Here is a 72,089-nt window from a genome sequence, read left to right on the forward strand (position 1 = left end):
AAGGAATACAGTAAAAATGAAGTGAAGTATCGGAATCTATAACTAGTGTCCCTGGAATGGTTTAAAACATACACAGTAGGAAGAGTCAGTCCTCTAGAACTTAAGTCGGCATTGTGCATTTTCTAATTAATTCCGTTGCAATTTCTATGTTTCATCGTCAATAGGATGGTCAGAGGGATACAGTAAACCTGAAGTGAAGCATCGGAATCTATAACTTGTGTCACAGGAATGGTTCAAAACATAGACAGTTGGAAGAGTCAGTCTTCTTGTACTTAAGTCGGCATTGTGACTTTTGTATTTAATTCCGATACAATTTCTGTGTTTTATCGTCAATAAGAAGGTCCAAGGGAAACAGTAAACCTGAAATGAACCATCGGAATCTATAACTAGTGTCACAGGAATGGTTCAAAACATAGACAGTAGGAAAAGTCAGTCTACATGTACTTAAATCGGCATTGTGCCTTTCGTATTTAATTCCGATGCAATTTCTGTGTTTCATCGTCAATAAGAAGGTCAGAGGGATACAGTAAACCTGATGTGAAGCATCGGAATCTATAACTATTGTCACAGGAATGGTTCAAAACATAGTCAGTAAGAAGAGTCAGTCTTCTTGTAGTTAAGTCGGAATTGCGCCGTTTGTATTTAATTCCGATGCAATATCTGTGTTTCATCGTCAATAAGAAGAAGATCGAAGGGACACAGTAAACCTGGAGTGAAGCATCGGAATCTATAACTAGTGTCACAGGAATGGTTCAAAACATAGACAGTTGAAAGAGTCAGTCTTCTTGTACTTAAGTCGGCATTGTGCCGTTTGTATTTAATTCCGATGGAATTTCTGTGTTTCATCGTCAATAAGAAGATCCAAGGAATACAGTAAACCTGAAGTGAAGCAACGGAATCTATAACCAATGTCACAGGAATGGTTCAAAACATACACAGTAGGAAGAGTCAGTCTTCTAGTACTTAAGTCGGCATTGTGCATTTCGTATTCAATTCCGATGCAATTTCAGTGTTTCATCGTCAATAAGAAGGTCAGAGGGATACAGTAAACCTGATGTGAAGCATCGGAATCTATAACTAGTGTCACAGGAATAGTTCAAAACATAGTCAGTAAGAAGAGTCAGTCTTCTTGTACTTAAGTCATCATTGTGCTTTTTGTATTTAGTTCCGATGCAGTTTCTGTGTTTTATCGTCACTGAGAAGGTCAGAGGGATACAGTAAACTGAAGTGAAGCATCGGAACCTATAACTAGTGTCACAGGAATGGTTCAAAGTATAGACAGTTGGAAGAGTCAGTCTACATGTACTTAAGTCGGCATTGTGCCTTTTGTATATTATTGAAATGCATTTTCTGTGTTTCATCGTCATTAAGAAGGTCAGAGGGATACAGTAATCCTGAAGTTAAGCATCAGAATCTATAACTATTGTCACAGGAATGGTTCAAAGCATAGTCAGTAAGAAGAGTCAGTCTTCTTGTAGTTAAGTCGGCATTGTGCCGTTTGTATTTAATTCCGATGCAATTTCTGTGTTTCATCGTCAATAAGAAGGTCCAAGGGATACAGTAAACCTGACGTGAAGCATCGGAATCTATAACTAGTGTCACAGGATTGGTTCAAAGCATACACAGTAGGAAGAGTCAGTCTTCTAGTACTTAAGTCGGCATTGTGCATTTTCTACTTAATTCGTATGCAATTTCTGTGTTTCATCGTCAATAAGACGGTCAGAGGGATACAGTAAACCTGAAATGAAGCATCGGAATCTATAACTAGTGTCACAGGAATGGTTCAAAACATAGACAGTTTGAAGTGTCAGTCTTCTTGTACTTAAGTCGGCATTGTGAATTTTGTATTTAATTCCGATGCAATTTCTGTGTTTCATCGTCAATAAGAAGGTCCAAGGGATACAGTAAACCTGAAGTGAAGCATCGGAATCTATAACTAGTGTCACAGGAATGGTTCAAAACATAGACAGTTGAAAGAGTCAGTCTTCTTGTACTTAAGTCGGCATTGTGCCTTTTGTATTTAATTCGATGCAATTTCTGTGTTTGTATTTAATTCCGATGCAATTTCTGTGTTTCATCGTCAATAAGAAGGTCCAAGGGATACAGTAAAAATGAAGTGAAGACTCGGAATCTATAACTAGTGTGCCTGGAATGGTTTAAAACATACACAGTAGGAAGAGTCAGTCCCCTAGAACTTAAGTCGGCATTGTGCATTTTCTAATTAATTCCGTTGCAATTTCTGTGTTTCATCGTCAATAAGACGGTCAGAGGGATACAGTAAACCTGAAGAGAAGCATCAGAATCTATAACTTGTGTCACAGGAATGGTTCAAAACATAGACAGTTGGAAGAGTCAGTCTTCTTGTACTTAAGTCGGCATTGTGACTTCTGTATTTAATTCCGATACAATTTCTGTGTTTTATCGTCAATAAGAAGGTCCAAGGGAAACAGTAAACCTGAAATGAACCATCGGAATCTATAACTAGTGTCACAGGAATGGTTCAAAACATAGACAGTAGTAAAAGTCAGTCTACATGTACTTAAGTCGGCATTGTGCCCTTCATATTTAATTCCGATGCAATTTCTGTGTTTCATCGTCAATAAGAAGGTCAGAGGGATACAGTAAACCTGATTTGAAGCATCGGAATCTATAACTATTGTCACAGGAATGGTTCAAAACATAGTCAGTAAGAAGAGTCAGTCTTCTTGTAGTTAAGTCGGAATTGTGCCGTTTGTATTTAATTCCGGTGCAATTTCTGTGTTTCATCGTCAATAAGAAGGTCCAAGGGATACAGTAAACCTGAAGCGAAGCATCGGAATCTATAACTAGTGTCCCTGGAATGGTTTAAAACATACACAGTAGGAAGAGTCAGTCTTCTAGAACTTAAGTCGGCATTGTGCATTTTCTATTTAATTCCGATGCAATTTCTGTGTTTCATCGTCAATATGACGGTCAGAGGGATAAAGTAAACCTGAAGTGATGCATCGGAATCTATAACTTGTGTCACACGAATGGTTCAAAACATAGACAGTTGGAAGAGTCATTCTTCTTGTACTTAAGTCGGCATTGTGCCTTTTGTATTTAATTCCTATGCAATTTCTGTGTTTTATCGACAATAAGAAGGTCCAATTGATTCAGTAAACCTGAAATTAACCATCGGAATCCATAACTAGTGTCACAGGAATGGTTCAAAACATAGACAGTAGGAAAAGTCACTCTACATGTACTCAAGTCGGCATTGTGCATTTCGTATTCAATTCCGATGCAATTTCTGTGTTTCATCGTCAATAAGAAGGTCAGAGGGATACAGTAAACCTGATGTGAAGCATCGGAATCTATAACTAGTGTCACAGGAATGGTTCAAACATAGTCAGTAAGAAGACTCAGTCTGATTGCACTTAAGTCGGCATTGTCCTTTTGTATTTAATTCCGATGCAATTTCTGTGTTTCATCGTCAATAAGAAGTTCCAAGGGATACAGTAGAGCTGAATTGAAGCATCGGAATCTATAACTAGTGTCACAGGAATGGTTCAAACATAGTCAGTAAGAAGACTCAGTCTGATTGCACTTAAGTCGGCATTGTCCTTTTGTATTTAATTCTGATGCAATTTCTGTGTTTCATCGTCAATAAGACGGTCAGAGGGATACAGTAAACCTGAAGTGAAGCATCGGAATCTATAACTAGTGTCACAGGAAAGGTTCAAAACATAGACAGTTGGATGAGTCCCTCTTGTTGTACTTAAGTCGGCATTGTGTCTTTTGTAATTAATTTCGATGCAATTTCTGTGTTTCATCGTCAATAAGAAGGTCCAAGGGATACAGTAAACCTGAAATGAACCATCGGAATCTATAACTAGTGTCACAGGAGTGGTTCAAAACATAGACAGTCGGAGAAGTCAGCTTACATGTACTTAAGTCGGCATTGTGCCTTTTGTATTTAATTCCTATGAAATTTCTGTGTTTCATCGACAATAAGAAGGACCAAGGGATACAGTTAATGTGAAATGTACCATCGGAATCTATAACTAGTGTCACAGGAATGGTTCAAAACATAGACAGTAGGAAAAGTCAGTCTACATGTACTTAAGTCTGCATTGTGCCTTTTGTATTTATTTCCATGCAATTTCTGTGTTTCATCGTTAATAAGAAGGTCAGAGGGATTCAGAAATCCTGAAGTTAAGCATCAGAATCTATAACTATTGTCAAAGGAATGGTTCAAAGCATAGTCAGTAAGAAGAGTCAGTCTTCTTGTAGTTAAGTCGGCATTGCGCCGTTTGTATTTAATTCCGATGCAATTTCTGTGTTTCATCGTCAATAAGAAGGTCCAAGGGATACAGTAAACCTGAAGCGAAGCATCGGAATCTATAACTAGTGTCCCTGGAATGGTTTAAAACATACACAGTAGGAAGAGTCAGTCCTCTAGAACTTAAGTCGGCATTGTGCATTTTCTATTTAATTCCGATGCAATTTCTGTGATTCATGGTCAATAAGACGGTCAGAGGGATAAACTAAACCTGAAGTGAAGCATTGGAATCTATAACTAGTGTCACACGAATGGTTCTAAACATAGACAGTTGGAAGAGTCATTCTTCTTGTACTTAAGTCGGCATTGTGCCTTTTGTATTTAATTCCGATGCAATTTCTGTGTTTTATCGTCAATAAGAAGGTCCAAGGGATACAGTAAACCTGAAATGAACCATCGGAATCCATAACTAGTGTCACAGGAATGGTTCAAATCATAGACAGTAGGAAAAGTCAGTCTACATGTACATAAGTCGGCATTGTGCCTTTCGTATTTAGTTCCGATGCAATTTCTGTATTTCATCGTCAATAAGAAGGTCAGAGGGATACAGTAAACCTGATGTGAAGCATTGGAATCTATAACTAGTGTCACAGGAATGGTTCAAAACATAGTCAGTAAGAAGAGACAGTCATCTTGTACGTAAGTCGGCATTGTGCCTTTTGTATTTAATTCCGATGCAATTTCTGTGTTTCATCGTCAATAAGAAGGTCCAAGGGATACAGTGGATCTGAATTGAACCATCGGAATCTATAACTAGTGTCACAGGAATGGTTCAAAACATAGACAGTAGCAAGAGTCAGTCTTCTTGTACGTAAGTCGGCATTGTGCCTATTGTATTTAATTCCGATGCAATTTCTGTGTTTCATCGTCAATAAGAAGGTCCAAGGGACACAGTAAACCTGGAGTGAAGCATCGGAATCTATAACTAGTGTCACAGGAATGGTTCAAAACATAGACAGTAGGAAGAGTCGGTCTTCTTGTACTTAAGTCGGCATTGTGCCTTTTGTATTTAATTCCGATGCAATCTCTGTTCTTCATTGTCAATAAGAAGGTCAGAGGGATACAGCAAACCTGGAGTGAAGCATCGGAGTCTATAGATAGTGTCACAGGAATGGTTCAAAGCATAGACAGTTGGAAGAGTCAGCCTTCTTGTACTTAAGTCGGCATTGTGATTTTTGTATTTAATTCCAATGCAATTACTGTGTTTCATCGTCAATAAAAAGGTCCAAGGGATACAGTAAACCTGAAATGAACCATCAGAATCCATAACTAGGGTCACAGGAATGGTTCAAAACATAGACAGTAGGAAAAGTCAATCTACATGTACTGAAGTCGGCATTGTGCCTTTTGTATTTAATTCCGATGCAACTTCTGTGTTTCATCGTCAATAAGAAGGTCAGAGGGATACAGTAAACCTGATGTGAAGCATCGGAATTTATAACTAGTGTCACAGGAATGGTTCAAAACATAGACAGTTGTAGGAGTCAGTCTTGTACTTAAGACGGCATTGTGCCTTTTGTAATTAATTTCGATGCATTTTCTGTGTTTCATCGTCAATAAGAAGGTCCAAGGGATACAGTAAACCTGAAATGAACCATCTGAATCTATAACTAGTGTCACAGGAATGGTTCAAAACACAGACAGGAGCAAGAGTCAGTCTTCTTGTACTTAAGTCGGCATTGCGCCTTTTGTATTTAATCCCGATGCAATTTCTGTGATTCTTCGTCAATAAGAAGGTGAGAGGGATACAGTAAACCTGAAGTGAAGCATCGGAATCTATAACTAGTGTCACAGGAATGGTTCAAAACATAGTCAGTAAGAAGAGTCAGTCTTCTTGTCCTTAAGTCGGCATTGAGCTTTTTGTATTTAATTCCGATGCAATTTCTTTGTTTCATCGTCAATAAGAAGGTCCAAGCGATACTTTAAACCTGGAGTGATGTATCGGAATCTATAACTAGAGTCACAGGGACGGTTCAAAACATAGACAGTAAGAAGAGTCAGTATTCTTGTACTTATGTCGGCATTGTGCTTTTTGTATTTAGTTCCGATGTAGTTTCTGTGTTTCATCGTCACTAAGAAGGTCAGAGGGATACAGTTAACCTGAAGTGAAGCATCGGAACCTATAACTAGTGTCACAGGAATGGTTCAAAGTATAGACAGTTGGAAGAGTCAGTCTACATGTACTTAAGTCGGCATTGTGCCTTTTGTATTTTATTCAAATGCAATTTCTGTGTTTCATCGTCATTAAGAAGGTCAGAGGGATACAGTAATCATGAAGTTAAGCATCAGAATCTATAACTATTGTCAAAGGAATGGTTCAAAGCATAGTCAGTAAGAAGAGTCAGTCTTCATGTAGTTAAGTCGGCATTGTACCGTTTGTATTTAATTCCGATGCAATTTCTGTGTTTCATCGTCAATAAGAAGGTCAAAGGGATACAGTAAACCTGAAGTGCAGCAACGGAATCTATAACTAGTGTCACAGGATTGGTTCAAAACATACACAATAGGAAGAGTCAGTCTTCTAGTACTTAAGTCGGCATTGTGCATTTTCTATTTAAATCCAATGCAATTTCTGTGTTTCATCGTCAATAAGACGGTCAGAGGGATACAGTAAACTTGAAGTGAAGCATCGGTATCTATAACTAGTGACACAGGAATGGTTCAAAACATAGACAGTTATAAGAGTCAGTCTTGTTGTACATAAGTCGGCATTGTGCCTTTTGCAACTAATTTCGATGCAATTTCTGTGTTTCATCGTCAATAAGAAGGTCCAAGGGATACAGTAAACCTGAAATGAAATATCGGAATCTATGACTAGTGTCACAGGAATGGTTCAAAACATATACACTAGGAAAAGTCAGTCTACATGTACTTAAGTCGGCATTGTGCCTTTTGTATTTAATTCCGATGCAATTTCTGTCTTTCATCGTCAATAAGAATGTCCAAGGCATACAGTAGACCTGAATTGAAGCAGCGGAATCTATAACTAGTGCCACAGGAATGGTTCAAAACATAGACAGTAGAAAGAGTCAGTCTTCTTGTACTTAAGTCGGCATTGTGAATTTTGTATTTAATTCCGATGCAATTTCTGTGTTTCATCGTCAATAAGAAGGTCCAAGGGATACAGTAAACCTGAAGTGAAGCATCGGAATCTATAACTAGTGTCACAGGAATGGTTCAAAACATAGACAGTTGAAAGAGACAGTCTTCTTGTACTTAAGTCGGCATTGTGTCTTTTGTATTTAATTCCGATGAAATTTCTGTGTTTCATCGTCAATAAGAAGGTCCAAGGGATACAGTAAACCTGAAATGTACCATCGGAATCTGTAACTAGTGTCACAGGAATGGTTCAAAACATAGACAGTAGGAAAAGTCAGTCTACATGTACTTAAGTCTGCATTGAGCCATTTGTATTTATTTCCGATGAAATTTCTGTGTTTCATCGTCAATAAGAAGGTCAGAGGGATACAGTAATCCTGAAGTTAAGCATCAGAATCTATTACTATTGTCACAGGAATGGTTCAAAGCATAGACAGTAAGAAAAGTCAGTCTTCTAGTAGTTAAGTCGGCATTGCGCGGTTTGTATTTAATTCCGATGCTTTTTCTGTGTTTCATCGTCAATAAGAAGGTCCAAGGGATACATTAAACCTGAAGTGAAATATCGGAATCTATAACTATTGTCACAGGAATGGTTTAAATCATACACAGTAGGAAGAGTCAGTCTTCTAGAACTTAAGTCGGCATTGTGCATTTTCTAATTAATTCCGATGCAATTTCTGTGTTTCATCGCCAATAAGACGGTCAGAGGGATACAGTAAACCTGAAGTGAAGCATCGGAATCTATAACTAGTGTCACAGGAATGGTTCAAAACATAGACAGTTGAAAGAGACAGTCTTCTTGTACTTAAGTCGGCATTGTGCCTTTTGTATTTAATTCCGATGCAATTTCTGTCTTTCATCGTCAATAAGAAGGTCCAAGGCATACAGTAGACCTGAATTGAAGCAGTGGAATCTATAACTAGTGTCACAGGAATGGTTCAAAACATAGACAGTAGGAAGAGTCAGTCTTCCTGTACTTAAGTCGGCATTGTGAATTTTGTATTTAATTCCGATGCAATTTCTGTGTTTCATCGTCAATAAGAAGGTCCAAGGGATACAGTAAACCTGAAGTGAAGCATCGGAATCTATAACTAGTGTCACAGGAATGGTTCAAAACATAGACAGTTGAAAGAGACAGTCTTCTTGTACTTAAGTCGGCATTGTGTCATTTGTATTTAATTCCGAAGAAATTTCTGTGTTTCATCGTCCATAAGAAGGTCCAAGGGATACACTAAACCTGAAGTGAAGCATCGGAACCTATAACTAGTGTCACAGGAATGGTTCAAAGTATAGACAGTAGGAAGAGTCGGTCTTCTTGTACTTAAGTCGGCATTGTGCCTTTTGTATTTGATTCCGATGCTATTTCTGTTCTTCATTGTCAATAAGAAGGTCAGAGGGATACAGCAAACCTGGAGTGAAGCATCGGAGTCTATAACTAGTGTCACAGGAATGGTTCAGGACATAGGCAGTAAGAAGAGTCAGTCTTCTTGTAGTCAATTCGGCATTGTGCCTTTTGTATTTAATTCCGATGCAATTTCTGTGATTCTTCGTCAATAAGAAGGTGAGAGAGATACAGCAAACCTCAAGTGAAGCCTCGGAATCAATAACTAGTGTCACAGGAATGGTTCAAAACATAGTCAGTAAGAAGAGTCAGTCTTCTTGTACTTAAGTCGGCATTGAGCATTATGTATTTAATTCTGATGCAATTTCTGTGTTTCATCGTCAATAAGAAGGTCCAAGCGATACATTAAACCTGTAGTGATGCATCGGAATCTATAACTAGAGACACAGGGACGGTTCAAAGCATAGATAGTAAGAAGAGTCAGTATTCTTGTACTTATGTCGGCATTGTGCATTTTGTATTTAGTTCCGATGCAGTTTCTGTGTTTCATCGTCACTAAGAAGGTCAGAGGGATACAGTTAACCTGAAGTGAAGCATCGGAACCTATAACTAGTGTCACAGGAATGGTTCAAAGTATAGACAGTTGGAAGAGTCAGTCTACATGTACTTAAGTCGGCATTGTGCCTTTTGTATTTTATTCAAGTGCAATTTCTGTGTTTCATCGTCATTAAGAAGGTCAGAGGGATACAGTAATCCTGAAATTAAGCATCAGAATCTATAACTATTGTCAAAGGAATGGTTCAAAGCATAGTCAGTAAGAAGAGTCAGTCTTCTTGTAGTTAAGTCGGCATTGTGCCGTTTGTATTTAATTCCGATGCGATTTCTGTGTTTCATCGTCAATAAGAAGGTCCAAGGGATACAGTAAACCTGAAGTGAAGCAACGGAATCTATAACTAGTGTCACAGGATTGGTTCAAAACATACACAGTAGGAAGAGTCAGTCTTCTAGTACTTAAGTCGGCATTGTACATTTTCTATTTAATTCCGATGCAATTTCTGTGTTTCAGCGTCAATAAGACGGTCAGAGGGATACAGTAAACCTGAAGTGAAGCGTCGGAATCTATAACTAGTGACACAGGAATGGTTCAAAACATAGACAGTTGTAAGAGTCAGTATTGTTGTACTTAAGTAGGCATTGTGCCTTTTGTAATTAATTTCGATGCAATTTCTGTGTTTCATCGTCAATTAGAAGGTCCAAGGGATACAGTAAACCTGAAATGAAATATCGGAATCTATAACTAGTGTCACAGGAATGGTTCAAAGCATATACACTAGGAAAAGTCAGTCTACATGTACTTAAGTCGGCTTGTGCATTTTGTATTTAATTCCGATGTAATTTCTGTCTTTCATCGTCAATAAGAAGGTCCAAGGGTTACAGTAGACCTGAATTGAAGCAGCGGAATCTATAACTAGTTTCACAGGAATGGTTCAAAACATAGACAGTAGGAATAGTCAGTCTTCTTGTACTTAAGTCGGCATTGTGAATTTTGTATTTAATTCCGATGCAATTTCTGTGTTTCATCGTCAATAAGAAGGTCCAAGGGATACAGTAAACCTGAAGTGAAGCATCGGAATCTATAACTAGTGTCACAGGAATGGTTCAAAACATAGACAGTTGAAAGAGTCAGTCTTCTTGTACTTAAGTCGGCATTGTGCCTTTTGTATTTAATTCCGATAAAATTTCTGTGTTTCATCGTCAGTAACAAGGTCCAAGGGATACAGCAAAACCTGAAATGTACCATCGGAATCTATAATTAGTGTCACAGGAATGGTTCAAAACATAGACAGTAGGAAAAGTCAGTCTACATGTACTTAAGTCTGCATTGTGCCATTTCTATTTACTTCCGATGCAATTACTGTGTTTCATCGTCAATAAGAAGGTCAGAGGGATACAGTAATCCTGAAGTTAAGCATCAGAATCTATTACTATTGTCACAGGAATGGTTCAAAGCATAGTCAGTAAGAAGAGTCAGTCTTCTAGTAGTTAAGTCGGCATTGCGCCGTTTGTATTTAATTCCGATGCAATTTCTGTGTCTCATCGTCAATAAGAAGGTCCAAGGGATACAGTAAACCTGAAGTGAAGTATCGAAATCTATAACTAGTGTCCCTGGAATGGTTTGAATCATACACAGTAGGAAGAGTCAGTCTTCTTGAACGTAATCGGCATTGTGCATTTTCTAATTAATTCCGATGCAATTTCTGTGTTTCATCGTCCATAAGACGGTCAGAGGGATACAGTAAACCTGAAGTGAAGCATCGGAATCTATAACTTGTGTCACAGAAATGTTTCAAAACAGAGATAGTTGGAAGAGTCAGTCTTCTTGTACTTAAGTCGGCATTGTGACTTTTGTATTTAATTCCGATACAATTTCTGTGTTTTATCGTCAATAAGAAGGTCCAAGGGAAACAGTAAACCTGAAATGAACCATCGGAATCTATAACTAGTGTCACAGGAATGGTTCAAAACATAGACAGTAGGAAAAGTCAGTCTACATGTACATAAGTCGGCATTGTGCCTTTCGTATTTAATTCCGATGCAATTTCTGTGTTTCATCGTCAATAAGAAGGTCAGAGGGATACAGTAAACCTGATGTGAAGCATCGGAATCTATAGCTATTGTCACAGGAATGGTTCAAAGCATAGTCAGTAAGAAGAGTCAGTCTTATTGTAGTTAAGTCGGAATTGCGCCGTTTGTATTTAATTCCGATGCAATTTCTGTGTTTCATCGTCAATACGAAAATGCAAGGGATACAGTAAACGTGAAGCGAAGCATCGGAATCTATAACTAGTGTCCCTGGAATGGTTTAAAACATACACAGTAGGAAGAGTCAGTCTTCTGGAACTTAAGTCGGCATTGTGCATTTTCTATTTAATTCCGATGCAATTTCTGTGTTTCATCGTCAATTAGACGGTCAGAGGGATAAAGTAAACCTGAAGTGAAGCATCGGAATGTATAACTTGTGTCACACGAATGGTTCAAAACATAGACAGTTGGAAGTGTCATTCTTCTTGTACTTAAGTCGGCATTGTGCCTTTTGTATTTAATTCCTATGCAATTTCTGTGTTTTATCGTCAATAAGAAGGTCCAATTGATACAGTAAACCTCAAATGAACCATCGGAATACATAACTAGTGTCACAGGAATGGTTCAAAACATACACAGTAGGAAGAGTCAGTCTTCTAGTACTTAAGTCAGCATTGTGCATTTTCTATTTAATTCTGATGCAATTTCTGTGTTTCATCGTCAATAAGACGGTCAGAGGGATACAGTAAACCTGAAGTGAAGCATCGGAATCTATAACTAGTATCACAGGAATGGTTCGAAACATAGACAGTTGGATGAGTCAGTCTTGTTGTACTTAAGTCGGCATTGTGTCATTTGTAATTAATTTCGATGCAATTTCTGTGTTTCATCGTCAATAAGAAGGTCCAAGGGATACAGTAAACCTGAAATGAACTATCAGAATCTATAACTAGTGTCACAGGAATGGTTCAAAACATAGACAGTAGGAAAAGTCAATCCACATGTACTGAAGTCGGCATTGTGCCTTTTGTATTTAATTCCGATGCAATTTCTGTGATTCTTCGTCAATAAGAAGGTGAGAGAGATACAGCAAACCTAAAGTGAAGCCTCGGAATCAATAACTAGTGTCACAGGAATGGTTCAAAACATAGTCAGTAAGAAGAGTCAGTCTTCTTGTACTTAAGTCGGCATTGAGCATTTTGTATTTAATTCCGATGCAATTTCTGTGTTTCATCGTCAATAAGAAGGTCCAAGCGATACATTAAACCTGTAGTGATGCATCGGAATCTATAACTAGAGACACAGGGACGGTTCAAAACATAGATAGTAAGAAGAGTCAGTATTCTTGTACTTATGTCGGCATTGTGCATTTTGTATTTAGTTCCGATGCAGTTTCTGTGTTTCATCGTCACTAAGAAGGTCAGAGGGATACAGTAAACCTGAAGTGAAGCATCGGAACCTATAACTAGTGTCACAGGAATGGTTCAAAGTATAGACAGTTGGAAGAGTCAGTCTACATGTACTTAAGTCGGCATTGTGCCTTTTGTATTTTATTCAAGTGCAATTTCTGTGTTTCATCGTCATTAAGAAGGTCAGAGGGATACAGTAATCCTGAAATTAAGCATCAGAATCTATAACTATTGTCAAAGGAATGGTTCAAAGCATAGTCAGTAAGAAGAGTCAGTCTTCTTGTAGTTAAGTCGGCATTGTGCCGTTTGTATTTAATTCCGATGCGATTTCTGTGTTTCATCGTCAATAAGAAGGTCCAAGGGATACAGTAAACCTGAAGTGAAGCAACGGAATCTATAACTAGTGTCACAGGATTGGTTCAAAACATACACAGTAGGAAGAGTCAGTCTTCTAGTACTTAAGTCGGCATTGTACATTTTCTATTTAATTCCGATGCAATTTCTGTGTTTCAGCGTCAATAACACGGTCAGAGGGATACAGTAAACCTGAAGTGAAGCATCGGAATCTATAACTAGTGACACAGGAATGGTTCAAAACATAGACAGTTGTAAGAGTCAGTATTGTTGTACTTAAGTAGGCATTGTGCCTTTTGTAATTAATTTCGATGCAATTTCTGTGTTTCATCGTCAATTAGAAGGTCCAAGGGATACAGTAAACCTGAAATGAAATATCGGAATCTATAACAAGTGTCACAGGAATGGTTCAAAGCATATACACTAGGAAAAGTCAGTCTACATGTACTTAAGTCGGCTTGTGCATTTTGTATTTAATTCCGATGTAATTTCTGTCTTTCATCGTCAATAAGAAGGTCCAAGGGTTACAGTAGACCTGAATTGAAGCAGCGGAATCTATAACTAGTTTCACAGGAATGGTTCAAAACATAGACAGTAGGAAGAGTCAGTCTTCTTGTACTTAAGTCGGCACTGTGAATTTTGTATTTAATTCCGATGCTATTTCTGTGTTTCATCGTCAATAAGAAGGTCCAAGGGATACAGTAAACCTGAAGTGAAGCATCGGAATCTATAACTAGTGTCACAGGAATGGTTCAAAACATAGACAGTTGAAAGAGTCAGTCTTCTTGTACTTAAGTCGGCATTGTGCCTTTTGTATTTAATTCCCATGAAATTTCTGTGTTTCATCGTCAGTAACAAGGTCCAAGGGATACAGCAAAACCTGAAATGTACCATCGGAATCTATAATTAGTGTCACAGGAATGGTTCAAAACATAGACAGTAGGAAAAGTCAGTCTACATGTACTTAAGTCTGCATTGTGCCATTTCTATTTACTTCCGATGCAATTACTGTGTTTCATCGTCAATAAGAAGGTCAGAGGGATACAGTAATCCTGAAGTTAAGCATCAGAATCTATTACTATTGTCACAGGAATGGTTCAAAGCATAGTCAGTAAGAAGAGTCAGTCTTCTAGTAGTTAAGTCGGCATTGCGCCGTTTGTATTTAATTCCGATGCAATTTCTGTGTCTCATCGTCAATAAGAAGGTCCAAGGGATACAGTAAACCTGAAGTGAAGTATCGGAATCTATAACTAGTGTCCCTGGAATGGTTTAAATCATACACAGTAGGAAGAGTCAGTCTTCTTGAACTTAAGTCGGCATTGTGCATTTTCTAATTAATTCCGATGCAATTTCTGTGTTTCATCGTCCATAAGACGGTCAGAGGGATACAGTAAACCTGAAGTGAAGCATCGGAATCTATAACTTGTGTCACAGGAATGGTTCAAAACAGAGATAGTTGGAAGAGTCAGTCTTCTTGTACTTAAGTCGGCATTGTGACTTTTGTATTTAATTCCGATACAATTTCTGTGTTTTATCGTCAATAAGAAGGTCCAAGGGAAACAGTAAACCTGAAATGAACCATCGGAATCTATAACTAGTGTCACAGGAATGGTTCAAAACATAGACAGTAGGAAAAGTCAGTCTACATGTACTTAAGTCGGCATTGTGCCTTTCGTATTTAATTCCGATGCAATTTCTGTGTTTCATCGTCAATAAGAAGGTCAGAGGGATACAGCAAACCTGGAGTGAAGCATCGGAATCTATAGCTATTGTCACAGGAATGGGTCAGGACATAGGCAGTAAGAAGAGTCAGTCTTCTTGTAGTTAATTCTGCATTGTGCCTTTTGTATTTAATTCCGATGCAATTTCTGTGATTCTTCGTCAATAAGAAGGTGAGAGGGATACAGTAAACCTGAAGTGAAGCATCGGAATGTATAACTAGTGTCACAGGAATGGTTCAAACATAGTCAGTAAAAAGAGTCAGTCTTCTTGTACTTAAGTCGGCATTGAGCTTTTTGTATTTAATTCCGATGCAATTTCTGTGTTTCATCGTCAATAAGAAGGTCCAAGCGATACATTAAACCTGGAGTGATGCATCGGAATCTATAACTAGAGTCACAGGGACGGTTCAAAACATAGACAGTAAGAAGAGTCAGTATTCTTGTACTTATGTCGGCATTGTGCTTTTTGTATTTAGTTCCGATGGAGTTTCTGTGTTTCATCGTCACTAAGATGGTCAGAGGGATACAGTAAACCTGAAATAAAGCATCGGAATCTATAACTAGTGTCTCAAGAATGGTTCAAAACATAGACAGTAGGAAGAGTCAGTCTTCCAGTACTTAAGTCGGCATTGTGCATTTTCTATTTAATTCCGATGCAATTTCTGAGATTCATGGTCAATAAGACGGTCAGAGGGATAAACTAAACCTGAAGTGAAGCATCGGAATCTATAACTAGTGTCACACGAATGGTTCAAAACATAGACAGTTGGAAGAGTCATTCTTCTTGTAGTTATGTCGTCATTGTGCCTTTTGTATTTAATTCCGATGCAATTTCTGTGTTTTATCGTCAACAAGAAGGTCCAAGGGATACAGTAATCCTGAAATTAACCATCGGAATCCATAACTAGTGTCACAGGAATGGTTCAAAACATAGACAGTAGGAAAAGTCAGTCTACATGTACTTAAGTCGGCATTGTGCCTTTCGTATTTTATTCCGATGCAATTTCTATGTTTCATCGTCAATAAGAAGGTCAGCGGGATATAGTATACCTGATGTGAAGCATTGGAATCTATAACTAGTGTCACAGGAATGGTTCAAAACATAGTCAGTAAGAAGAGTCAGTCTTCTTGTACTTAAGTCGGCATTGTGCCTTTTGTATTTAATTCCGATGCAATTTCTGTGTTTCATCGTCAACAAGAAGGTCCAAGGGATACAGTAGATCTGAATTGAACCATCGGAATCTATTACTAGTGTCACAGGAATGGTTCAAAACATAGACAGTAGCAAGAGTCAGTCTTCTTGTACGTAAGTCGGCATTGTGCCTATTGTATTTAATTCCGAAGCAATTTCTGTGTTTCATCGGCAATAAGAAGGTCCAAGGGACACAGTAAACCTGGAGTGAAGCATCGGAGTCTATAACTCGTGTCACAGGAATGGTTCAGGACATAGGCTGTAAGAAGAGTCAGTCTTCTTGTAGGTAATTCGGCATTGTGCCTTTTGTATTTAATTCCGATGCAATTTCTGTGATTCTTCTTCAATAAGAAGGTGAGAGGGATACAGTAAACCTGAAGTGAAGTATCGGAATGTATAACTAGTGTCACAGGAATGGTTCAAACATAGTCAGTAAAAAGAGTCAGTCTTCTTGTATTTAAGTCGGCATTGAGCTTTTTGTATTTAATTCCGATGGAATTTCTGTGTTTCATCGTCAATAAGAAGGTCCAAGCGATACATTAAACCTGGAGTGATGCATCGGAATCTATAACTAGAGTCACAGGGACGGTTCAAAACATAGACAGTAAGAAGAGTCAGTATTCCTGTACTTATGTCGGCATTGTGCTTTTTGTATTTAGTTCCGATGCAGTTTCTGAGTTTCATCGTCACTAAGAAGGTCAGAGGGATACAGTAAACCTGAAGTGAAGCATCGGAACCTATAACTAGTGTCACAGGAATGGTTCAAAGTATAGACAGTTGGAAGAGTCAGTCTACATGTACTTAATTCGGCATTGTGCCGTTTGTATTTAATTCCGATGCAATTTCTGTGTTTCATCGTCAATAAGAAGGTCCAAGGGATACAGTAAACCTGAAGTGAAGCAACGGAATCTATAACTAGTGTCACAGGATTGGTTCAAAACATACACAGTAGGAAGAGTCAGTCTTCTAGTACTTAAGAGGGGCATTGTGCATTTTCTATTTAATTCCGATGGAATTTCTGTGTTTCATCGTCAATAAGACGGTCAGAGGGATACAGTAAACCTAAAGTGAAGCATCGGAATCTATAACTAGTGTCACAGGAATGGTTCAAAAACATAGACAGTTGTAAGAGTCAGTCTTGTTGTACTTAAGTCGGCATTGTGCCTTTTGTAATTAATTTCGATGCAATTTCTGTGTTTCATCGTCAATCAGAAGGTCCAAGGGATACAGTAGACCTGAATTGAAGCAGCGGAATCTATAACTAGTGTCACAGGAATGGTTCAAAACATAGACAGTAGGAAGAGTCAGTCTTCTTGTACTTATGTCGGCATTGTGAATTTTGTATTTAATTCCGATGCAATTTCTGTGTTTCATCGTCAATAAGAAGGTCCAAGGGATGCAGTAAACCTGAAGTGAAGGATCGGAACTTATAACTAGTGTCACTGGAATGGTTCAAAACATAGACAGTTGAAAGAGTCAGTCTTCTTGTACTTAAGTCGGCATTGTGCCTTTTGTATTTAATTCCGATGAAATTTCTGTGTTTCATCGTCAATAAGAAGGTCAGAGGGATACAGTAATCCTGAAGTTAAGCATCAGAATCTATAACTATTGTCACAGGAATGGTTCAATGCATAGTCAGTAAGAAGAGTCAGTCTTCTTGTAGTTAAGTCGGCATTGCGCCGTTTGTATTTAATTCCGATGCAATTTCTGTGTTTTATCGTCAATAAGAAGGTCCAAGGGATACAGTAAACCTGAAGTGAAGTATCGGAATCTATAACTAGTGTCCCTGGAATGGTTTAAAGCATACAAAGTAGGAATAGTCAGTCTTCTAGAATTTAAGTCGGCATTGTGCATTTTCTAATTAATTCCGATGCAATTTCTGTGTTTAATCGTCAATAAGACGGTCAGAGGGATACAGTAAACCTGAAGTGATGCATCAGAATGTATAACTAGTGTCACAGGAATGGTTCGTAGCATAGACAGTTGGAAGAGTCAGTCTTCTTGTACTTAAGTCGGCATTGTGCCTTTTATATTTAATCCCGATGCAATTACTGGGTTTCATCGTCAATAAGAAGGTCCAAGGGATACAGTAAACCTGAAATGAACCATCGGATTCTATAACTAGTGTCACAGGAATGGTTCAAAACATAGACAGTAGGAAAAGTCAATCTACATGTACTGAAGTCGGCATTGTGCTTTTGTATCTAATTCCGATGCAATTTCTGTGTTTCATCGTCAATAAGAAGGTCAGAGGGATACAGTAAACCTGATGTGAAGCATCGGAATGTATAACTAGTGTCACAGGAAAGGTCCAAAACATAGACAGTTGTAAGAGTCAGTCTTGTTGTTCTTAAGTCGGAATTGTGCCTTTTGTAATTAATTTCGATGCAATTTCTGTGTTTCATCGTCAATAAGAAGGTCCAAGGGATACAGTAAACCTGAAATGAACCATCGGAATCTATAACTAGTGTCACAGGAATGGTTCAAAACATAGACTGTCGGAAAAGTCTGTCTACATGTACTTAAGTCGGCATTGTGCCTTTTGTATTTAATTCCGATGCAATTTCTGTCTTTCATCGTCAATAAGAAGGTCCAAGGGATACAGTAGACCTGAATTGAAGCATCGGAATCTATAACTAGTGTCACAGGAATGGTTCAAAACATAGACAGTAGGATGAGTCAGTCTTCTTGTACCTAAGTCGCCATTGTGAATTTTGTATTTAATTCCGATAGAATTTCTGTGTTTCATCGTCAATAAGAAGGTCCAAGGGATACAGTAAACCTGAATTAAAGCATCGGAATGTATAACTAGTGTCACAGGAATGGTTCAAAACATAGACAGTAGGAAGAGTCAGTCTTCTAGTACTTAAGTGTGCATTGTGCCTTTTGTATTTATTTCCGATGATATTTCTGTGTTTCATCGTCAATAAGAAGGTCCAAGGGATACAGTAGATCTGAATTGAAGCATCGGAATCTATAACTAGTGTCACAGGAATGGTTCAAAACATAGACAGTAGCAAGAGTCAGTCTTCTTGTACATAATTCGGCATTGTGCCTATTGTATTTAATTCAGATGCAATTTCTGTGTTTCATCGTCAATAAGAAGGTCCAAGGGACACAGTAAACCGGAGTGAAGCATCGGAATCTATAACTAGTGTCACAGTAATGGTTCAAAACATAGACAGTAGGAAGAGTCAGTCTTCTTGTACTTAAGTCGGCATTGTGCCTGTTGTATTTAATTCCGATGCAATTTCTGTTCTTCATCGTCAATAAGAAGGTCAGAAGGATACAGTAAACCTGGAGTGAAGCATCGGAGTCTATAACTAGTGTCACAGGAATGGTTCAAAACATAGGCGGTAAGAAGAGTCAGTCTTCTTGTAGTTAATTCGGCATTGTGCCTTTTGTATTTAATTCCGATGCAATTTCTGTGATTCTTCGTCAATAAGAAGGTGAGAGGGATACAGTAATCCTGAAGTTAAGCATCAGAATCTATAACTATCGTCAAAGGAATGGTTCAAAGCATAGTCAGTAAGAAGAGTCAGTATTCTTGTAGTTAAGTCGGCATTGTGCCGTTTGTATTTAATTCCGATGCAGTTTCTGTATTTCATCGTCAATAAGAAGGTCCAAGCGATACATTAAACCTGGAGTGAAGCAGCGGAATCTTTAACTAGAGTCACAGGGACGGTTCAAAGCATAGACAGTAAGAAGAGTCAGTATTCTTGTACTTATGTCGGCATTGTGCTTTTTGTAATTAATTCCGATGCTGTTTCTGTGTTTCATCGTCACTAAGAAGGTCAGAGGGATACAGTAAACCTGAAGTGAGGCATCGGAACCTATAACTAGTGTCACAGGAATGGTTCAAAGTAAAGACAGTTGGAAGAGTCAGTCTACATGTACTTATGTCGGCATTGTGCCTTTTGTATTTAATTCCGATGCCATTTCTGTGTTTCGTCGTCAATAAGAAGGTCAGAGGGATACAGTAATCCTGAAGTTAAGCATCAGAATCTATAACTATTGTCAAAGGAATGGTTCAAAGCATAGTCAGTAAGAAGAGTCACTCTTCTTGTAGTTAAGTCGGCATTGTGCCGTTTGTATTTAATTCCGATGCAGTTTCTGTATTTCATCGTCAATAAGAAGGTCCAGGGGATACAGTAAACCTGAAGTGAAGCAACGCAATCTATAACTAGTGTCACAGGAATGGTTCAAAACATACACAGTAGGAAGAGTCAGTCTTCTAGTACTTAAGTCAGCATTGTGCATTTTCTATTTAATTCCGATGCAATTTCTGTGTTTCATCGTCAATAAGACGGTCAGATGGATACAGTAAACCTGAAGTGAAGCATCGGAATCTATAACTAGTGTCACAGGAATGGTTCAAAACATAGACAGTTGTAAGAGTCAGTCTTGTTGTACTTAAGTCGGCATTGTGCCTTTTGTAATTAATTTCGATGCTATTTCTGTGTTTCATCGTCAATAAGAAGGTCCAAGGGATACAGTAAACCTGAAATGAACCATCGGAATCTGTAACTAGTGTCACAGGAATGGTTCAAAACATAGACAGTAGGAAAAGTCAGTCTACATGTACTTAAGTCGGCATTGTGCCTTTTGTATTCAATTCCGATGCAATTTCTGTCTTTCATCGTCAATAAGAAGGTCCAAGGGATACAGTAGACCTGAATTGAAGCAGCGGAATCTATAACTAGTGTCACAGGAATGGTTCAAAACAAACACAGTAGGACGAGTCAGTCTTCTTGTACTTAAGTCGGCATTGTGAATTTTGTATTTAATTCCGATGCAATTTCTGTGTTTCATCGTCAATAAGAAGGTCCAAGGGATACAGTAAACCTGAAGTAAAGCATCGGAATCTATAACTAGTGTCACAGGAATGGTTCAAAACATAGACAGTAGGAAGAGTCAGTCTTCTAGTACTTAAGTCGGCATTGTGCCTTTTCTATTTAATTCGGATGCAATTTCTGTGTTTCATCGTCAATAAGACGGTCAAAGGGATACAGTAAACCTGAAGTGAAGCAAAGGAATCTATAACTAGTGTCACAGGAATGGTTCAAAATACAAACAGTTGGAAGAGTCAGTCTTCTTGTACTGAAGTCGGCATTGTGCCTTTTTGAATTTAATTCCGATGCAATTTCTGTGTTTCATCGTCAATAAGAAGGTCCAAGGGATACAGTAAACCTGAAATGTACCATCGGAATCTATAACTAGTGTCACAGGAATGGTTCAAAGCATAGACAGTAGGAAAAGTCAGTCTACATTTACTTAATTCTGCATTGTGCCTTTTGTATATAATTCCGATGCCATTTCTGTGTTTCATCGTCAATAAGAAGGTCAGAGGGATACAGTAATCCTGACGGTAAGCATCAGAATCTATAACTATTGTCACAGGAATGGTTCAAAGCATAGTCAGTAAGAAGATTCAGTCTTCTAGTAATGAAGTCGGCATTGTGCCGTTTGAATTTAATTCCGATGCAATTTCTGTGTTTCATCGTCAATAAGAAGACCCAAGGGATACAGTAAACCTGAAGTGAAGCATCGGAATCTTTAACTAGTGTCCCTGAAATGAACCATCGGAATCTGTAACTAGTGTCACAGGAATGGTTCAAAACATAGACAGTAGGAAAAGTCAGTCTACATGTACTTAAGTCGGCATTGTGCCTTTTGTATTCAATTCCGATGCAATTTCTGTCTTTCATCGTCAATAAGAAGGTCCAAGGGATACAGTAGACCTGAATTGAAGCAGCGGAATCTATAACTAGTGTCACAGGAATGGTTCAAAACAAAGTCAGTTGGATGAGTCAGTCTTCTTGTACTTAAGTCGGCATTGTGAATTTTGTATTTAATTCCGATGCAATTTCTGTGTTTCATCGTCAATAAGAATGTCCAAGGGATACAGTAAACCTGAAGTAAAGCATCGGAATCTATAACTAGTGTCACAGGAATGGTTCAAAACATAGACTGTAGGAAGAGTCAGTCTTCTAGTACTTAAGTCGGCATTGTGCCTTTTCTATTTAATTCGGATGCAATTTCTGTGTTTCATCGTCAATAAGACGGTCAGAGGGATACAGTAAACCTGAAGTGAAGCATCGGAATCTATAACTAGTGTCACAGGAATGGTTCAAAATATAGACAGTTGGAAGAGTCAGTCTTCTTGTACTGAAGTCGGCATTGTGCCTTTTGTATTTAATTCCGATGCAATTTCTGTGTTTCATCGTCAATAAGAAGGTCCAAGGGATACAGTAAACCTGAAATGTACCATCGGAATCTATAACTAGTGTCACAGGAATGGTTCAAAGCATAGACAGTAGGAAAAGTCAGTCTACATGTACTTAATTCTGCATTGTGCCTTTTGTATTTAATTCCGATGCAATTTCTGTGTTTCATCGTCAATAAGAAGGTCAGAGGGATACAGTAATCCTGAAGGTAAGCATCAGAATCTATAACTACTGTCACAGGAATGGTTCAAAGCATAGTCAGTAAGAAGAGTCAGTCTTCTTGTAATGAAGTCGGCATTGTGCCGTTTGAATTTAATTCCGATGCAATTTCTGTGTTTCATCGTCAATAAGAAGATCCAAGGGATACAGTAAACCTGAAGTAAAGCATCGGAATCTTTTACTAGTGTCCCTGGAATGGTTCAAACGTAGTCAGTAAGAAGAGTCATTCTTCTTGTACTTAAGTCGGCATTGAGCTTTTTGTATTTATACCGATGCAATTTCTGTGTTTCATCGTCAATAAGAAGGTCCAAGCGATACATTAAACCTGGAGTGAAGCATCGGAATCTATAAATAGTGTCACAGGAATGGTTCAAAACATAGGCAGTAACAAGAGTCAGTCTTCTTGTAGTTAATTCGGCATTGTGCCTTTTGTATTTCATTACGATGCAATTTCTGTGATTCTTCGTCAATAAGAAGGTATGGAAATGAGCGTTTGGCGTCATTGGCCGGGAGTCCCCTCGCAGGGGCAGGTCCGGCCGCCACATCGCAGGTCTTATTACATTCGGCGCCACATTGGGCGACCTGCACGCCGGATGGGGATGAAATGATGATGAACACAACACAACACCCAGTCCCTGAGCGGAGAAAATCTCCGACCCAGCCGGGAATCGAACCCGGGCCCAGAGGACGGCAATCCGGCACGCTGACCACTCAGCTACTGGGACGGACAATAAGAAGGTGAGAGGGATACAGTAAACCTGAAGTGAAGCAACGGAATCTATAACTAGTGTCACAGGAATGGTTCAAAACATACACAGCAGGAAGAGTCAGTTTTCTAGTACTTAAGTCGGCAATGTGCATTTTCTAATTAATTCCGATGCAATTTCTGTGTTTCATCGTCAATAAGACGGTCAGAGGGATACAGTAAACCTGAAGTGAAGCATCGGAATCTATAACTAGTGTCACAGGAAGGGTTTAAAAGATAGACAGCAGGAAAAGTCAGTCTACATGTACTTAAGTCGGCATTGTGCCTTTTGTATTTAATTCCGATGGAATTTCTGTCATTCATCGTCAATAAGAAGGTCCAAGGGATACAGCAGACCTGAATTGAAGCATCGGCATCTATAACTAGTGTCACAGGAATGGTTCAAAACATAGACAGTAGGAAGAGTCAGTCTTCTTGTACTTAAGTCGGCATTGTGAATTTTGTATTTAATTCCGATGCAATTTCTGTGTTTCATCGTCAGTAAGAAGGTCCAAGGGATACAGTAAACCTGAAGTAAAGCATCGGAATCTATAACTAGTGTCACAGGAATGGTTCAAAACATAGACAGTAGGAAGAGTCAGTCTTCTAGTACTTAAGTCGGCATTGTGCCTTCTCTCTTTAATTCCGATGCAATTTCTGTGTTTCATCATCAATAAGACGGTTAGAGGGATACAGTAAACCTGAAGTGAAGCATCGGAATCTATAACTAGTGTCACACGAATGGTTCAAAGCATAGACAGTTGGATGAGTAAGTCTTCTTGTACTTATGTCGGCATTGTGCCTTTTGTATTTAATTCCGATGCAATTTTTGTGTTTCATCGTCAATAAGAAGGTCCAAGGGATACAGTAAACCTGAAATGTACCATCGGAATCTATAACTAGTGTCACAGGAATGGTTCAAAACATAGACAGTAGGAAAAGTCAGTCTACATGTACTTAAGTCGGCATTGTGCCTTTTGTATTTAATTCCGATGCAATTTCTGTGTTTCATCGTCAATAAGAAGGTCCAGGGGATACAGTAGATCTGAATTGAAGCATCGGAATCTATAACTAGTGTCACAGGAGTGGTTCAAAACATAGAGAGTAGCAAGAGTCAGTCTTCCTATACGTAAGTCGGCATTGTGCCTATTGTATTTAATTCCGATGCAATTTCTGTGTTTCATCGTCAATAAGAAGGTCCAAGGGACACAGTAAACCTGGAGTGAAACATCGGAATCTATAACTAGTGTCATAGGAATGGTTCAAAACATAGACAGTAGGAAGAGTCAGTCTACTTGTACTTAAGTCGGCATTGTGCCTTTTGCATTTGATTCCGATGCAATTTCTGTTCTTCATCGTCAATAAGAAGGTCAGAGGGATACTGTAAACCTGGAGTGGAGCATCGGAGTCTATAACTAGTGTCACAGGAATGGTTCAAAACATAGACAGTAAGAAGAGTCAGTCTTCTTGTACTTAATTCGGCGTTGTGCCTTTTGTATTTAATTCCGATGCAATTTCTTTGATTCTTCGTCAATAAGAAGGTGAGAGGGATACGGTAAACCTGAAGTGAAGAATCGGAATCTATAACTAGTGTCTCAGGAATGGTTCAAAACATAGTCACTAAGAAGAGTCAGTCTTCTTGTACTTAAGTCGGCATTGTGCCTTTTGTATTTAATTCCGATGCAATTTCTGTGTTTCATCGTCAATACGAAGGTCCAAGGAATACAGTAAACCTGAAGTGAAGCATCGCAATCTATAACTAGTGTCGCAGGAATGGTTCAAAACATAGACAGTAGGAAGAGTCGGTCTTCTAGTACTTAAGTCGGTATTGTGCCTTTTCTATTTAATTCCGATGCAATTTCTGTGTTTCTTCGTCAATAAGACGGTCAGAGGGATACAGTATACCTGAATCGAAGCATCGGAATCTATAACTAGTGTCACAGGAATTGGTTCAAAACATAGACAGTAGGAAGAGTCAGTCTTCTTGTACTTAAGTCGGCATTGTGAATTTTGTATTTAATTCCGATGCAATTTCTGTGTTTCATCGTCAATAAGAAGGTCGAGGAATACAGAAAACCTGAAGTGAAGCATCGGAATCTATAGCTAGTGTCACAAGAATTGTTCAAAACATAGTCAGTAAGAAGAGTCAGTCCTCTTGTACTTAAGTCGGCATTGTGTCTTGTGTATTTCATTCCGATGCAATATCTGTGTTTCATCGTCAACAAGAAGGTCCAAGGGATACAGTAAACCTGAAGTGAAACATCGGAATCTATAACTAGTGTCACAGGAATGGTTCAAAACATAGACAGTAGCATGAGTCAGTCTTCTTGTACTTAAGTCGGCATTGTGCCTATTGTATTTAATTCCGATGCAATTTCTGTGTTTCATCGTCAATACGAAGGTCCAAGGGACACAGTAAACCTGGAGTGAAGCATCGGAATCTATAACTAGTGTCACAGGAATGGTTCAAATCATAGACAGTAAGAAGAGTCAGTCATCTTGTACTTAATTCGGCATTGTGCCTTTTGTATTTAATTCCGATTCAATTTCTGTGGTTCAACGTCAATAAGAAAGTAAGAGGGATACAGTAAACCTGAAGTGAAGCATCGGAATCTATAACTAGTGTCACAGGAATGATTCAAAACATAGTCAGTAAGAAGAGTCAGTCTTCTTGTACTTAGGTCGGCATTGTGCCTTTTGTATTAAATTCGGATGCAATATCTGTGTTTCATCGTCAATAAGAAGGTCCAAGGGATACATTAAACCTGGAGTGAAGTTCGGAATCTATAACTAGTGTCACAGGGACGGTTCAAAACATAGACAAAAAGATGAGTCAGTATTCTTGTACTTAAGTCGGCATTGTGCTTTTTGTATTTAATTCAGATGCAATTTCTGTGTTTCATCGTCACTAAGAAGGTCAGAGGGATACAGTAACCCTGAAGTTAAGTATCGGAATCTATAACTAGTGTCACAGGAATGGTTCAAAGCATAGTCAGTAAGAAGAGTCAGTCTTCCTGTAGTTAAGTCAGCATTGTGCCTTTTGTATTTAATTCCGATGCAATTTCTGTGTTTCATCGTCAATAAGAAGGTCCAAGGTATACAGTAAACCTGAAGGGAAACATCGGAATCAATAACTAGTGTCACAGGAATGGTTCAAAACATAGACAGCAGGAAGAGTCAGTCTTCTAGTACTTAAGTCCTCATTCTGCTTTTTCTATTTAATTCCGATGCAATTTCTGTGTTACATGGTCAATACGACGGTCAGAGGGATACAGTAATCCTGAAGTGAAGCATCGGAACCTAGGACTAGTGTCACAGGAATGGTTCAAAACATAGTCAGTAAGAAGAGTCAGTCTTCTTGTTCTTAAGTCGGTATTGTATCTTTTGTATTTAATTCCGATGCAATTTCTGTGTTTCATCGTCAATAAGAAGCTCCAACGGATACATTAAACCTGAAGTGAACCATCGGAATCTGTAACTAGTGTCACAGGATTGGTTCACAACATAGTCAGTAAGAAGAGTCAGTCTTCTTGTACTTAAGTCATCCATGTGCCTTTTCTATTTAATTCTGATGCAATTTCTGTGTTTCATCGTCAATATGAAAGTCCAAGGGATACAGTAAACCTGGAGTGAAGCATCAGAATCTATAACTAGCGTCACAGGAATGGTTCAAAGCATAGACAGTAAGAAGAGTTAGAATACTTTTACTAAAGTCGGCATTGTGCCTTTTGTATTTAATTCCGATGCAATTTCTGTGTTTCATCCTCAATAGGAGGGTCCAAGGGATACAGTAAACCTGGAGTGAAGCATCGGAATCTATAACTAGTGTCACAGGGACGGTTCAACACATAGACAGTAAGATGAGTCAGTAATCTTGTACTTAAGTAGGCATTGTGCCTTTTCTATTTAATTCCGATGCAATTTCTGTGTTTCATCGTCAATAAGAAGGTCCAAGGCATACAGAAAACCTGGAGTGAACCATCGGAGTCTATAACTAGTGTCACAGGAATGGTACAAAGAATAGACAGTAAGAAGAGTCAGTGTACTTGTACTTAATCCGGCATTGTGCGTTTTGTATTTAATTCCAATGTAATTTCTGTGTTTCATCGTCAATAAGGTCAGAGGGGTACAGTAAACCTGATGTGAAGCATCGGAATCTATAACTAGTATCACAGGAATTGTTAAAAGCATAGTCAGTAAGATGAGTCAGAGATCTTGTACTTAAGTCGGCATTGTGCCTTTTATATTTAATTCCGATGCAATTTGTGTTTATCGTCAATAAGAAGGTCCAAGGGATAAAGTAAACCGGAAGTGAAGCATCGGAATCTATAACTAGTGTCACAGGAATGGTTCAAAACATAGACAGTAGGAAAAGTCAGTCTACATGTACTTAAGTCGGCATTGTGCCTTTTGTATTTAATTCCGATGCAATTTCTGTGTTTCATCGTCAATAAGAAGGTCCAGGGGATACAGTAGATCTGAATTGAAGCATCGGAATCTATAACTAGTGTCACAGGAGTGGTTCAAAACATAGAGAGTAGCAAGAGTCAGTCTTCCTATACGTAAGTCGGCATTGTGCCTATTGTATTTAATTCCGATGCAATTTCTGTGTTTCATCGTCAATAAGAAGGTCCAAGGGACACAGTAAACCTGGAGTGAAACATCGGAATCTATAACTAGTGTCATAGGAATGGTTCAAAACATAGACAGTAGGAAGAGTCAGTCTACTTGTACTTAAGTCGGCATTGTGCCTTTTGCATTTGATTCCGATGCAATTTCTGTTCTTCATCGTCAATAAGAAGGTCAGAGGGATACTGTAAACCTGGAGTGGAGCATCGGAGTCTATAACTAGTGTCACAGGAATGGTTCAAAACATAGACAGTAAGAAGAGTCAGTCTTCTTGTACTTAATTCCGCGTTGTGCCTTTTGTATTTAATTCCGATGCAATTTCTTTGATTCTTCGTCAATAAGAAGGTGAGAGGGATACGGTAAACCTGAAGTGAAGAATCGGAATCTATAACTAGTGTCTCAGGAATGGTTCAAAACATAGTCACTAAGAAGAGTCAGTCTTCTTGTACTTAAGTCGGCATTGTGCCTTTTGTATTTAATTCCGATGCAATTTCTGTGTTTCATCGTCAATACGAAGGTCCAAGGAATACAGTAAACCTGAAGTGAAGCATCGCAATCTATAACTAGTGTCGCAGGAATGGTTCAAAACATAGACAGTAGGAAGAGTCGGTCTTCTAGTACTTAAGTCGGTATTGTGCCTTTTCTATTTAATTCCGATGCAATTTCTGTGTTTCTTCGTCAATAAGACGGTCAGAGGGATACAGTATACCTGAATCGAAGCATCGGAATCTATAACTAGTGTCACAGGAATTGGTTCAAAACATAGACAGTAGGAAGAGTCAGTCTTCTTGTACTTAAGTCGGCATTGTGAATTTTGTATTTAATTCCGATGCAATTTCTGTGTTTCATCGTCAATAAGAAGGTCGAGGAATACAGAAAACCTGAAGTGAAGCATCGGAATCTATAGCTAGTGTCACAAGAATTGTTCAAAACATAGTCAGTAAGAAGAGTCAGTCCTCTTGTACTTAAGTCGGCATTGTGTCTTGTGTATTTCATTCCGATGCAATATCTGTGTTTCATCGTCAACAAGAAGGTCCAAGGGATACAGTAAACCTGAAGTGAAACATCGGAATCTATAACTAGTGTCACAGGAATGGTTCAAAACATAGACAGTAGCATGAGTCAGTCTTCTTGTACTTAAGTCGGCATTGTGCCTATTGTATTTAATTCCGATGCAATTTCTGTGTTTCATCGTCAATACGAAGGTCCAAGGGACACAGTAAACCTGGAGTGAAGCATCGGAATCTATAACTAGTGTCACAGGAATGGTTCAAATCATAGACAGTAAGAAGAGTCAGTCATCTTGTACTTAATTCGGCATTGTGCCTTTTGTATTTAATTCCGATTCAATTTCTGTGGTTCAACGTCAATAAGAAAGTAAGAGGGATACAGTAAACCTGAAGTGAAGCATCGGAATCTATAACTAGTGTCACAGGAATGGTTCAAAACATAGTCAGTAAGAAGAGTCAGTCTTCTTGTACTTAGGTCGGCATTGTGCCTTTTGTATTAAATTCGGATGCAATATCTGTGTTTCATCGTCAATAAGAAGGTCCAAGGGATACATTAAACCTGGAGTGAAGTTCGGAATCTATAACTAGTGTCACAGGGACGGTTCAAAACATAGACAAAAAGATGAGTCAGTATTCTTGTACTTAAGTCGGCATTGTGCTTTTTGTATTTAATTCAGATGCAATATCTGTGTTTCATCGTCACTAAGAAGGTCAGAGGGATACAGTAACCCTGAAGTTAAGTATCGGAATCTATAACTAGTGTCACAGGAATGGTTCAAAGCATAGTCAGTAAGAAGAGTCAGTCTTCCTGTAGTTAAGTCAGCATTGTGCCTTTTGTATTTAATTCCGATGCAATTTCTGTGTTTCATCGTCAATAAGAAGGTCCAAGGTATACAGTAAACCTGAAGGGAAACATCGGAATCAATAACTAGTGTCACAGGAATGGTTCAAAACATAGACAGCAGGAAGAGTCAGTCTTCTAGTACTTAAGTCCTCATTCTGCTTTTTCTATTTAATTCCGATGCAATTTCTGTGTTACATGGTCAATACGACGGTCAGAGGGATACAGTAATCCTGAAGTGAAGCATCGGAACCTAGGACTAGTGTCACAGGAATGGTTCAAAACATAGTCAGTAAGAAGAGTCAGTCTTCTTGTTCTTAAGTCGGTATTGTATCTTTTGTATTTAATTCCGATGCAATTTCTGTGTTTCATCGTCAATAAGAAGCTCCAACGCATACATTAAACCTGAAGTGAACCATCGGAATCTGTAACTAGTGTCACAGGATTGGTTCACAACATAGTCAGTAAGAAGAGTCAGTCTTCTTGTACTTAAGTCATCCATGTGCCTTTTCTATTTAATTCTGATGCAATTTCTGTGTTTCATCGTCAATATGAAAGTCCAAGGGATACAGTAAACCTGGAGTGAAGCATCAGAATCTATAACTAGCGTCACAGGAATGGTTCAAAGCATAGACAGTAAGAAGAGTCAGAATACTTTTACTAAAGTCGGCATTGTGCCTTTTGTATTTAATTCCGATGCAATTTCTGTGTTTCATCCTCAATAGGAGGGTCCAAGGGATACAGTAAACCTGGAGTGAAGCATCGGAATCTATAACTAGTGTCACAGGGACGGTTCAACACATAGACAGTAAGATGAGTCAGTAATCTTGTACTTAAGTAGGCATTGTGCCTTTTCTATTTAATTCCGATGCAATTTCTGTGTTTCATCGTCAATAAGAAGGTCCAAGGCATACAGAAAACCTGGAGTGAACCATCGGAGTCTATAACTAGTGTCACAGGAATGGTACAAAGAATAGACAGTAAGAAGAGTCAGTGTACTTGTACTTAATCCGGCATTGTGCGTTTTGTATTTAATTCCAATGTAATTTCTGTGTTTCATCGTCAATAAGGTCAGAGGGGTACAGTAAACCTGATGTGAAGCATCGGAATCTATAACTAGTGTCACAGGAATGGTTCAAAGCATAGTCAGTAAGAAGAGTCAGTATTCTTGTACTTAAGTCGGTATTGTGGCTTTTGTATTAAATTCCGATGCAATATCTGTGTTTCATCGTCAATAAAAAGATCCAAGGGATACAGTAAACCTGGAGTGAAGCATTGGAATCAATAACTAGTGTCACAGGGACGGTTCAAATGCATAGACAGTAAGACGAGTCAGTATTCTTGTACTTTAGTCGGCATTGTGCCTTTTCTATTTAATTCCGATGCAATTTCTGTGTTTCATCGTCAATAAGACGGTCAGAGGGATACAGTATACCTGAATCGAAGCATCGGAATCTATAACTAGTGTCACAGGAGTGGTTCAAAGCATAGACAGTAGGAAGAGTCAGTCTTCTTGTACTTAAGTCGGCATTGTGAATTTTGTATTTAATTCCGATGCAATTTCTGTGTTTCTTCGTCAATAAGAAGGTCAGAGGGATACAGAAAACCTGAAGTGAAGCATCGGAATTTATAACTAGAGTCACAGGAATGGTTCAAAACATAGACAGTAAGAAGAGTCAATCTTCTTGTACTTAAGTCGGCATTGTGGGTTTTGTATTTAATTCCGAAGCAATTTCTGTGTTTCATCGTCAATAAGAAGGTTTAAGGGATACAGTAAACCTGAAGTGAAGCATCGGAATCTATAGCTAGTGTCACAAGAATTGTTCTAAACATAGTCAGTAAGAAGTGTCAGTTTTCTGGTACTTAAGTCGGCATTGTGTCGTTTGTATTTAATTCCGATGCAATATCTGTGTTTCATCGTCAACAAGAGGGTCCAAGGGATACAGTAAACCTGAAGTGAAACATCGGAATCTATAACTAGTGTCACAGGAATGGTTCAAAACATAGACAGTAGCAAGAGTAAGTCTTCTTGTACTTAAGTCGGCATTGTGCCTATTGTATTCAATTCCGATGCAATTTCTGTGTTTCATCGTCAATAAGAAGGTCCAAGGGACACAGTAAACCTGGAGTGAAGCATCGGAATCTATAACTAGTGTCCCAGGAATGGTTCAAAACATACACAGTAAGATGAGTCAGTCTTCTTGTACTTAATTTGGCATTGTGCCTTTTGTATTTAATTCCGATACAATTTCTGTGGTTCATCGTCAATAAGAAAGTAAGAGGGATACAGTAAACCTGAAGTGAAGCATCGGAATCTATAACTAGTGTCACAGGAATGGTTTAAAACATAGTCAGTAAGAAGAGTCAGTCTTCTTGTAATTAGGTCGGCATTGTGCCTCTTGTATTAAATTCCGATGCAATTTTTGTGTTTCATCGTCAATAAGAAGGTCCAAGGGATACATTAAACCTGGAGTGAAGTTCGGAATCTATAACTAGTGTCACAGGGACGGTTCAAAACATAGACAAAAAGATGAGTCAGTATTCTTGTACTTAAGTCGGCATTGTGCATTTGTATTTAATTCCGATGCAATTTCTGTGTTTCATCGTCACTAAGAAGGTCTGAGGATACAGTAACCCTGAAGTTAAGCATCGGAATCTATAACTAGTGTCCCAGGAATGGTTCAAAGCATAGTCAGTAAGAAGAGTCAGTGTTCTTGTAGTTAAGTCAGCATTGTGCCTTTTGTATTTAATTCCGATGCAATTTCTGTGTTTCATCGTCAATAAGAAGGTCCAAGGTATACAGTAAACCTGAAGGGAAGCATCGGAATCAATAACTAGTGTCACAGGAAAGGTTCAAAACATAGACAGCAGGAAGATTCAGTCTTCTAATACTTAAGTCCTCATACTGCTTTTTCTATTTAATTCCGATGCAATTTCTGTGTTTCATCGTCAATAAGACGGTCAGAGGGATACAGTAATCCTGAAGTGAAGCATCGGAACCTAGGACTAGTGTCACAGGAATGGTTCAAAACATAGTCAGTAAGAAGAGTCAGTCTTCTTGTACTTAAGTCGGTATTGTGCCTTTTGTATTTAATACCGATGCAATTTCTGTGTTTGGTCGTCAATAAGAAGCTCCAAGGGATACATTAAACTTGAAGTGAACCATCGGAATCTATAACTAGTGTCACAGGAATGGTTCACAACATAGTCAGTAAGAAGAGTCAGTCTTCTTGTACTTAAGTCATCCATGTGCCTTTTCTATTTAATTCTGATGCAATTTCTGTGTTTCATCGTCAATATGAAGGTCCAAGGGATACAGTAAACCTGGAGTGAAGCATCAGAATCTATAACTAGCGTCACAGGAATGGTTCAAAACATAGACAGTAAGAAGAGTCAGAATTCTTTTACTAAAGTCGGCATTGTGCATTTTGTATTTAATTCCGATGCAATTTCTGTGTTTCATCGTCAATAAGAGGGTCCAAGGGATACAGTAAACCTGGAGTGATTATCGGAGTCTATAACTAGTGTCACAGGAATGGTTCAAAACATAGACAGTAAGAAGAGTCAGTCTTCTTGTACCTAATTCCGCATTATGCATTTTGTATTTAATTCTGATGCAATATCTGTGCTTCATCATGTATAAGAAGGTCAGAGGAATACAGTTAACCTAAAGTGAAGCATCGGAATCTATAACTAGTGTCACAGGAATGGTTCAAAACATAGTCAGTAAGAAGAGTCAGTCTTCTTGTACTTAAGTCGGCATTGTGCTTTTTGTATTTCATTCCGATGCAATTTCTGTGTTTCATCGTCAATAAGAAGGTCCAAGGGATACAGTAAACCTGGAGTGAAGCATCGGAATCTATAACTAGTGTCACAGGGACGGTTCAACACATAGACAGTAAGATGAGTCAGTAATCTTGTACTTAAGTCGGCATTGTGCCTTTTCTATTTAATTCCGATGCAATTTCTGTGTTTCATCGTCAATATGGAGGACCAAGGGATACAGTAGCCCTGGAGTGAAGCATCGGAGTCTATAACTAGTGTCACAGGAATAGTTCAAAGAATAGACAGTAAGAAGAGTCAGTGTCCTTGTACTTAATTCGGCATTGTGCCTTTTGTATTTAATTCCGATGCAATTTCTCTGTTTCATCGTCAATAAGGTCAGAGGGATACAGTAAACCTGATGTGAAGCATCGGAATCTATAACTAGTGTCACAGGAATGGTTCAAAACATAGTCAGTAAGAAGAGTCAGTCTTCTTGTACTTAAGTCGGTATTGTGGCTTTTGTATTAATTTCCGATGCAATTTCTGTGTTTCATCGTCAGAAAAAAGGTCCAAGGGATACAGTAAACCTGGAGTGGAGCATTGGAATCTATAACTAGTGTCACAGGGACGGTTCAAAGCATAGACAGTAAGACGAGTCAGTATTCTTGTACTTTAGTCGGCATTGTGCTTTTTGTATTTAATTCCGATGCAATTTCTGTGTTTCATTGTCACTAAGAAGGTCAGTGGGATACAGTAATCCTGAAGTTAAGCATCGTTAACTAGAACTAGTGTCACAGGAATGGTTCAAAACATAGTCAGTAAGAAGAGTCAGTCTTCTTGTAGTTAAGTCAGCATTGTTCCTTTTCTATTTAATTCCGGTGGAATTTCTGTGTTTCATCGTCAATGAGAAGGTCAGAGGGATACAGTAAACCTGAAGTGAAGCATCGGAATCTATAACTAGTGTCACACGAATGGTTAAAAACATAGACAGTTGGAAGAGTCAGTCTTCTTGTACTTAAGACGGCATTGTGCCTTTTGTATTTCATTCCCATGCAATTTCTGTGTTTCATCGTCAATAAGAAGGTCCAAGGCATACAGTAAACCTGAAATGAAGCATCGGAATCTATAACTAGTGTCACAGGAATGGTTCAAAACATAGACAGTAGGAAAAGTCAGTCCTCTTGTACTTAAGTCGCTACTGTGCCTTTTCTATTTAATTCCGATGCAATTTGTGTGTTTCATCGTCAATAAGAAGGTCAGAGGGATACAGTAAACCTGAAGTGAGGCATCGGAATCTATAACCAGTGTCACAAGAATGGTTCAAAACATAGAGAGTTGGAAGATTCAGTCTTCTTGTACTTAAGTCGGCATTGTGCCTTTTGTATTTCATTCCGATGCTATTTCTGTGTTTCATCTTCCATAAGAAGGTCGGAGGCATACAGTAAACCTCAAGTGAAGCATCGGAATAAAAAACTAGTGTCACAGGAATGGTTCAAAGCATAGACAGTACTAAGAGTCAGTCTTCTTGTACTTTAGTCGGTATTGTGCATATTCTATTTAATTCCGAAGCAATTTCTGTGTTTCATCGTCAATAAGGAGGTCAGAGGGATACAGTAAACCTGAAATGAACCATTGGAATCTATAACTAGTGTCACAGGAATGGTTCAAAACATAGACAGTTGGAAGAGTCAGTCATCTAGTACTTAAGTCGGCATTGTGCCTTTTGTATTTAATTTCGATGCAATTTCTGTGTTTCATCGTCAATAAGAAGGTCAGAGGGATACAGTAAACCTGAAGTGAAGCATCGGAATCTATAACTAGTGTCACAGGAATGGTTCAAAACATAGAAAGTAGGAAGAGTCAGTCTTCTTGTACTTAAGTCGGTATTGTGGCTTTTCTATTTAATTCCGATGCAATTTCTGTGTTTCGTCGTCAATAAGAAGGTCAGAGGGATACAGTAAACCTGAAGTGAAGCATCGGAATCTATAACTACTGTCACCGGAATGGTTCAAAACATAGAGAGTTGGAAGATTCTGTCTTCTTGTACTTAAGTCAGCATTGTGCCTTTTGTATTTGATTCCGGTGCAATTTCTGTGCTTCATCGTCAATAAGACGGTCAAAGGGATACAGTAAACCTGAAGTGAAGCATCGGATTCTATAACTAGTGTCACAGGAATGGTTTAATACATAGACAGTTGGAAGAGTCAGTCTTCTTGTACTTAAGTCGGCATTGTGCCTTTTGTATTTAATTCCGATGCAATTTCTGTGTTTCATCGTCAATAAGAAGGACCAAGGGATACATTATACATGAAATGAACCATCGGAATCTATAAGTAGTGTCACATGAATGGTTCAAAACATAGACAATAGGAAAAGTCAGTCTACATGTACTTAAGACGGCATTGTGCATTTTGTATTTAATTCCGATGCAATTTCTGTGTTTCATCGTCAATAAGAAGGTCCGAGGGATACAGTAAACCTAATGTGAAGCATCGGAATCTATAACTAGTGTCACAGGAATGGTTTAAAGCATAGTCAGTAAGAAGAGTCAGTCCTCTTGTACTTAAGTGGGCATTGTGCCTTTTCTATTTAATTCCGATGCAATTTCTGTGTTTCATCGTCAATAAGAAGGTCCAAGGGATTCAGTAGACCTGAATTGAAGCATCGGAATCTATAGCTAGTGTCACAGGAATGGTTCAAATCATAGACAGTAAGAAGAGTCAGTCTTCTTGTACTTGAGTCGGCATTGTGCCTTTTGTATTTAATTCCGATGCAATTTCTGTGTTTCATCGTCAATTAGAATGTCAGAGGGATACAGTAAACATGAAGTGAAGCATCGGAATCTATAACTAGAGTCACAGGAATGGTTCAAAACATAGACAGTAAGAAGAGTCAGTCTTCTTGTACTTAAGTCGGCATTGTGCCTTTTGTATTTAATTCCGATGCAATTTCTGTGTTTCATCGTCAATAAGAAGGTCCAAGGGATACAGTAAACCTGGAGTGAAGCACCGGAATCTATAACTAGTGTCACAGGAATGGCTAAAAACATAGACTGTCAGAAGAGTCAGCCTTCTTGTAATTTAGTCGGCATTGTGCCTTTTGTATTTAATTCCGATGCAATTTCTGTGTTTCATCGTCAATAAGAAGGTCCAAGAGATACAGAAAACCTGGAGTGAAGCATCGGAATCTATAACTAGTGTCACAGGAATGGTTCAAAACATAGACAGTAAGAAGCGTCAGTCTTCTTGTACTTAGGTCTGCATTATGAGTTTTGTATTTAATTCCGATGCAATTTCTGTGTTTCAGCGTCAATAAGTAGGTCCAAGGGATACAGTAAACCTGAAGTGAAGCATCGGAATCTATAACTAGTGTCACAGGGATGGTTCAACACATAGACAGTAAGAAGAGTCAGTCTTCTTGTACATAAGTCGGCATTGTGCCTTTTGTATTTAATTCCGATGCAATTTCTGTGTTTCATCGTTAATTAGAAGGTCTGAGGGATACAGTAATCCTGAAGTTAAGCATCGGTATCTATGACTAGTGTCACAGGAATGGTTCAAAACATAGACAGTTGGAAGAGTCAGTCTTCTTGTACTTAAGTCGGCATTGTGCCTATTGTATTTAATTCCGATGCAATTTCTGTGTTTCATCGTCTTTAAGAAGGTCCAAGGTATACAGTAAACCTGGAGTGAAGCATCGGAATCTATAACTAGTGTCACAGGGATGGTCCAAAACATAGACAGTGAGAAGAGTCAGTCTTCTTGTACTTAAGTCGGCATTGTCTTTTTTGGATTTAATTCCGATGCAATTTCTGTGTTTCATCGTCAATAACAAGGTCAGAGGGATACAGTAATCCTGAAGTGAAGCATCGGAATCTATGACTAGTGTCACAGGAATGGTTCAAAACATAGTTAGTAAGAAGAGTCAGTCTTCTTGTACTTAAGTCGGCATTGTGCCTTTTGTATTTCATTGCGATGCAATTTCTGTGTTTCATCGTCCATAAGAAGGTCTGAGGCATACAGTAAACCTCAAGTAAAGCATCGGAATAAAAAACTAGTGTCACAGGAATGGTTCAAATAATAGACAGTAGGAAGAGTCAGTCTTCTTGCACTTAAGTCGGTATTGTGCCTTTTCTATTTAATTCCGATGCAATTTCTGTGTTTCATTGTCAATACGAAGGTCAGAGGGATACTGTAAACCTGAAGTGAAGCATCGGAAACTATAACTAGTGTCACACGAATGGTTCAGAACATAGAGAGTTGGAAGATTCAGTTTTCTTGTACTTAAGTCGGCATTGTGCCTTTTGTATTTAATTCCGATGCAATTTCTGTGCTTCATCGTCAATAAGACGGTCAGAGGGATACAGTAAACCTGAAGTGAAGCATAGGAATCTATAACTATTGTCACAGGATTGATTCAAAACATAGACAGTTGGAAGAGTTAGTCTTCTTGTACTTAAGTCGTCATTGTGCCTTTTGTATTTAATTCCGACGCAATTTCTGTGTTTCATCGTCAATAAGAAGGTCCAAGGGATACCGTAAACCTGAAATGAACTATCGGAATCTATAACTAGTGTCACAGGAATGGTTAAAAACATAGTCAGTAAGAAGTGTCAGTCTTCTTGTCCTTAAGTCGGCATTGTGCCTTTTGTATTTAATTCCGATGCAATTTCTGTGTTTCATCGTCGATAAGAAGGTCAGAGGGATACAGTAATCCTGAAGCATTGGAATCTATGACTAGTGTCACAGGAATGGTTCAAAACATAGTCAGTAAAAAGAGTCAGTCATCCTGTACTTAAGTCGGTATTGTGCCTTTTGTATTTAATTCCGATGCAATTTCTGTGTTACATCGTCATTAAGAAGGTCCAAGGGATACAGTAAACCTGAAGTGAAGCTTCGGAATCTATAACTAGTGTCACAGAAATGGTTCAAAACATAGACAGTAAGAAGAGTCAGACTTCTTTTACTTAAGTCGGCATTGTGCCTTTTGTATTTAATTCCGATGCAATTTCTGTATTTCATCGTAAATAAGAAGGTACAAGGGATAAAGTAAACCTGGTGTGAAGCATCAGAGTCTATAACTAGTGCCACAAGAATGGTTTAAAACATAGACAGTAGGAAAAGTCAGTCTACATGTACTTAAGTCGTCATTTTGCCTTTTGTATTTAATTCCGATGCAATTTCTGTGTTTCATCGTCAATAAGAAGGTGTAAGGGATACAGTAAACCTGAAGTGAAGCATCGGAATCCATAATTAGTGGCACAGGAAAAGTTCAAAGCATAGTCAGTAAGAAGAGTCAGTCTTCTTGTACTTTAGTCGGTATTGTGCATTTTTATTTAATTCCGATGCAATTTCTGTGTTTCATCGTCAATAAGAACGTCCAAGGGATACAGAAAACCTGGAGTGAAGCATCGGAATCTATAACTAGTGTCAGAGGGACGGTTCAAAGCATAGACAGTAAGATAAGTCAGCATTCTTGTACTTTAGTCGGCATTGTGCTTTTTGTATTTAATTCCAATGCAATTTCTGTGTTTCATTGTCACTAAGAAAGTCAGTGGGATACAGTAATCCTGAAGTTAAGAATCGGAATCTATAACTAGTGTCACAGGAATGGTTCAAAACATAGACAGTAGGAAGACTCAGTCTTCTTGTACTTAAGTCGGTATTGTGCCATTTCTATTTAGTTCCGATGCAATTTCTGTGTTTTATCGTCAATAAGAAGGTCAGAGGGATACAGTAAACCTGAAGTGAAGCATCGGAATCAATAACTAGCGTCACAGGAATGGTTCAAATCACAGAGAGTTGGAAGATTCAGTCTTCTTGTTTTTAAGTCGGCATTGTGCCTATTGTATTTCATTCCGATGCAATTTCTGTGTTTCATTGTCAATAAGAATGTCCAAGGGATACAGTAAACCTGAAATGAACCATCGGAATCTATAACTAGTGTCACAGGAATGGTTCAAAACATAGAGAGTAGGAAAAGTCAGTCTACATGTACTTAAGACGGCATTGTGCATTTTGTATTTAATTCCGATGCAATTTCTATGTTTCATTGTCAATAAGTAGGTCAGAGGGTTACAGTAATCCTGAAGTGAAGCATCGGAATCTCTAACTAGTGTCACAGGAATGGTTCAAAACATAGTCAGTAAGAAGAGTAAGTCTTCTTGTAGTTTAGTCGGTATTGTGCCTTTTTTATTTAATTCCGATGCAATTTCTGTGTTTCATCGTCAATAAGAAGGTCAGAGGGATACAGTAAACCTGAAGTGAAGCATCGCAATCCATAACTAGTGTCACAGGATTGGTACAAAACATAGACAGTAAGAAGAGTCAGTCTTCTTGTACTTAAGTCGGCATTGTGCCTTTTATACTTAATTCCGATGCAATATCTGTGTTTCATCGTCAATAAGAAGGTCAGAGGGATACAGTAATCCTGAAGTTAAGCATCGGAATCTATGACTAGTGTCACAGGAATGGTTCAAAACAAAGTCAGTAAGAAGAGTCAGTCTTCTTGTACTTAAGTCGGTATTGTGCCTTTTGTACTTAATTCTGATGCAATTTCTGTGTTTTATCGTCAATGAGAAGGTCCAAGGTATACAGTAAACCTGAAGTGAAGCATCGGAATCTATGACAAGTGTCACAGGAATGGTTTAAAACATAGACAGTAGGAAGAATCAGTCTTCTTGTTTTTAAGTCGGCATTGTGCCTATTGTATTTCATTCCGATGCAATTTCTGTGTTTCATCGTCAGTAAGAAGGTCCAAGGGATACAGTAAACCTGGAGTGAAGCATCGGAATCTATGACTAGTGTCACAGGAATGGTTCAAAACATAGGCAGTAAGAAGAGTCAGACTTCTTTTACTTAAGTCGGCATTGTGCCTTTTGTATTTAATTCCGATGCAATTTCTGTGTTTCATCGTAAATAAGAAGGTACAAGGGATACAGTAAACCTGGAGTGAAGCATCAGAGTCTATAACTAGTGCCACAGGAATGGATTAAAACATAGACAGTAGGAAAAGTCAGTCTACATGTACTTAAGTCGGCATTGAGCCTTTTGTATTTAATTCCGATGCAATTTCTGTGTTTCATCGTCAATAAGAAGGTGTAAGGGATACAGTAAACCTGAAGTGAAGCATCGGAATCTATAACTAGTGTCACAGGAATGGTTCAAAACATAGACAGTAGGAAGAGTCAGTCTTCTTGTACTTAAGTCGGTATTGTGCCTTTTCTATTTAGTTCCGATGCAATTTCTGTGTTTTATCGTCAATAAGAAGGTCAGAGGATACAGTAAACCTGAAGTGAAGCATCGGAATAAAAAACTAGTGTCACAGGAATGGTTGAAAACATAGAGAGTAGGAAGAGTCAGTCTTCTTGTACTTAAGTCGGCATTGCGCTTTTTCTATTTAATACCGATGCGATTTCTGTGTCTCATCGTCAATAGGAAGGTCCAAGGGTTACAGTAAACCTGAAGTGACGCATCGGAATCTATAACTAGTGTCACAGGAATGGTTCAAAACATAGTCAGTAAGAAGAGTCAGTCTTCTAGTACTTAAGTCGGCATTGTGCCTTTTCTATTTAATTCCGATGCAATTTCTGTGTCTCATCGTCAATAAGAAGGGCCAAGGGATACAGTAAACCTGAAGGTAAGCATCGAAATCTATCACTAGTATCACAGGAATGGTTCAAAACATAGACAGTAAGCAGAGTCAGTCTTCTTGTACTTAAGTCGGCATTGTGTTTTTTTATTTAATTCCGATGCACTTTCTGTGTTTAATCGTCAATACGAAGGTCCAAGGGATACAGTAAACCTAGAGTGAAGCATCGGAATCTATAACTAGTGTCACAGGAAAGGTTCAAAGCATAGTCAGTAAGAAGAGTCAGTCTTCTTGTAGTTAAGTCGGTACTGTGCCTCTTCTATTTAATTCCGATACAATTTCTGTGTTTCATCGTCAATAAGAAGGTCAGAGGGATACAGTAAACCTGTAGGGAAGCATCGGAATCTATAACTAGTGTCACAGGGATGGTTCAAAACATAGACAGTAAGAAGAGTCAGTCTTCTTGTACTAAAGTCATCATTGTGCCTTTTGAATTTAATTCCGATGCAATTTCTGTGTTTCATCGTCAATAAGAAGGTCCAAGGGATACAGTAAACCTGAAGTGAAGCATCGGAATCTATAACTAGTGTCACAGGAATGGTTCAAAGCATAGTCAGTAAGAAGAGTCAGTCTTCTTGTAGTTAAGTCGGTATTATGCCTCTTCTATTTAATTCCGATACAATTTCTGTGTCTCATCGTCAATAGGAAGGTCCAAGTTTTACAGTAAACCTGAAGTGAAGCATCGGAATCTATATCTAGTGTCACAGGAATGGTTCAAAACATAGTCAGTAAGAAGAGTCGGTCTTCTTGTACTTAAGTCGGCATTGTGCCTTTTCTATTTAATTCCGATGCAATTTCTGTGTTTCATCGTCAATAAGAAGGTCCAAGGGGTACAGTAAACCTGGAGTGAAGCATCGGAATATATAACTAGTGTCACAGGAATGGTTCAAAACATAGACAGTAAGAAGAGTCAGCCTTCTTGTACTTATGTCGGCTTTGTGCCTTTTGTATATAATTCCGATGCGATTTCTGTGTTTTATCGTCAATAAGAAGGTCAGAGGGATACAGTAAACCTGAAGTGAGGAATCGGAATCTATAACTAGTGTCACCGCAATGGTTCAAAACATAGTCAGTATGAAGAGTCCGTCTCCTTGTACTTATGTCGGCATTGTGCTTTTATATTTAATTCCGATGCAATTTCTGTGTTTCATCGTCAATAAGAAGGTCCAAGGGATACAGTAAACCTGAAATGAACCATCGGAATCTATAACTAGTGTCACAGGAATGGTTCAAACATAGTCAGTAAGAAGAGTAAGTCTTCTCGTACTTAAGTCGGCCTTGTGCCTATTGTATGTAATTCCGATGCAAGTAGTGTGTTTCATCGTCAATAAGAAGGTCCAAGGGATACAGTAAACCTGAAGTGAAGCATCGGAATCTATTACTAGTGTCACAGGATCGGTTCAAAGCATAGACAGTGGGACGAGTCAGTCTTCTTGTACTTAAGTCGGTATTGTGCCTTTTCTAATTAATTCCGATGCAATTTTTGTGTTTCATCGTCAATAAGAAGATCAGAGGGATACAATAAACCTGAAGATAAGCATCGGAATCTATAACTAGTGTCACAGGAATGGTTCAAAACATAGAGAGTTGGAAGATTCAGTCTTCTTGTACTTAAGTCGGCATTGTGCCTTTTGTATTTCATTCCGATTCAATTTCTGTGTTTCATCGTCCATAAGAAAGTCCTAGGGATACAGTAAACCACAAGTGAAGCATCGGAATAAAAAACTAGTGTCACAGGAATGGTTCAAAACATAGAGAGTAGGAAGAGTCAGTCTTCTTGTACTTAAGTCGGCATTGTGCTTTTTCTATTTAATTCCGATGCGATTTCTGTGTCTCATCGTGAACAGGAAGGTCCAAGGGATACAGTAAACCTGAGGTGAAGCATCGGAATCTATAACTAGTGTCACAGGAACGGTTCAAAACATAGACAGTAAGATGAGTCAGTCTTCTTGTACTTAAGTCGGCATTGTGCCTTTCGTATTTAATTCCGATGCAATTTCTGTGTTTCATCGCCAATAAGAAGGACCAAGGGATACAGTAAACCTGAAGTGAAGCATCAGAATCTATAACTAGTGTTACAGGAATGGTTCAAAACATAGTCAGTAAGAAGAGTCAGTCTTCTTGTACTTAAGTCGGCATTGTGCCTTTTGTATTTAATTCCGATGCAATTTCTGTGTTTCATCGTCACTAAGAAGGTCTGTGGGATACAGTAATCCTGAAGTTAAGCATCGGAATCTATAGCTAGTGTCACAGGAATGGTTCAAAACTTAGTCAGTGTTGTGTCGGTATCTGGGCTGACACCGTGAAGTTGAGATGGCTGAAAAGGCAAGCTAGACTAACGCAGACGGGCGTGAAGTACTGGAACAGGATACGTGATTAATGTTAGGAAGAAAAGTACGGAGCAGGTTTAATACTTAACTTTACTCATTCCTTGTGGTACATCGATCTTGACGATACACAGAAGACTTTATGTACAATCACTGTTTGGCTAATGGCGCCTTGCTAGTTCGTAGCCATTAACTTAGCTGATGGCTATTCTGTCTCTCGGCTAATGAGAGAGAAAGGCTTCGTACATCTGGTCGGTAGCTAGGTTCTCGTACAACTGGGGCGAGTGCTCTCTCGTATCACGAGACCTGCCTTGGTGGTGGCGCTAGGTCTGCGATTACACAGTGGCGACACGCGGGTCCGACATGTACTAAATGGACCGCGGCCGATTTATGCTACCACCTAGCAAGTGTGGTGTCTGGCGGTGACACCACATTCCTCCCCCGCAAATCGGCGAACGGTCGTGTGATAAGGCTTCCGCCCGCCGTGGGGAGGACCACATGTTGACGTACGCGATGAGGTGGGGAGCCTAACAACAGGCGAGGCTGTGCCACCCGCACCCAGCCATTCGGTCCGAGGGGAGCTAGGAAACGCCTGAAAAACTAGTCCAGGGTGCACGTCAACATGCGGTGTATGCGCCCGTAAAGAGACAGGAGGGACCGAAGGATCAACCTCCATTGCGTCGGGGTAGCCGACGCGCGATGACGTCATGTGGTCCGGAGCGGGCGGGAGTTCCATGGCGGAGGACAGCTGGTCACGGGAAGCGATCGGCGGCGCGTGACCCTGGGAGGCGCTTGGCGGCTGCAACGAAACGTCGAATGCGGGCGGCGCCGGCGGGAGAACAAGCGGCGGCGGCGGCGGCTGCTGCTGCTGCGGCGGCGGCGGCGCGTCGCCATGGGGCAAAATGGAAGGCATCGTCGGTAACACCTGGGGATGAGGCGAGCCAGTAGATGGGTCCACAGGTCGCTGACCGGACGGCACCGTCGCTGAAAGCAGACGGGGAGCGGCAGAACCCGAGCGACGACAGAGGCGCAGCTGATTGAGATGCCGACGCACCTCACCAGAGGCCCCCAAAACCAATTACATCGCGCGGCCGAGGCAGCGAAGAATGCGCCCTGCGAGCCAACGCCGTGAACCGCGATAGTTGCGATAAAATACAACGTCGCCTGGAGCAAAAGCAGGAGTCTGCCGCTGCACAGGAACCTGATGCAGCGGATGCAGCAAAGACATCAAGGTGCGATGAGGACGACCGTGGAGCAACTCAGCCGGCGAGCGACCATCTCGGGGCTGAGAGCGATACGAAGACAAAAAGAGCAACAATGCGTCCTCCCGAGAATGCGACTCTTTCAATTTCAACATCTGTGACTTGAAAGTCCGGACCAATCGTTCAGCGGCACCGTTGGACTGAGGCGAAAACGGCGCGGATGTCAGATGTTGAATACCATTGGCCTGGCAGAATGACTGAAATTCTGCGGACATGAATTGTGGGCCATTGTCGGACACAATAGTCTGCGGCAGACCTTCAATGCAAAAGATAGCAGACAACGCTTGGCTGGTGGCGGAGGACGTCGTGCAAGACATCCGGACAACAAAAGGAAAATTACTGAAGGCGTCGACCAGAACCAACCATCGAGCATTCCAGAATGGACCAGCAAAATCAATGTGCAAGCGTTGCCAAGGGGAAGTGGCTTTTGGCCACGCAAAGACTTTCCGCGGCGGTGCGGACTGTTGTTCGGCACACGCCGGGCACGAAGAACACATATTCGTAATCGCAGCATCGATTCCGAACCAAGTACAGTGCTGACGAGCAAGTTGTTTCGTTCGCCCTATACCCCAATGTCCTTGGTGAAGAAGCCGTAAAACAGAGGACTGTAACGAACATGGGACCACGACTCTGGACTGATCATTATCAGAACGCAACAACAAAACACCACGTCGAACAAAAAGTCTCTCCTTGTGAGCAAAAATTCGGCGAACCAACGGATCCTCGATCCGAGACTTTGACAAAGGCCATTGCGTAGCAACAAAACGTAAAACAGTAGCAAGGACAGGGTCAGCAGCTGTGGCTGTAGCGACACGACGAAAATCAATCGGAAACGATTCGACCACTTCATCGGTTTCCGAATCAATGAACATGCAAGCAAGTTGGGAAGAATCGAATGCTTTATCCTCAGCAACAGGCAAACGGGACAACGCATCGGCGTTTCCGTGCTTAGCAGTGGACCGATACAAGATATCGTAGCGGTACTGCGAGAGGAAAATAGACCAGCGAATGAATTTCTGCGCTGTACGTGGAGGTACAGGCTTGGTCGGATGAAAAAGCGATGTCAAAGGTTTGTGGTCGGTGATGATGGTAAAATGACGACCATACAAGAAATCATGGAACTTAGTAACACCAAACACGAGAGCCAAAGCTTCTTTCTCTATCTGTGAATAATTTCTTTGCGCAGACGAGAGCATTTTGGACGCAAAGGCAATAGGGCGATCATGGGAGCCAACTTTGTGCGCAAGCACAGCACCGATCCCGAAATCCGATGCATCTACCATCAACAAAAGGGGTTTCTGGGGATCGAATGGCGTAAGGCAAGTATTAGAAAGCAACGCCGATTTCAACTGGCGAAAGGCGCGTTCACATGCCGTCGTCCAGACGAACGGAACACCTGCACGGCATACGCGATGAAGCGGAGCTGAAAGAGAAGAGGCATTGCGCACATTCACTCACACCTCGTGATTCTAAATTGTTCAATGTTCTTGTGTTCTTGCGACCTCATGACGCAATGCGTGAGGAACATTGCGCGCTCTGAAAAAGTGCGGTTGCGCGTTTACTTTCAGTTCCAATGGTGCTTCATAGTTTTTAGCGCAACCTAAGCCCGGTGCAAAAATGTCTGCAAATTCTTCACATACTAGAAACCTGTCTGTAGGCACAGTCTGATTCACTGATAGGACCTGATTTACAATAGACATGTTAAACAACTGAAATAAATCTAGACCAAACAAGTTCACTGCAGAAGAAGAACGAAGAACGTAAAATGACACAAGTTTTGTTTGTCCCTTGTATGTTGCAAGAAGGCTGCACTGTCCTAACACAGGAATTTTCTGTCCGGAATATGTAGTTAGCTTAACATTTGCGGAACGCAACGGAGGTTTGCCCAGTTGTTTGTACGTGTCGTGATTGAGCAATGAAACTGCAGCTCCGGTATCGAGCTGGAATGGTATCACTTTGCCTTCAAAGTCTAAGTCCACAAAAAGTTTATTGTTCTGCTGACGACAAGAGCGACTGTTTTGTGCAATTGGAAGAGACACTGGTACAGAATCACTTGCTAATTGACGTGATTTCCGGCGACGTCGACGCACAGTTTTTGTGGGACGATCACAGTCACTGTTAGAGAAAGTGTCACTGGACGAAGTGGAATTAACGACATGAATGTCCATAGGCGAAGGTCCACGAGCCTGAGTGTCCTTGGTTCGATTCCGGCGCGAAGCAAAGGGCCTGGAATGATTGTGATTGTCTGATCCGAGCTTCTTCTGGCAAACACTTTGAACATGTCCTTTCTTATTGCAGAAAAAACAAATAGCTGGGCGTGACGGGCAATGTTCACGCGAATGTCTAGTAGCACACCGCGGGCACGATTTCACTACATTTGTGGGCTGGCGCGGCACACGTGGCTTAGCGCGCGGCGGCAGCTGTGCGGACGTGCGCGAGGCCCGGTTATCGGGCCGCACAGCGCGTCCAGCGGGCCGGTTAATGTTACACACGGCTGGCGAAGTTCCTGATCACAGTCAAGTGTGTCCTGTCTATCCAATATGTCTAGCACTTGTTGAAGGGAGGGATTAACTAGTTTCAAAATTTGCTCCCGTATGCGAACATCAGAAACGTTCTGTGCAATTGCATCACGCACCATTGTATCTGAATAAGAAAGACCACAGTCACATTCAAAGGCACAGTCCCTAGTAAGTCCTTGCAATGTTGCTACCCACTCCCTATTAGTTTGACCGGCCGTACGTTTTGTACGAAAGAACGTATACCATTTTGCAACCACATTAACTGTTTCTTTGAAATAGGCATCTAAAGCAGACAAAATTTCCTCGTAGGACAGAGTTGCTACGTCGCGTCGGGGAAACAATTTCACTATCACACGGTATGTGGACACACTGACACAAGAAAGCAAAAACGGCTGCCGCTCTTTACCTTGAATTCTGTAGGCTGCTAGATGAAAGTTGAACTGGCGAGACCACTCGTGCCAGGTCTCATCGGCTGCCACGTATGGTCGAAAGGGAGGAGCAACAGCGTTTAGTGGCAGCGGTAGCGAAGAAGCGGCGGCGGCCGCATCGGTTTGCAGGTACGTTGACCCTGGACGAGCTGTCCAAGGGCATCCAGTAACGCCTGCGTCTGCTGATTCTGCAAGCGATAAAATTCGGACAGTACATCTGGAGAATGTCGCGAAGCCATGACACAATTAAATGTAAGCAATCAGAAAGAACTCTTTTCCCTCGTCGCCAATGTTGTGTCGGTATCTGGGCCGGCACCGTGAAGTTGAGATGGCTGAAAAGGCAAGCTAGACTAACGCAGACGGGCGTGAAGTACTGGAACAGGATACGTAATTAATGTTAGGAAGAAAAGTACGGAGCAGGTTTAATACTTAACTTTACTCATTCCTTGTGGTACATCGATCTTGACGATACACAGAAGACTTTAAGTACAATCACTGTATGGCTAATGGCGCCTTGCTAGTTCGTAGCCATTAACTTAGCTGATGGCTATTCTGTCTCTCGGCTAATGAGAGAGAAAGGCTTCGTACATCTGGTCGGTAGCTAGGTTCTCGTACAACTGGGGCGAGTGCTCTCTCGTACCACGAGACCTGCCTTGGTGGTGGCGCTAGGTCTGCGATTAAACAGTGGCGACACGCGGGTCCGACATGTACTAAATGGACCGCGGCCGATTTAAGCTACCACCTAGCAAGTGTGGTGTCTGGCGGTGACACCACAGTCAGTAAGAGGAGTAAGTCTTCTTGTAGTTAAGTCGGTATTGTGCCTTTTTTATTTAATTCCGATGCAATTTCTGTGTTTCATCGTCAATAAGAAGGTCAGAGGGATACAGTAAACCTGAAGTGAAGCATCGCAAACCTTAACTAGTGTCACAGGAATGGTACAAAACATAGACAGTTAGAAGAGTCAGTCTTCTTGTACTTAAGTCATCATTGTGCCTTTTGTATTTAATTCCGATGCAATTTCTGTGTTTCATCGTCAATAAGAAGGTCCAAGGGATACAGTAAACCTGAAGTGAAGCATCGGAATCTATAACTAGTGTCACAGGAATGGTTCAAAGCATAGTCAGTAAGAAGAGTCAGTCTTCTTGTAGTTAAGTCGGTATTGTGCCTTTTTTATTTAATTCCGATGCAATTTCTGTGTTTTATCGTCAATAAGAAGGTCCAAGGGATACAGTAAACCTGAAATGAACCATCGGAATCTATAACTAGTGTCACAGGAATGGTTCAACCATAGTCAGTAAGAAGAGTAAGTCTTCTTGTACTTAAGTCGGCATTGTGCCTATTGTATTTAATTCCGATGCAAGTAGTGTGTTTCATCGTCAATAAGAAGGTCCAAGGGATACAGTAAACCTGAAGTGAAGCATCGGAATCTATAACTAGTGTCACAGGATCGGTTCAAAGCATAGACAGTGGGACGAGTCAGTCTTCTTGTACTTAAGTCAGTATTGTGCCTTTTCTATTTAATTCCGATGCAATTTTTGTGTTTCATCGTCAATAAGAACATCAGAGGGATACAATAAACCTGAAGTGAAGCATCGGAATCTATAACTAGTGTCACCGCAATGGTTCAAAACATAGTCAGTAAGAAGAGTCAGTCTTCTTGTACTTAAGTCGGCATTGTGCCTTTTGTATTTAATTCCGATGCAATTTCTGTGTTTCATCGTAAATAAGAAGGTACAAGGGATACAGTAAATCTGGAGTGAAGCATCAGAGTCTATAACTAGTGCCACAGGAATGGTTTGAAGCATAGACAGTAGGAAAAGTCAGTCTACATGTACTTAAGTCGGCATTGTGCCTTTTGTATTTAATTCCGATGCAATTTCAGTGTTTCATCGTCAATAAGAAGGTGTAAGGGATACAGTAAACCTGAAGTGAAGCATCGGAATCCATAACTAGTGGCACAGGAAAAGTTCAAAACATAGTCAGTAAGATGAGTCAGTCTTCTTGTACTTTAGTCGGTATTGTGCATTTTTATTTAATTCCGATGCAATTTCTGTGTTTCATCGTCAATAAGAAGGTCCAAGGGATACAGAAAACCTGGAGTGAAGCATCGGAATCTATAACTAGTGTCAGAGGGTCGGTTCAAAGCATAGACAGTAAGATAAGTCAGCATTCTTGTACTTTAGTCGGCATTGTGCTTTTTGTATTTAATTCCAATGCAATTTCGGTGTTTCATCGTCACTAAGAAGGTCAGTGGGATACAGTAATCGTGAAGTTAAGCATCGGAATCTATAACTAGTGTCACTGGAATGGTTCAAAGCATAGACAGTAGGAAGAGTCAGTCTTCATGTACTTAAGTCGGTATTGTGCCTTTTCTATTTAGTTCCGATGCAATTTCTGTGCTTTATCGTCAATAAGAAGGTCAGAGGGATACAGTAAACCTGAAGTGAAGCATCGGAATCTATAACTAGCGTCACAGGAATGGTTCAAATCATAGAGAGTTGGAAGATTCAGTCTTCTTGTACTTAAGTCGGCATTGTGCATTTTGTATTTCATTCCGATGCAATTTCTGTGTTTCATCGTCCATAAGAAGGTCCGAGGGATACACTAAACCTCAAGTGAAGCATCGGAATAAAAAACTAGTGTCACAGGAATGGTTCTAATCATAGAGAGTAGGAAGAGTCAGTCTTCTTGTACTAAAGTCGGCATTGTGCTTTTTCTATTTAATACCGATGCGATTTCTGTGTCTCATCGTCAATAGGAAGGTCCAAGGGTTACAGTAAACCTGAAGTGAAGCATCGGAATCTATAACTAATGTCACAGGAATGGTTCAAAACATAGTCAGTAAGATGAGTCAGTCTTCTAGTACTTAAGTCGGCATTGTGCCTTTTGTATTTAATTCCGATGCAATTTCTGTGTTTCATTGTCAATAAGAATGTCCAAGGGATACAGTAAACCTGAAATGAAGCATCGGAATCTATAACAAGTGTCACAGGAATGGTTCAAAACATAGACAATAGGAAAAGTCAGTCTACATGTACTTAAGACGGCATTGTGCATTTTGTATTTAATTCCGATGCAATTTCTGTGTTTCATTGTCAATAAGAAGGTCAGAGGGTTACAGTAAACCAGAAGTGAAGCATCGGAATCTGTAACTAGTGTCACAGGAATGGTTCAAAATATAGAGAGTTGGAAGATTCAGTCTTCTTCTACTTAAGTCGGCAGTGTGCCTTTTGTATTTCATTCCGATTCAGTTTCTGTGTTTCATCGTCCATAAGAAAGTCCTAGGGATACAGTAAACCACAAGTGAAGCATCGGAATAAAAAACTAGTGTCAGAGGAATGGATCAAAACATAGTCAGTAAGAAGAGTCAGTCTTCTTGTACTTAAGTCGGCATTGTGCCTTTTGTATTTAATTCCGATGCAATTTCTGTGTTTCATCGTCACTAAGAAGGTCTGTGGGATACAGTAATCCTGAAGTTAAGCATCGGAATCTATAACTAGTGTCACAGGAATGGTTCAAAACATAGTCAGTAAGAAGAGTAAGTCTTCTTGTAGTTAAGTCGGTATTGTGCCTTTTTTATTTAATTCCGATGCAATTTCTGTGTTTCATCGACAATAAGAAGGTCAGAGGGATACAGTAAACCTGAAGTGAAGCATCGCAATCCATAACTACTGTCACAGGAATGGTTCAAAACATAGTCAGTAAGAAGAGTCAGTCTTCTTGTACTTAAGTCGGTATTGTGTCTTTTGTACTTAATTCCGATGCAATTACTGTGTTTTATCGTCACTGAGAAGGTCCAAGGTATACAGTAAACCTGAAGTGAAGCATCGGAATCTATGACAAGTGTCACAGGAATGGTTTAAAACATAGACAGTAGGAAGAGTCAGTCTTCCTGTTTTTAAGTCGGCATTGTGCCTATTGTATTTCATTCCGATGCAATTTCTGTGTTTCATCGTCAATAAGAAGGTCCAAGGGATACAATAAACCTGGAGTGAAGCATCGGAATCTATGACTAGTGTCACAGGAATGGTTCAAAACATAGACAGTAAGAAGAGTCAGACTTCTTTTACTTAAGTCGGCATTGTGCCTTTTGTATTTAATTCCAAAGCAATTTCTGTGTTTCATCGTAAATAAGAAGGTACAAGGGATACAGTAAACCTGGAGTGAAGCATCAGAGTCTATAACTAGTGCCACAGGAATGGTTTAAAACATAGACACTAGGAAAAGGCAGTCTACATGTCCTTAAGTAGGCATTGTGCCTTTTGTATCTATTTCCGATGCAATTTCTGTGTTTCATCGTCAATAAGAAGGTGTAAGGGATACAGTAAACCTGAAGTGAAGCATCGGAATCCTAGTGGCACAGGAAAAGTTCAAAACATAGTCAGTAAGAAGAGTCAGTATTCTTGTACTTTAGTCGGTATTGTGCATTTTCATTTAATTCCGATGCAATTTCTGTGTTTCATCGTCAATAAGAAGGTCCAAGGGATACAGAAAACCTGGAGTGAAGCATCGGAATCTATAACTAGTGTCAGAGGGACGGTTCAAAGCATAGACAGTAAGATAAGTCAGCATTCTTGTACATTAGTCGGCATTGTGCGTTTTGTATTTAATTCCAATGCAATTATGGTGATTCGTCGTCACTAAGAAGGTCAGTGGGATACAGTAATCCTGAAGTATAGCATCGGAATCTATAACTAGTGTCACAGGAATGGTTCAAAACATAGACAGTAGGAAGAGTCAGTCTTCTTGTACTTAAGTCGGTATTGTGCCTTTTCTATTTAGTTCCGATGCAATTTCTGTGATTTATCGTCAATAAGAAGGTCAGAGGGATACAGTAAACCTGAAGTGAAGCATCGGAATCTATAACTAGCGTCACAGGAATGGTTCAAATCATAGAGAGTTGGAAGATTCAGTCTTCTTGTACTTAAGTCGGCATTGTGCATTTTGTATTTCATTCCGATGCAATTTCTGTGTTTCATCGTCCATAAGAAGGTCCGAGGGATACAGTAAACCTCAAGTGAAGCATCGGAATAAAAAAATAGGGTCACAGGAATGGTTCAGAACATAGAGAGTAGGAAGAGTCAGTCTTCTTGTACTTAAGTCGGCATTGTGCTTTTTCTATTTAATACCGATGTGATTTCTGTGTCTCATCGTCAATAGGAAGGTCCAAGGGTTACAATGAAGCTGAAGTGAAGCATCGGAATCTATAACTAGTGTCGCAGGAATGGTTCAAAACATAGTCAGTAAGAAGAGTCAGTCTTCTAGTACTTAAGTCGGCATTGTGTCTTTTCTATTTAATTCCGATGCAATTTCTGTGTTTCATCGTCAATAAGAAGGCCTAAGGGGTACAGGAAACCTGGAGTGAAGCATCGGAATCTATAACTAGTGTCACAGGAATGGTTCAAAACATAGACAGTAAGAAGAGTCAGTCTTCTTGTACTTATGTCGGCATTGTGCCTTTTGTATTTAGTTCCGATGCAATTTCTGTGTTTTATCGTCAATAAGAAGGTCAGAGGGATAAAGTAATCCAGAAGTGAAGCATCGGAATCTATAAATAGTGTCACAGGAATGGTTCAAATCATAGTCAGTAAGAAGTGTCCGTCTTCTTGTACTAAATTCGGCCTTGTGCCTTTTGTATTTAATTCCGATGCAATTTCTGTTTTTCATTGTCAATAAGAAGGTCCAAGGGTTACAGTAAACCTGAAGTGAAGCATCGGAATCTATAACTAGTGTCACAGGAATGGTTCAAAACATAGTCAGTAAGAAGAGTCAGTCTTCTAGTACTTAAGTCGGCATTGTGCCTTTTCTATTTAATTCCGATGAAATTTCTGTGTTTAATCGTCAATAAGAAGGTCCAAGCGATACAGTAAACCTAGAGTGAAGCATCGGAATCTATAACTAGTGTCACAGGAAAGGTTCAAAGCATAGTCAGTAAGATGAGTCAGTCTTCTTGTAGTTAAGTCGGTATTGTGCCTTTTCTATTTGATTCCGATACAATTTCTGTGTTTCATCGTCAATAAGAAGGTCAGAGGAATACAGTAAACCTGAAGTGAAGCATCGGAATCTATAACTAGTGTCACAGGGATGGTTCAAAACATAGACAGTAAGAAGAGTCAGTCTTCTTGTACTTAAGTCATCATTGTGCCTTTTGTATTTAATTCCGATGCAATTTCTGTGTTTCATCGTCAATAAGAAGGTCCAAGGGATACAGTAAACCTTAAGTGAAGCATCGGAATCTATAACTAGTGTCACAGGAATGGTTCAATGCATAGTCAGTAAGAAGAGTCAGTCTTCTTGTAGTTAAATCGGTATTGTGCCTTTTCTATTTAATTACGATACAATTTCTGTGTCTCATCGTCAATAGGAAGGTCCATGTTTTACAGTAAACCTGAAGTGAAGCATCGGAATCTATATCTAGTGTCACAGGAATGGTTCAAAACATAGTCAGTAGGAAGAGTCGGTCTTCTTGTACTTAAGTCGGCATTGTGCCTTTTCTATTTAATTCCGATGCAATTTCTGTGTTTCATCGTCAATAAGAAGGTCCAAGGGGTACAGTAAACCTGGAGTGAAGCATCGGAATATATAACTAGTGTCACAGGAATGGTTCAAAGCATAGACAGTAGGAAAAGTCGGTCTACACGTACTTAAGTCATCATTGTGCCTTTTTGTATTTAATTCCGATGTAATTTCTGTGTTTCATTATCAATAAGAAGGTCAGAGGGATACAGTAAACCAGAATTGAAGCATCGGAATCTATAACTAGTATCACAGGAATTGTTAAAAGCATAGTCAGTAAGATGAGTCAGAGATCTTGTACTTAAGTCGGCATTGTGCCTTTTATATTTAATTCCGATGCAATTTGTGTATTTCATCGTCAATAAGAAGGTACAAGGCATACAGTTAACCGGAAGTGAAGCATCGGAATCTATTACTAGTGTCACAGGAATGGTTCAAAACATAGTCAGTATGAAGAGTAAGTCTTCTTGTAGTTATGTCGGTATTGTGCCTTTTCTATTTAATTCCGATGCAATTTCTGTGTTTCATCGTCAAGAAGAAGGTCAGTATGATACAGTAAACCTGAAGTGAAGCATCGGAGTCTATAACTAGTGTCACAGGAATGGTTCAAAGCATAGTCAGTAAGAAGAGTCAGTCTTCTTGTACTTAAGTCGGTATTGTGCCTTTTCTATTTAATTCCGATGCAATTTCTGTGTTTCATCGTCAATAAGAAGGTCAGAGGGATACAGTAAAACTGAAGTGAAGCATCGGAATCTATAAATAGTGTCACAGGAATGGTTCAAAACATAGTCAGTAAAAAGAGTCAGTCTTCTTGTACTTAAGTAATCGTTGGGCATTTTCAATTTAATTCTGATGCAATTTCTGTGTTTCATCGTCAATAAGAAGGTCCAAGGGATACAGTAAACCTGGAGTGAAACATCGGAATCTATAACTAGTGTCACAGGAATGGTTCAAAGCATAGTCAGTAGGAAAAGTTAGTCTACATGTACTTAAGTCGGCATTGTGCCTTTTGTATTTAATTCCGATGCAATTTCTGTGTTTCATCGTCAATAAGACTGTGTAAGGGATACAGTAAACCTGAAGTGAAGCATCGGAATCCATAACTAGTGGCACAGGAAAAGTTCAAAACATAGTCAGTAAGAAGAGTCAGCCTTCTTGTACTTAAGTCGGCATCGTGCCTTTTGTATTTAATTCCGATGCAATTAGTGTGTTTCGTCGTCTATAAGATGGTCCAAGGGATACAGTAAACCTCAAGTGAAGCATCGGAATAAAAAACTAGTGTCACAGGAATGGTTCAAAACATAGAGTGTTAGAACAGTCAGTGTACTTGTACTTAAGTCGGCAAGGTGCTTTTTCTATTTAATACCGATGCGATTTCTCTGTCTCATCGTCAATAGGAAGGTCCAAGGGTTACAGTAAACCTGAAGTGAAGCATCGGAATCTATAACTAGTGTCACAGGAATGGTTCAAACATAGTCAGTAAGAAGAGTCGGTCTTCTTGTACTTAAGTCGGCATTGTGCCTTTTCTATTTAATTCCGATGCAATTTCTGTGTTTCATCGTCAATAAGAAGGTCCAAGGGGTACAGTAAACCTGGAGTGAAGTATCGGAATATATAACTAGTGTCACAGGAATGGTTCATAACATAGACAGTAAGAAGAGTAAGTATTCTTGTACTTATGTCGGCATTGTGCCTTTTGTATATAATTCCGATGCAATTTCTGTGTTTTATCGTCAATAAGAAGGTCAGAGGGATACAGTAAACCTGAAGTGAAGCATCGGAATCTATAACTAGTGTCACAGCAATGGTTCAAAACATAGTCAGTATGAAGAGTCCGTCTTCTTGTTCTTAAGTCGGCATTGTGCTTTTGAATTTAATTCCGATGCAATTTCTGTGTTTCATCGTCAATAAGAAGGTCCAAGGGATACAGTAAACCTGAAGTGAAGCATCGAAATCTATAACTAGTATCACAGGAATGGTTCAAAACATAGACAGTAAGCAGAGTCAGTCTTCTTGTACTTAAGCCAACATTGTGCTTTTTTTATTTAATTCCGATGAAATTTGTGTGTTTAATCGTCAATGAGAAGGTCCAAGGGATACAGTAAACCTAGAGTGAAGCATCGGAATCTATAACTAGTGTCACAGGAATGGTTCAAAGCATAGTCAGTAAGAAGAGTCAGTCTTCTTGTACTTAAGTCGGCATTGTGCCTTTTGTTTTTAATTCCGATGCAATTTCTGTGTTTCATCGTCAATAAGAAGGTCCAAGTGTGGTGTCACCGCCAGACACCACACTTGCTAGGTGGTAGCTTAAATCGGCCGCGGTCCATGTAGTTCATGTCGGACCCGCGTGTCGCCCCTGTGTGATTGCAGACCTAGCGCCACCACAAGGCAGGTCTCGAGAGACGATATAGCACTCGCCCCAGTTGCACGAGGAGTTTGCTAGCGACCATACGGACGAAGCCTTCCTCTCATTTGCCGAGAGCCAGTTAGAATAGCCTTCTGCTAATTCCATGGCTATGACCTAGCAAGGCGCCATTAGCCTTACCTACTTTGAGAGTTATAGTATAAATGTCTCAAGAAGAATGCTGTAGTCATCAAATAATAAAGTTAAGTATAAAGCAGCTACGTACTTTTCTTGCTACCATTCAATAGTTATCGTGTTCCAGAATTGACGTCCATGAGCGTGAGTGTGTACGCGTGCCTTTCTATCGGCTACCCGTCACTGTGGACTGGCTGCCTTGTCAGTCCACTTCATTGGCGACGAGTCTACAAAGGATCTTGTGTTTTGCTTTGCCCTAATTTATTTGTGTCATGGCTTCGCCAGATGTACTGTCCGAATTTTATCGCTTGCAGAATCAGCAGATGCAGGCGTTATTGGATGCCCTTGGACAGCTCGTCCAGGGTCAACGTGCGCTGCACACCGATGCGGCCGCCGCCGCTTCACCGCTACCGCAGCCACAACCTGCCGTTGCACCCCCTTTTAGGCCCTACGACCCGAACCAAGAGACCTGGCAAGAGTGATCCCGCCAGGTTGCCTTCCACCTCGCTGCCTACAGAATTCAAGGTAATGAGCGGCAGCCGTTTTTGCTTTCTTGTGTCGGTGTGTCCACCTACCGTGTGATAGTGAAATTGTTTCCCCGACGCGACTTAGCAACTCTGTCCTACGAGGAAATTTTGTCTGCATTAGATGCCTATTTCAAAGAAACAGTTAATGTGGTTGCAAAACGGTATACGTTCTTTCGTACAAAACGTACGGCCGGTCAAACTAATAGGGAGTGGGTAGCAACATTGCAAGGACTTACTAGGGACTGTGCCTTTGAATGTGTCTGTGGTCTTTCTTATTCAGATACAATGGTGCGTGATGCAATTGCACAGAACGTTTCTGATGTTCGCATACGGGAGCAAATTTTGAAACTAGTTAATCCCTCCCTTCAACAAGTGATAGACATATTGGATAGACAGGACACACTGGACTGTGCTCAGGAATCTTTTGAAACTTCGCCAGCTGTGTGTAACATTAACCGGCCCGCCAGGCGCTCTCGAGCTGCGCGACCCGGTCAACTGCCCTCGCATACGTCCGCACAGCTGCCGCCGCGCGCTAAGCCAGGTGTGCCGCGCCAGCACACAAATGCAGTGAAATCATGCCCGCGGTGTGCTACTAGACATTCGCGTGAACATTGCCTGTCACGCCAAGCTATTTGCATTTTCTGCAATAAGAAAGGACATGTTCAAAGTGTTTGCCAGAAAAAGCTCCGTTCAGACAATCACAACCATTCCAGGCCCTTTGCTTCGCGCCGGAATCGAACCAAGGACACTCAGGCTTGTGGACCTTCGCCCATGGACATTCATGTCGTTACTTCCACTTCGTCCAGTGACACTTTCTCTAACAGTGCCTGTGTTCGTCCCACAAAAACTGTGCGTCGACGTCGCCGGAAATCACGTCAATTAGCAAGTGATTCTGTACCAGTGTCTGTTCAAATTACACAAAACAGTCGCTCTTGTCGTCAGCGGAACAATAAACTTTTTGTGGACTTAGACATTGAAGGCAAAGTGATACCATTCCAGCTCGATACCGGAGCTGCAGTTTAATTGCTCAATCACGACACGTACAAACAACTGGGCAAACCTCCGTTGCGTTCAGCAAATGTTAAGTTACATAGTTATTCAGGACAGACAATACCTGTGTTAGGACAGTGCAGCCTTCTTGCCACATACAAGGGACAAACAAAACTGGTGTCATTTTACGTTCTTCGTTCTTCTACGGCAGTGAACTTGTTTGGCTTAGATTTATCTCAGTTGTTTAACATGTCTATTGTAAATCAGGTCCTCTCAGTGAATCAGACTGTGCCTTCAGACAGTGTTTCTCGCTTATGTGACGAATTTGCAGACATTTTTGCACCAGGCTTAGGTTGCGCTAAAAACTATGAAGCACATTTGGAACTGAAAGTAAACGCGCAACCGAAATTTTTCAGAGCGCGCAATGTTCCCCACGCCTTGCGTGATGAGGTCGCAAGAACATTAAACGATCTAGAATTACAGGGTGTAATTGAACGTGTGCAAGCTTCTCTCTGGGCCTCACCCTTAGTAATTTTGCCAAAACCTTCCGGCACATTGAGACTTGGCGTGGACTTCAAGGCCACAGTCAATCCACAACTAGTGACTGCTACTTTTCCTTTGCCCCGCCCGGAAGATCTTTTTGCTAAACTGTGCCCGGGAAAATATTTTTCAAAGTTGGACCTAACCGATGCGTACTTGCAAATACCGGTGGACGACGAATCCCAGCGCGTATTGGTGGTTAACACGCATCTTGGATTGTACAAGTTCAAAAGACTGCCGTTCGGGTGTGCATCAGCCCCTGCCTTGTTTCAGCAATAGTTACAAACTATTTGTGCGTCGGTCCCTACTGCCGCAAACTATCTGGACGATATAGTGATCTCTGGACAGACAGAAGAAGATCATCTTGCGAACCTCCGAACGTTATTTCAGGTCTTGCGACAAAATGGTCTTCGCTTGAGGAAGGACAAATGTGTGTTTTTTGCTCGTGACTTACCATAACGGGGCCATGTCGTCAATGCCCAAGGCATACATCCGAGTCCAGAGCACCTCCGTGCCATGCAAGATTTACCTTCCCCTCGCAATGTGAAACAGCTACAGAGTGTGTTGGGTAAAATTACCTATTATCACAAATATATGCGCAATGCCTCTTCCATTGCAGCTCCGCTTCATCGCTTACGCCGTAAAGGTGTTCCGTTCGTCTGGACGACGGAATGCGAACGCGCCTTTCGCCAGTTGAAATCGGCGTTGCTTTCTAATACGTGCCATACGCCATTCGATCCCCAGAAACCCCTTTTGTTGATCGTGGATGCATCGGATTTCGGGATCGGTGCTATGCTTGCGCACAAAGTTGGCTCCCATGATCGCCCTATTGCCTTTGCGTCCAAATTGCTCTCGTCTGCGCAAAGAAATTATTCACAGATAGAGAAAGAAGCTTTGGCTCTCGTGTTTGGTGTTACTAAGTTCCATGATTTCTTGTATGGTCGTCACTTCACCATCATCACAGACCACAATCCTTTGACATCGCTTTTTCATCCGACCAAGCCTGTACCTCCACGTACAGCGCAGAAATTCATTCGCTGGTCTATTTTCCTCTCGCAGTACCGCTACGATATCTTGTATCGGTCCACTGCTAAGCACGGAAACGCCGATGCGTTGTCCCGTTTGCCTGTTGCTGAGGATAAAGCATTCGACTCTTCCGAACTTGCTTGCATGTTCATTGATTCGGAAACCGATGAAGTGGTCGAATCGTTTCCGATTGATTTTCGTCGTGTAGCTACAGCCACAGCTGCTGACCCTGTCCTTGCTACTGTTTTACGTTTTGTTGCTACGCAATGGCCTTTGTCAAAGTCTCGGATCGAGGATCCGTTGGTTCGCCGATTTTTTGCTCACAAGGAGAGACTTTTTGTTCGACGTGGTGTTTTGTTGTTGCGTTCTGATAATGATCAGTCAAGAGTCGTGGTCCCACGTTCGTTACAGTCCTCTCTTTTACGGCTTCTTCACCACGGACATTGGGGTATAGTGCGAACGAAACAACTTGCTCGTCAGCACTGTACTTGGTTCGGAATCGATGCTGCGATTACGAATATGTGTTCTTCTTGCATGGCGTGTGCCGAACAACAATCCGCACCGCCGCGGAAAGTCTTTGCATGCCCAAAAGCCACTTGCCCTTGGAAACGCTTGCACATTGATTTTGCTGGTCCATTCTGGAATGCTCGATGGTTGGTTCTGGTCGATGCCTTCAGTAATTTTCCTTTTGTTGTCCGGATGTCTTCCACGACGTCCTCCGCCACCATCCAAGCGTTGTCTGCTATCTTTTGCATTGAAGGTCTTCCGCAGACTATTGTTTCCGACAATGGCCCACAATTCATGTCCGCAGAATTTCAGTCATTCTGCCAGGCCAATGGTATTCAACATCTGACATCCGCGCCGTTTTCGCCTCAGTCCAACGGTGCCGCTGAACGATTGGTCCGGACTTTCAAGTCACAGATGTTGAAATTGAAAGAGTCGCATTCTCGGGAGGACGCATTGTTGCTCTTTTTGTCTTCGTAACGCTCTCAGCCCCGAGATGGTCGCTCGCCGGCTGAGTTGCTCCACGGTCGTCCTCATCGCACCTTGATGTCTTTGCTGCATCCGCCACATCAGGTTCCTGTGCAGCGGCAGACTCCTGCTTTTGCTCCAGGCGACGTTGTATTTTATCGCAACTATCGCGGTTCACGGCGTTGGCTCGCAGGGCGCATTCTTCGCTGCCTCGGCCGCGCGATGTATTTGGTTTTGGGGGCCTCTGGTGAGGTGCGTCGGCATCTCAATCAGCTGCGCCTCTGTCGTCGCACGGGTTCTGCCGCTCCCCGTCTGCTTTCAGAAACGGTGCCGTCCGGTCAGCGCCCTGGGGACCCATCTACTGGCTCGCCTCATCCCCAGTTGTTACCGACGATGCCTTCCCATTTGCCCCATGGCGACGCGCCGCCGCAGCCGCAGCCGCAGCCGCCGCCACCGCCGCCGCCGCCTGTTCTCCCGCCGGCGCCGCCCGCGTTAGACGCTTCGCTGCAGCCGCCAAGCGCCTCCCAGGGTCACGCGCCGCCGATCGCTTCCCGTGACCAGCTGTCCTCCGCCATGGAACTCCCGACCGCTCCGGACCACATGACGTCATCGCGCGTCGGCTACCCCGACGCAATGGAGTTCGACACTTCGGCCCCTCATGTTTCTTTACGGGCGCATACACCGCATGTTGACGTGCACCCTGGACTAGCTTTTCAGGCGTTTCCTAGCTCCCCTCGGACCGATTGGCCGGGTGCGGGTGGCACAGCCTCGCCTGTTGTTAAGCTCCCCACCTCGTCGCATACGTCAACATGGGGTCCTCCCCACGGCGGGCGGAAGCCTTATCTCACGACCGTTCGCCGATTTGCGGGGGAGGAATGTGGTGTCACCGCCAGACACCACACTTGCTAGGTGGTAGCTTAAATCGGCCGCGGTCCATTTAGTACATGTCGGACCCGCGTGTCGCCACTGTGTGATTGCAGACCTAGCGCCACCACAAGGCAGGTCTCGAGAGACGATATAGCACTCGACCCAGTTGTACGAGGAGATTGCTAGCGACCATACGGACGAAGCCTTCCTCTCATTTGCCGAGAGCCAGTTAGAATAGCCTTCTGCTAAGTCCATGGCTACGACCTAGCAAGGCGCCATTAGCCTTACCTACTTTGAGAGTTATAGTATAAATGTCTCTAGAAGAATGCTGTAGTCATCAAATAATAAAGTTAAGTATAAAGCAGCTACGTACTTTTCTTGCTACCATTCAATAGTTATCGTGTTCCAGAATTGACGTCCATGAGCGTGAGTGTGTACGCGTGCCTTTCTATCGGCTACCCGTCACTGTGGATTGGCTGCCTTGTCAGTCCACTTCACCAAGGGATACAGTAAACCTGAAGTGAAGCATCTAAATCTATAACTAGTATCACAGGAATGGTTCAAATCATAGACAGTAAGCAGAGTCAGTTTTCTTGTACTTAAGTCGGCATTGTGCTTTTTTTATTTAATTCCGATGCAATTTCTGTGTTTAATCGTGAATATGATGGTCCAACGGATACAGTAAACCTAGAGAGAAGCATCGGAACCTATAACTAGTGTCACAGGAATGGTTCAAAGCATAGTCAGTAAGAAGAGTCAGTCTTCTTGTACTTAAGTCGGCATTGTACCTTTTGTATTTAATTCCGAAGCAATTTCTGTATTTCATCGTCACTAAGAAGGTCAGTGGGATACAGTAATCCTGAAGTTAAGCATGGGAATCTATAACTAGTGTCACAGGAATGGTTCAAAACATAGTCAGTAAGAAGAGTCAGTCTTCTTGTAGTTAAGTCGGTATTGTGCCTTTTCTATTTAATTCCGATGCAATATCTGTGTCTGATCGTCAATAAGAAGGTCAGACGGATACAGTAAACCTGAAGTGAAGCATCGGAGTCTATAACTAGTGACACAGGAATGGTTCAAAACATAGTCAGTAAGAAGAGTCAGTCTTCTTGTACTTAAGTCGACATTGTGCCTTTTGTATTTAAATCCAATGCAATGTCTGTGTTTTATCGTCAATAAGAAGGTCCAAGGGATACAGTAAAGCTGAAATGAACCTTCGGAATCTATAACTAGTGTCACAGGAATGGTTCAAAACATAGACAGTAGGAAAAGTCAGTCTACACGTACTTAAGTCATCATTGTCCCTTTTTGTATTTAATTCCGATGCAATTTCTGTGTTTCATCATCAATAAGAAGGTCAGAAGGATACAGTAAACCTGAAGTGAAGCATCGGAATCTGTGACTAGTATCACAGGAATGGTTCAAAGCATAGTCACTAAGATGAGTCAGAGATCTTGTACTTAAGTAGCCATTGTGCCTTTTGTATTTAATTCCGATGCAATTTGTGTGTTTCATCGTCAATAAGAAGGTCCAAAGGATACAGTAAACCTGAAGTGAAGCATCGGAATCTATAACTAGTGTTCAAAACATAGTCAATAAGAAGAGTAAGTCTTCCTGTAGTTATGTCGGTATTGTGCTTTTCTATTTAATTCCGATGCAATTTCTGTGTTTCATCGTCAATAAGAAGGTCAGAGGGATACAGTAAACCTGAAGTGAAGCATCGGATTCTACAACTAGTGTCACAGGAATGGTTCAAAACATAGTCAGTAAGAAGAGTCAGTCTTCTTGAACATAAGTCGGCATTGTGCCTTTTGTATTTAATTCCGATGCAATGTCTGTTTTTCATCGTCAATAAGAAGGTCCAAGGGATACAGTAAACCCGAAATGAACCATCGGAAACTACAACTAGTGTCACAGGAATGGTTCAAAATATAGACAGTAGGAAAAGTAAGTCTACACGTACTTAAGTCGGCATTGTGCCTTTTGTATTTAATTCCGATGCAATTTCTGTGTTTCATCGTCAATAAGAAGGTCAGAGGGATACAGTAAACCTGAAGTGAAGCATCGGAATCTATAACTAATGTCACATGAATGGTTCAAAACATAGACACTAAGAAGAGTCTGTCTTCTTGTACTTAAGTCGGTATTGTGCCTTTTCTATTTAATTCCGATGCGATTTCTGTGTCTCATCGTCAATAAGAAGGTCAGAGGGATACAGTAAACCTCAAGTGAAGCATCGGAATGTATAACTACTGTCACAGGAATGGTTCATACAAAGTCAGTAAGAAGAGTCAGTCTTCTTGTACTTAAGTCGGCATTGTGCTTTTTCTATTTAATACCGATGCGATTTCTGTGTCTCACCGTCAATAGGAAGGTCCAAGGGTTACAGTAAACCTGAAGTGAAGCATCGGATTCTATAACTAGTGTCACAGGAATGGTTCAAAACATAGTCAGTAAGAAGAGTCAGTCTTCTAGTACTTAAGTCGGCATTGTGCCTTTTCTATTTAATTCCGATGCAATTTCTGTGTCTCATCGTCAATAAGAAGGCCTAAGGGGTACAGTAAACCTGGAGTGAAGCATCGGAATCTATAACTAGTGTCACAGGAATGGTTCAAATCATAGTCAGTAAGAAGAGTCCATCTTCTTGTACTAAATTCGGCATTGTGCCTTTTGTATTTAATTTCGTGCAATTTCTGTTTTTCATCGTCAATAAGAAGGGCCAAGGGATACAGTAAACCTGAAGGTAAGCATCGAAATCTATCACTAGTATCACAGGAATGGTTCAAAACATAGACAGTAAGCAGAGTCAGTCTTCTTGTACTTAAGTCGGCATTGTGCTTTTTTTATTTAATTCCGATGCACTTTCTGTGTTTAATCGTCAATAAGAAGGTCCAAGGGACACAGTAAACCTAGAGTGAAGCATCGGAATCTATAACTAGTGTCACAGGAAAGGTTCAAAGCATAGTCAGTAAGAAGAGTCAGTCTTCTTGTAGTTAAGTCGGTACTGTGCCTTTTCTATTTAATTCCGATACAATTTCTGTGTTTCATCGTGAATAAGAAGCTCAGAGGGATACAGTAAACCTGAAGGGAAGCATCGGAATCTATAACTAGTGTCACAGGGTTGGTTCAAAACATAGACAGTAAGAAGAGTCAGTCTTCTTGTACTTAAGTCATCATTGTGCCTTTTGTATTTAATTCCGATGCAATTTCTGTGTTTCATCGTCAATAAGAAGGTCCATGGGATACAGTAAACCTGAAGTGAAGCATCGGAATCTATAACTAGTGTCACAGGAATGGTTCAAAGCATAGTCAGTAAGAAGAGTCAGTCTTCTTGTAGTTAAGTCGGTATTGTGCCTCTTCTATTTAATTCCGATACAATTTCTGTGTCTCATCGTCAATAGGAAGGTCCAAGTTTTACAGTAAACCTGAAGTGAAGCATCGGAATCTATATCTAGTGTCACAGGAATGGTTCAAAACATAGTCAGTAAGAAGAGTCGGTCTTCTTGTACTTAAGTCGGCATTGTGCCTTTTCTATTTAATTCCGATGCAATTTCTGTGTTTCATCGTCAATAAGAAGGTCCAAGGGGTACAGTAAACCTGGAGTGAAGCATCGGAATATATAACTAGTGTCACAGGAATGGTTCAAAACATAGACAGTAAGGTGAGTCAGCCTTCTTGTACTTATGTCGGCTTTGTGCCTTTTGTATATAATTCCGATGCAATTTCTGTGTTTTATCGTCAATAAGAAGGTCAGAGGGATACAGTAAACCTGAAGTGAAGAATCGGAATCTATAACTAGTGTCACCGCAATGGTTCAAAACATAGTCAGTATGAAGAGTCCGTCTTCTTGTACTTATGTCGGCATTGTGCTTTTGTATTTAATTCCGATGCAATTTCTGTGTTTCATCGTCAATAAGAAGGTCCTAGGGATACAGTAAACCTGAAATGAACCATCGGAATCTATAACTAGTGTCACAGGAATGGTTCAAACATAGTCAGTAAGAAGAGTAAGTCTTCTTGTACTTAAGTCGGCCTTGTGCCTATTGTATGTAATTCCGATGCAAGTAGTGTGTTTCATCGTCAATAAGAAGGTCCAAGGGATACAGTAAACCTGAAGTGAAGCATCGGAATCTATAACTAGTGTCACAGGATCGGTTCAAAGCATAGACAGTGGGACGATTCAGTCGTCTTGTACTTAAGTCGGTATTGTGCCTTTTCTATTTAATTCCGATGCAATTTTTTGTTTCATCGTCAATAAGAAGATCAGAGGGATACAATAAACCTGAAGTGAAGCATCGGAATCTATAACTAGTGTCACAGGAATGGTTCAAAACATAGAGAGTTGGAAGATTCAGTCTTCTTGTACTTAAGTCGGCATTGTGCCTTTTGTATTTCATTCCGATTCAATTTCTGTGTTTCATCGTCCATAAGAAAGTCCTAGGGATACAGTAAACCACAAGTGAAGCATCGGAATAAAAAAACTAGTGTCACAGGAATGGTTCAAAACATAGAGAGTAGGAAGAGTCAGTCTTCTTGTACTTAAGTCGGCATTGTGCTTTTTCTATTTAATTCCGATGCGATTTCTGTGTCTCATCGTGAACAGGAAGGTCCAAGGGATACAGTAAACCTGAGGTGAAGCATCGGAATCTATAACTAGTGTCACAGGAACGGTTCAAAACATAGACAGTAAGATGAGTCAGTCTTCTTGTACTTAAGTCGGCATTGTGCCTTTTGTATTTAATTCCGATGCAATTTCTGTGTTTCATCGCCAATAAGAAGGACCAAGGGATACAGTAAACCTGAAGTGAAGCATCAGAATCTATAACTAGTGTCACAGGAATGGTTCAAAACATAGTCAGTAAGAAGAGTCAGTCTTCTTGTACTTAAGTCGGCATTGTGCCTTTTGTATTTAATTCCGATGCAATTTCTGTGTTTCATCGTCACTAAGAAGGTCTGTGGGATACAGTAATCCTGAAGTTAAGCATCGGAATCTATAGCTAGTGTCACAGGAATGGTTCAAAACTTAGTCAGTGTTGTGTCGGTATCTGGGCCGACACCGTGAAGTTGAGATGGCTGAAAAGGCAAGCTAGACTAACGCAGACGGGCGTGAAGTACTGGAACAGGATACGTAATTAATGTTAGGAAGAAAAGTACGGAGCAGGTTTAATACTTAACTTTACTCATTCCTTGTGGTACATCGATCTTGACGATACACAGAAGACTTTATGTACAATCACTGTATGGCTAATGGCGCCTTGCTAGTTCGTAGCCATTAACTTAGCTGATGGCTATTCTGTCTCTCGGCTAATGAGAGAGAAAGGCTTCGTACATCTGGTCGGTAGCTAGGTTCTCGTACAACTGGGGCGAGTGCTCTCTCGTATCACGAGACCTGCCTTGGTGGTGGCGCTAGATCTGCGATTACACAGTGGCGACACGCGGGTCCGACATGTACTAAATGGACCGCGGCCGATTTAAGCTACCACCTAGCAAGTGTGGTGTCTGGCGGTGACACCACATTCCTCCCCCGCAAATCGGCGAACGGTCGTGTGATAAGGCTTCCGCCCGCCGTGGGGATTACCACATGTTGGCGTACGCGATGAGGTGGGGAGCCTAACAACAGGCGAGGCTGTGCCACCCGCACCCGGCCATTCGGTCCGAGGGGAGCTAGGAAACGCCTGAAAAACTAGTCCAGGGTGCACGTCAACATGCGGTGTATGCGCCCGTAAAGAGACAGGATGGACCGAAGAATCAACCTCCATTGCGTCGGGGTAGCCGACGCGCGATGACGTCATGTGGTCCGGAACGGGCGGGAGTTCCATGGCGGAGGACAGCTGGTCACGGTAAGCGATCGGCGGCGCGTGACCCTGGGAGGCGCTTGGCGGCTGCAACGAAGCGTCGAATGCGGGCGGCGCCGGCGGGAGAACAAGCGGCGGCGGCGGCGGCTGCTGCTGCTGCGGCGGCGGCGGCGCGTCGCCATGGGGCAAAATGGAAGGCATCGTCGGTAACACCTGGGGATGAGGCGAGCCAGTAGATGGGTCCCCAGGGCACTGACCGGACGGCACCGTCGCTGAAAGCAGACGGGGAGCGGCAGAACCCGAGCGACGACAGAGGCGCAGCTGATTGAGATGCCGACGCACCTCACCAGAGGCCCCCAAAACCAATTACATCGCGCGGCCGAGGCAGCGAAGAATGCGCCCTGCGAGCCAACGCCGTGAACCGCGATAGTTGCGATAAAATACAACGTCGCCTGGAGCAAAAGCAGGAGACTGCCGCTGCACAGGAACCTGATGCGGCGGATGCAGCAAAGACATCAAGGTGCGATGAGGACGACCGTGGAGCAACTCAGCCGGCGAGCGACCATCTCGGGGCTGAGAGCGTTACGAAGACAAAAAGAGCAACAATGCGTCCTCCCGAGAATGCGACTCTTTCAATTTCAACATCTGTGACTTGAAAGTCCGGACCAATCGTTCAGCGGCACCGTTGGACTGAGGCGAAAACGGCGCGGATGTCAGATGTTGAATACCATTGGCCTGGCAGAATGACTGAAATTCTGCGGACATGAATTGTGGGCCATTGTCGGAAAAAATAGTCTGCGGCAGACCTTCAATGCAAAAGATAGCAGACAACGCTTGGATGGTGGCGGAGGACGTCGTGGAAGACATCCGGACAACAAAAGGAAAATTACTGAAGGCGTCGACCAGAACCAACCATCGAGCATTCCAGAATGGACCAGCAAAATCAATGTGCAAGCGTTGCCAAGGGGAAGTGGCTTTTGGCCACGCAAAGACTTTCCGCGGCGGTGCGGACTGTTGTTCGGCACACGCCGGGCACGAAGAACACATATTCGTAATCGCAGCATCGATTCCGAACCAAGTACAGTGCTGACGAGCAAGTTGTTTCGTTCGCCCTATACCCCAATGTCCTTGGTGAAGAAGCCGTAAAACAGAGGACTGTAACGAACATGGGACCACGACTCTGGACTGATCATTATCAGAACGCAACAACAAAACACCACGTCGAACAAAAAGTCTCTCCTTGTGAGCAAAAAATCGGCGAACTAACGGATCCTCGATCCGAGACTTTGACAAAGGCCATTGCGTAGCAACAAAACGTAAAACAGTAGCAAGGACAGGGTCAGCAGCTGTGGCTGTAGCTACACGACGAAAATCAATCGGAAACGATTCGACCACTTCATCGGTTTCCGAATCAATGAACATGCAAGCAAGTTCGGAAGAATCGAATGCTTTATCCTCAGCAACAGGCAAACGGGACAACGCATCGGCGTTTCCGTGCTTAGCAGTGGACCGATACAAGATATCGTAGCGGTACTGCGAGAGGAAAATAGACCAGCGAATGAATTTCTGCGCTGTACGTGGAGGTACAGGCTTGGTCGGATGAAAAAGCGATGTCAAAGGTTTGTGGTCGGTGATGATGGTAAAGTGACGACCATACAAGAAATCATGGAACTTAGTAACACCAAACACGAGAGCCAAAGCTTCTTTCTCTATCTGTGAATAATTTCTTTGCGCAGACGAGAGCAATTTGGACGCAAAGGCAATAGGGCGATCATGGGAGCCAACTTTGTGCGCAAGCACAGCACCGATCCCGAAATCCGATGCATCTACCATCAACAAAAGGGGTTTCTGGGGATCGAATGGCGTAAGGCAAGTATTAGAAAGCAACGCCGATTTCAACTGGCGAAAGGCGCGTTCACATGCCGTCGTCCAGACGAACGGAACACCTGCACGGCATACGCGATGAAGCGGAGCTGAAAGAGAAGAGGCATTGCGCACATTCACTCACACCTCGTGATTCTAAATTGTTCAATGTTCTTGCGACCTCATGACGCAATGCGTGAGGAACATTGCGCGCTCTGTAAAAGTGCGGTTGCGCGTTTACTTGCAGTTCCAATGGTGCTTCATAGTTTTTAGCGCAACCTAAGCCCAGTGCAAAAATGTCTGCAAATTCTTCACATACTAGAAACCTGTCTGTAGGCACAGTCTGATTCACTGATAGGACCTGATTTACAATAGACATGTTAAACAACTGAAATAAATCTAGACCAAACAAGTTCACTGCAGAAGAAGAACGAAGAACGTAAAATGACACAAGTTTTGTTTGTCCCTTGTATGTTGCAAGAAGGCTGCACTGTCCTAACACAGGAATTTTCTGTCCGGAATATGTAGTTAGCTTAACATTTGCGGAACGCAACGGAGGTTTGCCCAGTAGTTTGTACGTGTCGTGATTGAGCAATGAAACTGCAGCTCCGGTATCGAGCTGGAATGGTATCACTTTGCCTTCAAAGTCTAAGTCCACAAAAAGTTTATTGTTCTGCTGACGACAAGAGCGACTGTTTTGTGCAATTGGAAGAGACACTGGTACAGAATCACTTGCTAATTGACGTGATTTCCGGCGACGTCGACGCACAGTTTTTGTGGGACGATCACAGTCACTGTTAGAGAAAGTGTCACTGGACGAAGCGGAATTAACGACATGAATGTCCATAGGCGAAGGTTCACGAGCCTGAGTGTCCTTGGTTCGATTCCGGCGCGAAGCAAAGGGCCTGGAATGATTGTGATTGTCTGATCTGAGCTTTTTCTGGCAAACACTTTGAACATGTCCTTTCTTATTACAGAAAAAACAAATAGCTGGGCGTGACGGGCAATGTTCACGCGAATGTCTAGTAGCACACCGCGGGCACGATTTCACTACATTTGTGGGCTGGCGCGGCACACGTGGCTAAGCGCGCGGCGGCAGCTGTGCGGACGAGCGCGAGGCCCGGTTACCGGGCCGCACAGCGCGTCCAGCGGGCCGGTTAATGTTACACACGGCTGGCGAAGTTCCTGAGCACAGTCAAGTGTGTCCTGTCTATCCAATATGTCTAGCACTTGTTGAAGGGAGGGATGAACTAGTTTCAAAATTTGCTCCCGTATGCGAACATCAGAAACGTTCTGTGCAATTGCATCACGCACCATTGTATCTGAATAAGAAAGACCACAGTCACATTCAAAGGCACAGTCCCTAGTATGTCCTTGCAATGTTGCTACCCACTCCCTATTAGTTTGATCGGCCGTACATTTTGTACGAAAGAACGTATACCGTTTTGCAACCACATTAACTGTTTCTTTGAAATAGGCATCTAAAGCAGACAAAATTTCCTCGTAGGACAGAGTTGCTACGTCGCGTCGGGGAAACAATTTCACTATCACACGGTATGTGGACACACCGACACAAGAAAGCAAAAATGGCTGCCGCTCTTTACCTTGAATTCTGTAGGCTGCTAGATGAAAGTTGAACTGGCGAGACCACTCGTGCCAGGTCTCATCGGCTGCCACGTATGGTCGAAAGGGAGGTGCAACAGCGTTTAGTGGCAGCGGTAGCGAAGAAGCGGCGGCGGCCGCATCGGTTTGAATGGTACGTTGACCCTGGACGAGCTGCCCAAGGGCATCCAGTAACGCCTGCGTCTGCTGATTCTGCAAGCGATAAAATTCGGACAGTACATCTGGAGAATGTGGCGAAGCCATGACACAATTAAATGTAAGCAATCAGAAAGAACCCTTTTCCCTCGTCGCCAATGTTGTGTCGGTATCTGGGCCGACACCGTGAAGTTGAGATGGCTGAAAAGGCAAGCTAGACTAACGCAGACGGGCGTGAAGTACTGGAACAGGATACGTAATTAATGTTAGGAAGAAAAGTACGGAGCAGGTTTAATACTTAACTTTACTCATTCCTTGTGGTACATCGATCTTGACGATACACAGAAGACTTTATGTACAATCACTGTATGGCTAATGGCGCCTTGCTAGTTCGTAGCCATTTACCTAGCTGATGGCTATTCTGTCTCTCGGCTAATGAGAGAGAAAGGCTTCGTACATCTGGTCGGTAGCTAGGTTCTCGTACAACTGGGGCGAGTGCTCTCTCGTACCACGAGACCTGCCTTGGTGGTGGCGCTAGGTCTGCGATTACACAGTGGCGACACGCGGGTCCGACATGTACTAAATGGACCGCGGCCGATTTAAGCTACCACCTAGCAAGTGTGCTGTCTGGCGGTGACACCACAGTCAGTAAGAAGAGTAAGTCTTCTTGTAGTTAAGTCGGTATTGTGCCTTTTTTATTTAATTCCGATGCAATTTCTGTGTTTCGTTGTCAATAAGAAGGTCAGAGGGATACAGTAAACCTGAAGTGAAGCATCGCAATCCATAACTAGTGTCACAGGAATGGTACAAAACATAGACAGTAAGAAAAGTCAGTCTTCTTGTACTTAAGTCATCATTGTGCCTTTTGTATTTAATTCCGATGCAATTTCTGTGTTTCATCGTCAATAAGAAGGTCCAAGGGATACAGTAAACCTGAAGTGAAGCATCGGAAACTATAACTAGTGTCACAGGAATGGTTCAAAGCATAGTCAGTAAGAAGAGTCAGTCTTCTTGTAGTTAAGTCGGTATTGTGCCTTTTCTATTTAATTCCGATACAATTTCTGTGTCTCA

The sequence above is a fragment of the Schistocerca serialis genome, chromosome 9, assembly GCF_023864345.2.
Source record: "Schistocerca serialis cubense isolate TAMUIC-IGC-003099 chromosome 9, iqSchSeri2.2, whole genome shotgun sequence".
Classification (NCBI taxonomy): Eukaryota; Metazoa; Arthropoda; class Insecta; order Orthoptera; family Acrididae; genus Schistocerca; species Schistocerca serialis.